Source organism: Gorilla gorilla, chromosome 9, assembly GCF_029281585.2.
Source record: "Gorilla gorilla gorilla isolate KB3781 chromosome 9, NHGRI_mGorGor1-v2.1_pri, whole genome shotgun sequence".
Taxonomy (NCBI): domain Eukaryota; kingdom Metazoa; phylum Chordata; class Mammalia; order Primates; family Hominidae; genus Gorilla; species Gorilla gorilla.
This window is the reverse complement of record NC_073233.2, coordinates 145,967,397-146,039,485: the sequence shown is the minus strand read 5'-3', so window position 1 is coordinate 146,039,485 and position 72,089 is coordinate 145,967,397.

The following is a 72,089-nucleotide window of genomic DNA, read 5'->3' as shown; positions in this document are numbered from 1 at the left end:
ACATGGAAATAACTACACTGCTATCTGTATAAACATGGATATATCTACACCGCCATCTCTATGAACATGGAAATATCTACACCGCCATTTATATGAACATGGAAATATCTACACCGCCATCTCTATGAACATGGAAATATATACACCGCCATTTGTATGAACATGGAAATATCTACACCGCCATCTGTATGAACATGGAAATATCTTCACCGCCATCTGTACTAACATGGATATATGTACAACGGCATCTGGATGAACATGGAAATATCTACACCGCTATCTGTATAAACATGGAAATATTTTCACCGCTATCTGTATAAACATGGAAATATCTACAATGCGGTCTCTATAAACTTGGAAATAACTACACCACTATCTCTGTAAACATGGAAATATCTAGACCACCATCTCTATAAACATGGAAATATCCACAGCACCATCTGTATAAACATGGAAATATCTATTCCTCTATCTGCATAAACATGGAAATATCTACACCGCCTTCTCTATGAACATGGAAATGTCTACAGCGCCATCTGTACGAACATGGAAATATCTACACCGCTGTCTGTATGAACATGGAAATATCTACACCGCTATCTGTAGGAACATGCAAATATCCACACAGCTATCTGTATATCAATGGAAATATCTACACTGCTATCTCTATAAACGTGGAAATAACTACACTGCTATCTGTATAAACATGGAAATATGTACACCGCCACCTGTATGAACATGGAAATATCTACACTGCCATCCGTACGAACATGGAAATATCTACACCGCCATCGGTATGAACATGTAAATATCTACACCGCCATCTGTATGAACATGGAAATATCTACACCGATAACTGTATGAACATGGAGATATCTACACCGCTATTGGTATGAACATGGAAATATCTACACCACTATCTGTACGAACATGGAAATATCAACACCGCTATCTGTATGAAAATGGAAATATCTACACCGCTATCTGTATGAACATGGAAATGTCTACACCGCTATCTGCATGAACATGCAAATATCTACACAGCTATCTGTATAAAATTGAAATTATCTACACCGCTATCTCTATAAACATGGAAATAACTACACTGCTATCTGTATAAACATGGAAATATCTACACCGCCATCTCTATGAACATGGAAATATCTACACCGCCATCTGTACGAACATGGAAATATCTACACCGCCATCTGTATGAACATGTAAATATCTACACCGCCATCTGTATGAACATGGAAATATCTACACCGCTAACTGTATGAACATGGAAATATCTACACCGCTATCTGTATGAATATGGAAATATCTACACCGCTATCTGTACAAACATGGAAATATCTACCCCGCTATCTGTATGAACATGCGAATATCTACACAGCTATCTGCATATACATGGAAATATCTACACAGATTTCTCTATAAATATGCAAATAACTACAGCGCAATCTCTGTAAACTTCGAAATATCTACACCGCCATCTGTATGAACATGGAAATATCTACACCGCCATCTGTACGAACATGGACATATCTACACCGCCATCTGTATTAAGATGGAAATATCTATACCGCTATCTTTATAAACATGGAAATATCTGCACCACTATCTGTATAAACATGGAAATACCCGCACCGCGATCTGTATATACATGGAAATATCTACACCGCTATCTGCATAAACATGGAAATATCCGCACCGCTATCTGTTTAAACATGGAAATATCTACACCGCCATCTCTATAAACGTGGAAATATCTACACTGCTATCTGTATGAACTTGGAAGTATCTACACTGCTATCTGTATAAAATTGAAATTATCTACACCACTATCTCTATAAACATGGAAATATCTACACTGCTATCTGTATAACCATGGAAATATCTATACCGCTATCTGTATAAACATGGAAATATATTCACCGCTATCTGTATAAACATGGAAATATCTACAACGCCGTCTCTATAAACTTGGAAATAACTACACCACTATCTCTATAAACATGGAAATATCTAGACCGCCACCTCTATAAACATGGAAATATCTACACCACCATCTGTATAAACATGGAAATATCCGTTCCGCTATCTGCATAAACATGGAAATATCTACACCGCCATCTCTATGAACATGGAAATATCTACACTGCCATCCGTACGAGCATGGAAATATCTACACCGCCATCTGTATGAACATGTAAATATCTGCACCGCGATCTGTATGAACATGGAAATACCTACACCGCTAACTGTATGAACATGGAAATATCTATACCGCTATCTGTATGAACATGGAAATATCTACACTGCCATCTGTATGAACATGGAAATATCTACACCGCCATCTGTATGAACATGGAAATATCTACATTGCTATCTGTATGAACTTGGAAATATCTACACTGCTCTCGGTATAAAATTGAAATTATCTACACCACTATCTCTATAAACATGGAAATATGTACACTGCTATCTGTATAAACATGGAAATATCTACACCGCTATCTGTATAAATATGGAAACATCTTCACCGCTATCTGTATAAACATGGAAATATCTAGACAGCCATCTCTATCAACACGGAAATATCTACACCACAATCTGTATAAACATGGAAATATCTATACCGCTATCTGCATAAACATGGAAATATCTACATCGCCTTCTATATGAAAATGGAAATATCTACACCGCCATCTGTACGAACATGGAAATATCTACACCGCCTTCTGTATGAACATGTAAATATCTACAATGCCATCTGCATGAACATTGAAATATCTACACCGCTAACTGTACGAACATGGAAATACCTGCACCGCTATCTGTATGAACATGGAAATATCTACACCGTTATCTGTATGTACATGGAAATATCTACACCGCTATCTGTATGAACATGGAGATATCTACACCGCTATCTCTATGAACATGGGAATATCTACACTGCTATCTGTATGAACATGCAAATATCTTCACAGCTATCTGTATATCAATGGAAATATCTACACTGCTATCTCCATAAACATGGAAATGACTACACTGCTATCTGTATAAACATGGAAATATCTACACCGCCATCTCTATGAACATGGAAATATCTACACCGCCATTTGTATGAACATGGAAATATCTACACCGCCATCTCTATGAACATGGAATTATCAACACTGCCATTTGTATGAACATGGAAATATCTACACCGCCATCTGTATGAACATGGAAATATCTTCCCCGACATATGTATGAACATGGATATATCTACACCGGCATCTGGATGAACATGGAAATAACTACACCGCTGTCTGCATGAACATGGAAATATCTACACAGCTGTCTGCATATGCATGGAAATATCTACACAGATTTCTCTATAAATATGGAAATAACTACAGCGCTATCTCTATAAACTTCGAAATATCTACACCGCCATCTGTATGAACATGGAAATATCTACACCGCCATCTGTACGAACATGGACATATCTATACCGCCATCTTTATTAAGATGGAAATATCTACACCGCTATCTTTATAAACATGGAAATATCTGCACCACTATCTGTATAAACATGGAAATACCCGCAACGCTATCTGTATATACATGGAAATATCTACACCGCTATCTGCATAAACATGGAAATATCCGCAGCGCTATCTGTATAAACATGGAAATATCTACACCGCCATCTCTATAAACGTGGGAATATCTACACTGCTATCTCTATGAACTTGGAAATATCTACACTGCTATCTGTATAAAATTATAATTATCTTCACCACTATCTCTATAAACATGGAAATATCTACACTGCTATCTGTATAAACATGGAAATATCTACACCGCTATCTGTATAAACATGGAAATATCTTCACCGCTATCTGTATAAACATGAAAATATCTACAAGGCTGTCTCTATACACTTGGAAATAACTACACCACTATCTCTATAAACATGGAAATATCTAGACTGCCATCTCTATAAACATGGAAATATCTACACCACCATCTGTATAAACATGGAAATATCCATACCGCTATCTGCATAAACATGGAAATATCTACACCGCCATCTCTATGAACATGGAAATATCTACACCGCCATCTGTAGGAACATGGAAATATCTACACCGCCATCTGCATGAACATGTAAATATCTACACCGCCATCTGTATGAACATGGAAATATCTACATCGCTAACTGTATGAACATGGAAATATCTACACCGCTATCGGTATGAACAAGGAAATATCTACACCGATATCTGTATGAATATGGAAATATCTACACCGCTATCTGTATGAACATGGAAATATCTACACCGCTATCTGTACGAACGTGGAAATATCTACACGGCTATCTGTATGAACATGCAAATATCTACAAAGCTATCTGTATATCAATGGAAATATCTACACTGCTATCTCTATAAACATTGAAATCTCTACACTGCTATCTGTATAAACATGGAAATATCTACACCGCCCCCTGTATGAACATGGAAATATCTACACTGCATTCCGTACGAGCATGGAAATATCTACACCGCCATCTGTATGAACATGTAAATATCTGCACCGCGATCTGTATGAACATGGAAATATCCACACTGCTAACTGTATGAACATGCAAATATCTACACCGCTATCTGTATGAACATGGAAATATCTACACCGCCATCTGTATGAACATGGAAATATCTACACCGCCATCTATATGAACATGGAAATATCTACACCGTTATCTGCATGAATATGGAAATATCTACACCGCTATCTGTACGAACATGGAAATATCTACCCCGCTATCTGTATGAACATGCAAATATCTACACAGCTATCTGCATATACATGGAAATATCTACACAGATTTCTCTATAAATATACAAATAACTACAGCGCAATCTCTGTAAACTTCGAAATATCTACACCGCCATCTGTATGAACATGGAAATATCTACACCGCCATCTGTACGAACATGGACATATCTACACCGCCATCTGTATTAATTTGGAAATATCTATACCGCTATCTTTATAAACAGGGAAATATCTGCACCTCTATCTGTATAAACATGGAAATACCCGCACCGCTATCTGTATATACATGGAAATATCTACACCGCTATCTGCATAAACATGGAAATATCCGCACCGCTATCTGTTTAAACATGGAAATATCTACACCGCCATCTCTATAAACGTGGAAATATCTACACTGCTATCTGTATGAACTTGGAAGTATCTACACTGCTATCTGTATAAAATTGAAATTATCTACACCACTATCTCTATAAACATGGAAATATCTACACTGCTATCTGTATAACCATGGAAATATCTATACCGCTATCTGTATAAACATGGAAATATCTTCACCGCTATCTGTATAAACATGGAAATATCTACAACGCCGTCTCTATAAACTTGGAAATAACTACACCACTATCTCTATAAACATGGAAATATCTAGACCGCCACCACTATAAACATGGAAATATCTACACCACCATCTGTATAAACATGGAAATATCCGTACCGCTATCTGCATAAACATGGAAATATCTACACCGCCATCTCTATGAACATGGAAATATCTACACTGCCATCCGTACGAGCATGGAAATATCTACACCACCATCTGTATGAACATGTAAATATCTGCACCGTGATCTGTATGAACATGGAAATATCTACACCGCTAACTGTATGAACATGGAAATATCTATACCGTTATCTGTATGAACATGGAAATATCTACACTGCCATCTGTATGAACATGGAAATATCTACACCGCCATCTGTATGAACATGGAAATATCTACATTGCTATCTGTATGAACTTGGAAATATCTACACTGCTCTCGGTATAAAATTGAAATTATCTACACCACTATCTCTATAAACATGGAAATATGTACACTGCTATCTGTATGAACATGGAAATATCTACACCGCTATCTGTACGAACATGGAAATATCTACCCCGCTATCTGTATGAACATGCAAATATCTACACAGCTATCTGTATAACAATGGAAATATCTACACTGCTATCTCTATAAACATGGAAATAACTACACTGCTATCAGTATAAACATGGAAATATCTACACCGCCACCTGTATGAACATGGAAATATCTACACTGCCATCCGTACGAACATGGAAATATCTACACCGCCATATGTATGAACATGTAAATATCTACACCGCCATCTGTATGAACATGGAAATATCTACACCGCTAACTGTATGAACATGGAAATATCTACACCGCTATCTGTATGAAAATGGAAATATCTACACCGCTATCTGTATGAACATGGAAATATCTAAACCGCTAACTGTATGAACATAGAAATATCTACACCGCTATATGTATGAACATGGAAATATCTACACCCTATCTGTATGAACATGGAAATATCTACACCGCTATCTGTATGAACATGCAAATATCTACACAGCTATCTGTATATCAATGGAAATATCTACACTGCTGTCTCTATAAACTTGGAAATAACTACACTGCTATCTGTATAAACATGGAAATATCTACACCGCCATCTATATGAACATGGAAATATCTACACCACCATTTGTATGTACATGGAAATATCTACACCGCCATCTGTATGAACATGGAAATATCTTCACCGCCGTCTGTATGAACATGGATATATCTACACCGGCATCTGGATGAACATGGAAATATCTACACCGCTTTCTGCATGAACATGGAAATATCTACACAGCAACCTGCATATACATGGAAATAGCTACACAGATTTCTCTATAAATATGGAAATAACTACAGCGCTATCTCTATAAACTTCGAAATATCTACACCGCCATCTGTATGAACATGGAAATATGTACAACGCCATCTGTACGAACATGGACATATTTACACCGCCATCTGAATTAAGATGGAAATGTCTACACCGCTATCTGTATAAACATGGAAATATCTTCCCAACTATCTGTATAAAAAAGGAAATATCCGCACCGCTATCTGTATAAACATTGAAATATCTACACCGCTATCTGCATAAACATGGAAATATCCACACCGCTATCTGTGTAAACACGGAAATGTCTACACCGCTATCTGTGTAAACACGGAAATATCTTCACCGCCATCTGTGAAAACATGAAAATATCTACACCGCCATCTCTATAAACATGGAAATATCTACACCGCCATCTGTATGAACATGGAAATATCTACACCGCCATCTCTATAAACGTGGAAATATCTTCACCGCTATCTGTATAAACATGGAAATATCTACAACGCTGTCTCTATAAACTTGGAAATAACTACACCACTATCTCTATAAACATGGAAATATCTAGACCGCCATGTCTATAAACATGGAAATATCTACACCACCATCTGTATAAAAATGGAAATATCTATACCGCTATCTGCATAAACATGGAAATATCTACACCGCCATCTCTATGAACATGGAAATATCTACACCGCCATCTGTACGAAAATGGAAATATCTACACCGCCATCTGAATGAACATGTAAATATCTACACCGCCATCTGTATGAACATGGAAATATCTACACCGCTAACTGTATGAACATGGAAATATCTACACCGCTATCTGTATGAACATGGAAATATCTACACCGTTATCAGTATGAACATTAAAATATCTACACCGCCATCTGTACGAACATGGAAATATCTACACCGCCATCTGTATGAACATGTAAATATCTACACCGCCATCTGTATGAACATGGATATATCTACACCGCTATCTGGATGAACATGGAAATATCTACACCGCTATCTGCATGAACAAGGAAATATCTACACAGCTATCTGAATATACATGGAATTATCTACACAGATTTCTCTATAAATATGGAAATAACTACAGCGCTATCTGCATAAACTTCGAAATATCTACACCGCCATCTGTATGAACATGGAAATATCTACACTGCCATCTGTACAAACATGGACATATCTACACCGCCGTCTGTATTAAGATGGATATATCTACACTGATATCTGTATAAACATGGAAATATCCGCACAGCTATCTGTATAAACATGGAAATATCTACACTGCTATCTGAATAAACATGGGAATATCCACACCGCTATCTGTGTAAACATGGAAAGGTCTACACCGCTAGCTGTGTAAACATAGAAATATCTACACCGCCATCTGTGTAAACATGAAAATATCTACACCGCCATCCCCATAAACATGGAAATATCTACATCGCCATCTGTATGAACATGGAAATATCTACACCGCTAACTGTATGAACATGGAAATATCTACACCGCTATCTGTATGAACATGGAAATATCTACACCGTTATCTGTATGAACATGGAAATATCTACACTGCCATCTGTATGAACATGGAAATATCTACACCGCCATCTGTATGAACATGGAAATATCTACATTGCTATCTGTATGAACTTGGAAATATCTACACTGCTCTCGGTATAAAATTGAAATTATCTACACCACTATCTCTATAAACATGGAAATATGTACACTGCTATCTGTATGAACATGGAAATATCTACACCGCTATCTGTACGAACATGGAAATATCTACCCCGCTATCTGTATGAACATGCAAATATCTACACAGCTATCTGTATAACAATGGAAATATCTACACTGCTATCTCTATAAACATGGAAATAACTACACTGCTATCAGTATAAACATGGAAATATCTACACCGCCACCTGTATGAACATGGAAATATCTACACTGCCATCCGTACGAACATGGAAATATCTACACCGCCATATGTATGAACATGTAAATATCTACACCGCCATCTGTATGAACATGGAAATATCTACACCGCTAACTGTATGAACATGGAAATATCTACACCGCTATCTGTATGAAAATGGAAATATCTACACCGCTATCTGTATGAACATGGAAATATCTAAACCGCTAACTGTATGAACATAGAAATATCTACACCGCTATATGTATGAACATGGAAATATCTACACCCTATCTGTATGAACATGGAAATATCTACACCGCTATCTGTATGAACATGCAAATATCTACACAGCTATCTGTATATCAATGGAAATATCTACACTGCTGTCTCTATAAACTTGGAAATAACTACACTGCTATCTGTATAAACATGGAAATATCTACACCGCCATCTATATGAACATGGAAATATCTACACCACCATTTGTATGTACATGGAAATATCTACACCGCCATCTGTATGAACATGGAAATATCTTCACCGCCGTCTGTATGAACATGGATATATCTACACCGGCATCTGGATGAACATGGAAATATCTACACCGCTTTCTGCATGAACATGGAAATATCTACACAGCAACCTGCATATACATGGAAATAGCTACACAGATTTCTCTATAAATATGGAAATAACTACAGCGCTATCTCTATAAACTTCGAAATATCTACACCGCCATCTGTATGAACATGGAAATATGTACAACGCCATCTGTACGAACATGGACATATTTACACCGCCATCTGAATTAAGATGGAAATGTCTACACCGCTATCTGTATAAACATGGAAATATCTTCCCAACTATCTGTATAAAAAAGGAAATATCCGCACCGCTATCTGTATAAACATTGAAATATCTACACCGCTATCTGCATAAACATGGAAATATCCACACCGCTATCTGTGTAAACACGGAAATGTCTACACCGCTATCTGTGTAAACACGGAAATATCTTCACCGCCATCTGTGAAAACATGAAAATATCTACACCGCCATCTCTATAAACATGGAAATATCTACACCGCCATCTGTATGAACATGGAAATATCTACACCGCCATCTCTATAAATGTGGAAATATCTTCACCGCTATCTGTATAAACATGGAAATATCTACAACGCTGTCTCTATAAACTTGGAAATAACTACACCACTATCTCTATAAACATGGAAATATCTAGACCGCCATGTCTATAAACATGGAAATATCTACACCACCATCTGTATAAAAATGGAAATATCTATACCGCTATCTGCATAAACATGGAAATATCTACACCGCCATCTCTATGAACATGGAAATATCTACACCGCCATCTGTACGAAAATGGAAATATCTACACCGCCATCTGAATGAACATGTAAATATCTACACCGCCATCTGTATGAACATGGAAATATCTACACCGCTAACTGTATGAACATGGAAATATCTACACCGCTATCTGTATGAACATGGAAATATCTACACCGTTATCAGTATGAACATTAAAATATCTACACCGCCATCTGTACGAACATGGAAATATCTACACCGCCATCTGTATGAACATGTAAATATCTACACCGCCATCTGTATGAACATGGATATATCTACACCGCTATCTGGATGAACATGGAAATATCTACACCGCTATCTGCATGAACAAGGAAATATCTACACAGCTATCTGAATATACATGGAATTATCTACACAGATTTCTCTATAAATATGGAAATAACTACAGCGCTATCTGCATAAACTTCGAAATATCTACACCGCCATCTGTATGAACATGGAAATATCTACACTGCCATCTGTACAAACATGGACATATCTACACCGCCGTCTGTATTAAGATGGATATATCTACACTGATATCTGTATAAACATGGAAATATCCGCACAGCTATCTGTATAAACATGGAAATATCTACACTGCTATCTGAATAAACATGGGAATATCCACACCGCTATCTGTGTAAACATGGAAAGGTCTACACCGCTAGCTGTGTAAACATAGAAATATCTACACCGCCATCTGTGTAAACATGAAAATATCTACACCGCCATCCCCATAAACATGGAAATATCTACATCGCCATCTGTATGAACATGGAAATATCTACACCGCTAACTGTATGAACATGGAAATATCTACACCGCTATCTGTATGAACATGGAAATATCTACACCGTTATCTGTATGAACATGGAAATATCTACACTGCCATCTGTATGAACATGGAAATATCTACACCGCCATCTGTATGAACATGGAAATATCTACATTGCTATCTGTATGAACTTGGAAATATCTACACTGCTCTCGGTATAAAATTGAAATTATCTACACCACTATCTCTATAAACATGGAAATATGTACACTGCTATCTGTATGAACATGGAAATATCTACACCGCTATCTGTACGAACATGGAAATATCTACCCCGCTATCTGTATGAACATGCAAATATCTACACAGCTATCTGTATAACAATGGAAATATCTACACTGCTATCTCTATAAACATGGAAATAACTACACTGCTATCAGTATAAACATGGAAATATCTACACCGCCACCTGTATGAACATGGAAATATCTACACTGCCATCCGTACGAACATGGAAATATCTACACCGCCATATGTATGAACATGTAAATATCTACACCGCCATCTGTATGAACATGGAAATATCTACACCGCTAACTGTATGAACATGGAAATATCTACACCGCTATCTGTATGAAAATGGAAATATCTACACCGCTATCTGTATGAACATGGAAATATCTAAACCGCTAACTGTATGAACATAGAAATATCTACACCGCTATATGTATGAACATGGAAATATCTACACCCTATCTGTATGAACATGGAAATATCTACACCGCTATCTGTATGAACATGCAAATATCTACACAGCTATCTGTATATCAATGGAAATATCTACACTGCTGTCTCTATAAACTTGGAAATAACTACACTGCTATCTGTATAAACATGGAAATATCTACACCGCCATCTATATGAACATGGAAATATCTACACCACCATTTGTATGTACATGGAAATATCTACACCGCCATCTGTATGAACATGGAAATATCTTCACCGCCGTCTGTATGAACATGGATATATCTACACCGGCATCTGGATGAACATGGAAATATCTACACCGCTTTCTGCATGAACATGGAAATATCTACACAGCAACCTGCATATACATGGAAATAGCTACACAGATTTCTCTATAAATATGGAAATAACTACAGCGCTATCTCTATAAACTTCGAAATATCTACACCGCCATCTGTATGAACATGGAAATATGTACAACGCCATCTGTACGAACATGGACATATTTACACCGCCATCTGAATTAAGATGGAAATGTCTACACCGCTATCTGTATAAACATGGAAATATCTTCCCAACTATCTGTATAAAAAAGGAAATATCCGCACCGCTATCTGTATAAACATTGAAATATCTACACCGCTATCTGCATAAACATGGAAATATCCACACCGCTATCTGTGTAAACACGGAAATGTCTACACCGCTATCTGTGTAAACACGGAAATATCTTCACCGCCATCTGTGAAAACATGAAAATATCTACACCGCCATCTCTATAAACATGGAAATATCTACACCGCCATCTGTATGAACATGGAAATATCTACACCGCCATCTCTATAAACGTGGAAATATCTTCACCGCTATCTGTATAAACATGGAAATATCTACAACGCTGTCTCTATAAACTTGGAAATAACTACACCACTATCTCTATAAACATGGAAATATCTAGACCGCCATGTCTATAAACATGGAAATATCTACACCACCATCTGTATAAACATGGAAATATCTATACCGCTATCTGCATAAACATGGAAATATCTACACCGACATCTCTATGAACATGGAAATATCTACACCGCCATCTGTACGAAAATGGAAATATCTACACCGCCATCTGAATGAACATGTAAATATCTACACCGCCATCTGTATGAACATGGAAATATCTACACCGCTAACTGTATGAACATGGAAATATCTACACCGCTATCTGTATGAACATGGAAATATCTACACCGTTATCAGTATGAACATTAAAATATCTACACCGCCATCTGTACGAACATGGAAATATCTACACCGCCATCTGTATGAACATGTAAATATCTACACCGCCATCTGTATGAACATGGATATATCTACACCGCTATCTGGATGAACATGGAAATATCTACACCGCTATCTGCATGAACAAGGAAATATCTACACAGCTATCTGAATATACATGGAATTACCTACACAGATTTCTTTATAAATATGGAAATAACTACAGCGCTATCTGCATAAACTTCGAAATATCTACACCGCCATCTGTATGAACATGGAAATATCTACACTGCCATCTGTACAAACATGGACATATCTACACCGCCGTCTGTATTAAGATGGATATATCTACACTGATATCTGTATAAACATGGAAATATCCGCACAGCTATCTGTATAAACATGGAAATATCTACACTGCTATCTGAATAAACATGGGAATATCCACACCGCTATCTGTGTAAACATGGAAAGGTCTACACCGCTAGCTGTGTAAACATAGAAATATCTACACCGCCATCTGTGTAAACATGAAAATATCTACACCGCCATCCCCATAAACATGGAAATATCTACATCGCCATCTGTATGAACATGGAAATATCTACACCGCTAACTGTATGAACATGGAAATATCTACACCGCTATCTGTATGAACATGGAAATATCTACACCGTTATCTGTATGAACATGGAAATATCTACACCGCTATCTGTATGAACATGGAAATATCTACACCGCTATCGGTACGAACATGGAAATATCTACCCCGCTATCTGTATGAACATGCAAATATCTACACAGCTATCTGTATATCAATGGAAATATCTACACTGCTATCTCTATAAACATGGAAAAAACTTCACTGCTATCTGTATAAACATGGAAATATCTACACCGCCACCTGTATGAACATGGAAATATCTACAATGCCATCCGTACGAACATGGAAATATCTACACCGCCATCTGTATGAACATGTAAATATCTACACCGCCATCTGTATGAACATTGAAATATCTACACCGCTAACTGTATGAACATGGAAATATCTACACCGCTATCTGTATGAAAATGGAAATATCTACACCGCTATCTGTATGAACATGGAAATATCTACACCGCTATCTGTATGAACAAAGAAATATCTACACCGCTATCTGTATGAACATGGAAATATCTACACCGCTATCTGTATGAACATGCAAATATCTACACAGCTATCTGTATATCAATGGAAATATATACACTGCTATCTCTGTAAACATGGAAATAACTACACTGCTATCTGTATAAACATGGATATATCTACACCGCCATCTTTATGAACATGGAAATATCTACACCGCCATTTGTATGAACATGGAAATATCTACACCGCCATCTCTATGAACATGGAAATATATACACCGCCATTTGTATGAACATGGAAATATCTACACCGCCATCTGTATGAACATGGAAATATCTTCACCGCCATCTGTACTAACATGGATATATGTACAACGGCATCTGGATGAACATGGAAATATCTACACCGCTATCTGTATAAACATGGAAATATTTTCACCGCTATCTGTATAAACATGGAAATATCTACAATGCGGTCTCTATAAACTTGGAAATAACTACACCACTATCTCTGTAAACATGGAAATATCTAGACCACCATCTCTATAAACATGGAAATATCCACACCACCATCTGTATAAACATGGAAATATCTATACCTCTATCTGCATAAACATGGAAATATCTACACCGCCTTCTCTATGAACATGGAAATGTTTACAGCGCCATCTGTACGAACATGGAAATATCTACACCGCTGTCTGTATGAACATGGAAATATCTACACCGCTATCTGTAGGAACATGCAAATATCCACACAGCTATCTGTATATCAATGGAAATATCTACACTGCTATCTCTATAAACGTGGAAATAACTACACTGCTATCTGTATAAACATGGAAATATGTACACCGCCACCTGTATGAACATGGAAATATCTACACTGCCATCCGTACGAACATGGAAATATCTACACCGCCATCTGTATGAACATGTAAATATCTACACCGCCATCTGTATGAACATGGAAATATCTACACCGATAACTGTATGAACATGGAGATATCTACACCGCTATTGGTATGAACATGGAAATATCTACACCACTATCTGTACGAACATGGAAATATCAACACCACTATCTGTATGAAAATGGAAATATCTACACCGCTATCTGTATGAACATGGAAATGTCTACACCGCTATCTGCATGAACATGCAAATATCTACACAGCTATCTGTATAAAATTGAAATTATCTACACCGCTATCTCTATAAACATGGAAATAACTACACTGCTATGTGTATAAACATGGAAATATCTACACCGCCATCTCTATGAACATGGAAATATCTACACCGCCATCTGTACGAACATGGAAATATCTACACCGCCATCTGTATGAACATGTAAATATCTACACCGCCATCTGTATGAACATGGAAATATCTACACCGCTAACTGTATGAACATGGAAATATCTACACCGCTATCTGTACAAACATGGAAATATCTACCCCGCTATCTGTATGAACATGCAAATATCTACACAGCTATCTGCATATACATGGAAATATCTACACAGATTTCTCTATAAATATGCAAACAACTACAGCGCAATCTCTGTAAACTTCGAAATATCTACACCGCCATCTGCATGAACATGGAAATATCTACACCGCCATCTGTACGAACATGGACATATCTACACTGCCATCTGTATTAAGATGGAAATATCTATACCGCTATCTTTATAAACATGGAAATATCTGCACCACTATCTGTATAAACATGGAAATACCCGCACCGCTATCTGTATATACATGGAAATATCTACACCGCTATCTGCATAAACATGGAAATATCCGCACCGCTATCTGTTTAAACATGGAAATATCTACACCGCCATCTCTATAAACGTGGAAATATCTACACTGCTATCTGTATGAACTTGGAAGTATCTACACTGCTATCTGTATAAAATTGAAATTATCTACACCACTATCTCTATAAACATGGAAATATCTACACTGCTATCTGTATAACCATGGAAATATCTATACCGCAATCTGTATAAACATGGAAATATCTTCACCGCTATCTGTATAAACATGGAAATATCTACAACGCCGTCTCTATAAACTTGGAAATAACTACACCACTATCTCTATAAACATGGAAATATCTAGACCGCCACCTCTATAAACATGGAAATATCTACACCACCATCTGTATAAACATGGAAATATCCGTACCGCTATCTGCATAAACATGGAAATATCTACACCGCCATCTCTATGAACATGGAAATATCTACACTGCCATCCGTACGAGCATGGAAATATCTACACCGCCATCTGTATGAACATGTAAATATCTGCACCGCGATCTGTATGAACATGGAAATATCTACACCGCTAACTGTATGAACATGGAAATATCTATACCTCTATCTGTATGAACATGGAAATATCTACACTGCCATCTGTATGAACATGGAAATATCTACACCGCCATCTGTATGAACATGGAAATATCTACATTGCTATCTGTATGAACTTGGAAATATCTACACTGCACTCGGTATAAAATTGAAATTATCTACACCACTATCTCTATAAACATGGAAATATGTACACTGCTATCTGTATAAACATGGAAATATCTACACCGCTATCTGTATAAATATGGAAACATCTTCACCGCTATCTGTATAAACATGGAAATATCTAGACAGCCATCTCTATCAACACGGAAATATCTACACCACCATCTGTATAAACATGGAAATATCTATACCGCTATCTGCATAAACATGGAAATATCTACACCGCCTTCTCTATGAAAATGGAAATATCTACACCGCCATCTGTATGAACATGGAAATATCTTCACCGCCATCTGTACTAACATGGATATATGTACAACGGCATCTGGATGAACATGGAAATATCTACACCGCTATCTGTATAAACATGGAAATATTTTCACCGCTATCTGTATAAACATGGAAATATCTACAATGCGGTCTCTATAAACTTGGAAATAACTACACCACTATCTCTGTAAACATGGAAATATCTAGACCACCATCTCTATAAACATGGAAATATCCACACCACCATCTGTATAAACATGGAAATATCTATACCTCTATCTGCATAAACATGGAAATATCTACACCGCCTTCTCTATGAACATGGAAATGTTTACAGCGCCATCTGTACGAACATGGAAATATCTACACCGCTGTCTGTATGAACATGGAAATATCTACACCGCTATCTGTAGGAACATGCAAATATCCACACAGCTATCTGTATATCAATGGAAATATCTACACTGCTATCTCTATAAACGTGGAAATAACTACACTGCTATCTGTATAAACATGGAAATATGTACACCGCCACCTGTATGAACATGGAAATATCTACACTGCCATCCGTACGAACATGGAAATATCTACACCGCCATCTGTATGAACATGTAAATATCTACACCGCCATCTGTATGAACATGGAAATATCTACACCGATAACTGTATGAACATGGAGATATCTACACCGCTATTGGTATGAACATGGAAATATCTACACCACTATCTGTACGAACATGGAAATATCAACACCACTATCTGTATGAAAATGGAAATATCTACACCGCTATCTGTATGAACATGGAAATGTCTACACCGCTATCTGCATGAACATGCAAATATCTACACAGCTATCTGTATAAAATTGAAATTATCTACACCGCTATCTCTATAAACATGGAAATAACTACACTGCTATCTGTATAAACATGGAAATATCTACACCGCCATCTCTATGAACATGGAAATATCTACACCGCCATCTGTACGAACATGGAAATATCTACACCGCCATCTGTATGAACATGTAAATATCTACACCGCCATCTGTATGAACATGGAAATATCTACACCGCTAACTGTATGAACATGGAAATATCTACACCGTTATCTGAATGAATATGGAAATATCTACACCGCTATCTGTACAAACATGGAAATATCTACCCCGCTATCTGTATGAACATGCAAATATCTACACAGCTATCTGCATATACATGGAAATATCTACACAGATTTCTCTATAAATATGCAAACAACTACAGCGCAATCTCTGTAAACTTCGAAATATCTACACCGCCATCTGCATGAACATGGAAATATCTACACCGCCATCTGTACGAACATGGACATATCTACACTGCCATCTGTATTAAGATGGAAATATCTATACCGCTATCTTTATAAACATGGAAATATCTGCACCACTATCTGTATAAACATGGAAATACCCGCACCGCTATCTGTATATACATGGAAATATCTACACCGCTATCTGCATAAACATGGAAATATCCGCACCGCTATCTGTTTAAACATGGAAATATCTACACCGCCATCTCTATAAACGTGGAAATATCTACACTGCTATCTGTATGAACTTGGAAGTATCTACACTGCTATCTGTATAAAATTGAAATTATCTACACCACTATCTCTATAAACATGGAAATATCTACACTGCTATCTGTATAACCATGGAAATATCTATACCGCAATCTGTATAAACATGGAAATATCTTCACCGCTATCTGTATAAACATGGAAATATCTACAACGCCGTCTCTATAAACTTGGAAATAACTACACCACTATCTCTATAAACATGGAAATATCTAGACCGCCACCTCTATAAACATGGAAATATCTACACCACCATCTGTATAAACATGGAAATATCCGTACCGCTATCTGCATAAACATGGAAATATCTACACCGCCATCTCTATGAACATGGAAATATCTACACTGCCATCCGTACGAGCATGGAAATATCTACACCGCCATCTGTATGAACATGTAAATATCTGCACCGCGATCTGTATGAACATGGAAATATCTACACCGCTAACTGTATGAACATGGAAATATCTATACCTCTATCTGTATGAACATGGAAATATCTACACTGCCATCTGTATGAACATGGAAATATCTACACCGCCATCTGTATGAACATGGAAATATCTACATTGCTATCTGTATGAACTTGGAAATATCTACACTGCACTCGGTATAAAATTGAAATTATCTACACCACTATCTCTATAAACATGGAAATATGTACACTGCTATCTGTATAAACATGGAAATATCTACACCGCTATCTGTATAAATATGGAAACATCTTCACCGCTATCTGTATAAACATGGAAATATCTAGACAGCCATCTCTATCAACACGGAAATATCTACACCACCATCTGTATAAACATGGAAATATCTATACCGCTATCTGCATAAACATGGAAATATCTACACCGCCTTCTCTATGAAAATGGAAATATCTACACCGCCATCTGTATGAACATGGAAATATCTTCACCGCCATCTGTACTAACATGGATATATGTACAACGGCATCTGGATGAACATGGAAATATCTACACCGCTATCTGTATAAACATGGAAATATTTTCACCGCTATCTGTATAAACATGGAAATATCTACAATGCGGTCTCTATAAACTTGGAAATAACTACACCACTATCTCTGTAAACATGGAAATATCTAGACCACCATCTCTATAAACATGGAAATATCCACACCACCATCTGTATAAACATGGAAATATCTATACCTCTATCTGCATAAACATGGAAATATCTACACCGCCTTCTCTATGAACATGGAAATGTTTACAGCGCCATCTGTACGAACATGGAAATATCTACACCGCTGTCTGTATGAACATGGAAATATCTACACCGCTATCTGTAGGAACATGCAAATATCCACACAGCTATCTGTATATCAATGGAAATATCTACACTGCTATCTCTATAAACGTGGAAATAACTACACTGCTATCTGTATAAACATGGAAATATGTACACCGCCACCTGTATGAACATGGAAATATCTACACTGCCATCCGTACGAACATGGAAATATCTACACCGCCATCTGTATGAACATGTAAATATCTACACCGCCATCTGTATGAACATGGAAATATCTACACCGATAACTGTATGAACATGGAGATATCTACACCGCTATTGGTATGAACATGGAAATATCTACACCACTATCTGTACGAACATGGAAATATCAACACCACTATCTGTATGAAAATGGAAATATCTACACCGCTATCTGTATGAACATGGAAATGTCTACACCGCTATCTGCATGAACATGCAAATATCTACACAGCTATCTGTATAAAATTGAAATTATCTACACCGCTATCTCTATAAACATGGAAATAACTACACTGCTATCTGTATAAACATGGAAATATCTACACCGCCATCTCTATGAACATGGAAATATCTACACCGCCATCTGTACGAACATGGAAATATCTACACCGCCATCTGTATGAACATGTAAATATCTACACCGCCATCTGTATGAACATGGAAATATCTACACCGCTAACTGTATGAACATGGAAATATCTACACCGTTATCTGAATGAATATGGAAATATCTACACCGCTATCTGTACAAACATGGAAATATCTACCCCGCTATCTGTATGAACATGCAAATATCTACACAGCTATCTGCATATACATGGAAATATCTACACAGATTTCTCTATAAATATGCAAACAACTACAGCGCAATCTCTGTAAACTTCGAAATATCTACACCGCCATCTGTATGAACATGGAAATATCTACACCGCCATCTGTACGAACATGGACATATCTACACTGCCATCTGTATTAAGATGGAAATATCTATACCGCTATCTTTATAAACATGGAAATATCTGCACCACTATCTGTATAAACATGGAAATACCCGCACCGCTATCTGTATATACATGGAAATATCTACACCGCTATCTGCATAAACATGGAAATATCCGCACCGCTATCTGTTTAAACATGGAAATATCTACACCGCCATCTCTATAAACGTGGAAATATCTACACTGCTATCTGTATGAACTTGGAAGTATCTACACTGCTATCTGTATAAAATTGAAATTATCTACACCACTATCTCTATAAACATGGAAATATCTACACTGCTATCTGTATAACCATGGAAATATCTATACCGCAATCTGTATAAACATGGAAATATCTTCACCGCTATCTGTATAAACATGGAAATATCTACAACGCCGTCTCTATAAACTTGGAAATAACTACACCACTATCTCTATAAACATGGAAATATCTAGACCGCCACCTCTATAAACATGGAAATATCTACACCACCATCTGTATAAACATGGAAATATCCGTACCGCTATCTGCATAAACATGGAAATAACTACACCGCCATCTCTATGAACATGGAAATATCTACACTGCCATCCGTACGAGCATGGAAATATCTACACCGCCATCTGTATGAACATGTAAATATCTGCACCGCGATCTGTATGAACATGGAAATATCTACACCGCTAACTGTATGAACATGGAAATATCTACACCGCTATCTGTATGAACATGGAAATATCTACACTGCCATCTGTATGAACATGGAAATATCTACACCGCCATCTGTATGAACATGGAAATATCTACATTACTATCTGTATGAACTTGGAAATATCTACACTGCACTCGGTATAAAATTGAAATTATCTACACCACTATCTCTATAAACATGGAAATATGTACACTGCTATCTGTATAAACATGGAAATATCTACACCGCTATATGTATAAATATGGAAACATCTTCACCGCTATCTGTATAAACATGGAAATATCTAGACAGCCATCTCTATCAACACGGAAATATCTACACCACCATCTGTATAAACATGGAAATATCTATACCGCTATCTGCATAAACATGGAAATATCTACACCGCCTTCTCTATGAAAATGGAAATATCTACACCGCCATCTGTACGAACATGGAAATATCTACACCGCCTTCTGTATGAACATGTAAATATCTACAATGCCATCTGCATGAACATTGAAATATCTACACCGCTAACTGTACGAACACGGAAATATTTGCACCGCTATCTGTATGAACACGGAAATATCTACACCGTTATCTGTATGTACATGGAAATATCTACACCGCTATCTGTATGAACATGGAAATATCTACACCGCTATCTGTATGAACATGGGAATATCTACACTGCTATCTGTATGAACATGCAAATATCTTCACAGCTATCTGTATATCAATGGAAATATCTACACTGCTATCTCCACAAACATGGAAATGACTACACTGCTATCTGTATAAACATGGAAATATCTACACAGCCATCTCTATGAACATGGAAATATCTACACCGCCATTTGTATGAACATGGAAATATCTACACCGCCATCTCTATGAACATGGAATTATCAACACTGCCATTTGTATGAACATGGAAATATCTACACCGCCATCTGTATGAACATGGAAATATCTTCCCCGACATATGTATGAACATGGATATATCTACACCGGCATCTGGATGAACATGGAAATAACTACACCGCTATCTGCATGAACATGGAAATATCTACAGAGCTGTCTGCATATGCATGGAAATATCTACACAGATTTCTCTATAAATATGGAAATAACTACAGCGCTATCTCTATAAACTTCGAAATATCTACACCGCCATCTGTATGAACATGGAAATATCTACACCGCCATCTGTACGAACATGGACATATCTATACCGCCATCTTTATTAAGATGGAAATATCTACACCGCTATCTTTATAAACATGGAAATATCTGCACCACTATCTGTATAAACATGGAAATACCCGCAACGCTATCTGTATATACATGGAAATATCTACACCGCTATCTGCATAAACATGGAAATATCCGCAGCGCTATCTGTATAAACATGGAAATATCTACACCGCCATCTCTATAAACGTGGAAATATCTACACTGCTATCTCTATGAACTTGGAAATATCTACACTGCTATCTGTATAAAATTATAATTATCTTCACCACTATCTCTATAAACATGGAAATATCTACACTGCTATCTGTATAAACATGGAAATATCTACACCGCTATCTGTATAAACATGGAAATACCTTCACCGCTATCTGTATAAACATGAAAATATCTACAAGGCTGTCTCTATACACTTGGAAATAACTACACCACTATTTCTATAAACATGGAAATATCTAGACCGCCATCTCTATAAACATGGAAATATCTACACCACCATCTGTATAAACATGGAAATATCCACACCGCTATCTGCATAAACATGGAAATATCTACACCGCCATCTCTATGAACATGGAAATATCTACACCGCAATCTGTAGGAACATGGAAATATCTACACCGCCATCTGCATGAACATGGAAATATCTACACCGCCATCTGTATGAACATGGAAATATCTACATCGCTAACTGTATGAACATGGAAATATCTACACCGCTATCGGTATGAACAAGGAAATATATACACCGTTATCTGTATGAATATGGAAATATCTACACCGCTATCTGTATGTACATGGAAATATCTACACCGCTATCTGTACGAACGTGGAAATATCTACACGGCTATCTGTATGAACATGCAAATATCTACACAGCTATCTGTATATCAATGGAAATATCTACACTGCTATCTCTATAAACATTGAAATCACTACACTGCTATCTGTATAAACATGGAAATATCTACACCGCCCCCTGTATGAACATGTAAATATCTGCACCGCGATCTGTATGAACATGGAAATATCTACACTGCTAACTGTATGAACATGCAAATATCTTCACAGCTATCTGTATATCAATGGAAATATCTACACTGCTATCTCCATAAACATGGAAATGACTACACTACTATCTTTATAAAAATGGAAATATCTACACCGCCATCTCTATGAACATGGAAATATCTACACCGCCATTTGTATGAACATGGAAATATCTACACCGCCATCTCTATGAACATGGAATTATCAACACTGCCATTTGTATGAACATGGAAATATCTACACCGCCATCTGTATGAACATGGAAATATCTTCCCCGACATATGTATGAACATGGATATATCTACACCGGCATCTGGATGAACATGGAAATAACTACACCGCTATCTGCATGAACATGGAAATATCTACAGAGCTGTCTGCATATGCATGGAAATATCTACACAGATTTCTCTATAAATATGGAAATAACTACAGCGCTATCTCTATAAACTTCGAAATATCTACACCGCCATCTGTATGAACATGGAAATATCTACACCGCCATCTGTACGAACATGGACATATCTATACCGCCATCTTTATTAAGATGGAAATATCTACACCGCTATCTTTATAAACATGGAAATATCTGCACCACTATCTGTATAAACATGGAAATACCCGCAACGCTATCTGTATATACATGGAAATATCTACACCGCTATCTGCATAAACATGGAAATATCCGCAGCGCTATCTGTATAAACATGGAAATATCTACACCGCCTTCTCTATAAATGTGGAAATATCTACAGTGCTATCTCTATGAACTTGGAAATATCTACACTGCTATCTGTTTAAAATTATAATTATCTTCACCACTATCTCTATAAACATGGAAATATCTACACTGCTATCTGTATAAACATGGAAATATCTACACCGCTATCAGTATAAACATGGAAATATCTTCACCGCTATCTGTATAAACATGAAAATATCTACAAGGCTGTCTCTATACACTTAGAAATAACTACACGACTATCTCTATAAACATGGAAATATCTAGACCGCCATCTCTATAAACATGGAAATATCTACACCACCATCTGTATAAACATGGAAATATCCATACCGCTATCTGCATAAACATGGAAATATCTACACCGCCATCTCTATGAACATGGAAATATCTACACCGCCATCTGTAGGAACATGGAAATATCTACACCGCCATCTGCATGAACATGTAAATATCTACACCGCCATCTGTATGAACATGGAAATATCTACATCGCTAACTGTATGAACATGGAAATATCTACACCGCTATCGGTATGAACAAGGAAATATCTACACCGTTATCTGTATGAATATGGAAATATCTACACCGCTATCTGTATGAACATGGAAATATCTACACCGCTATCTGTACGAACGTGGAAATATCTACACGGCTATCTGTATGAACATGCAAATATCTACACAGCTATCTGTATATCAATGGAAATATCTACAATGCTATCTCTATAAACATTGAAATCACTACACTGCTATCTGTATAAACATGGAAATATCTACACCGCCCCCTGTATGAACATGGAAATATCTACACTGCCATCCGTACGAGCATGGAAATATCTACACCGCCATCTGTATGAACATGTAAATATCTGCACCGAGATCTGTATGAACATGGAAATATCTACACTGCTAACTGTATGAACATGCAAATACCTACACCGCTATCTGTATGAACATGGAAATATCTACACCGCCATCTGTATGAACATGGAAATATCTACACCGCCATCTGTATGAACATGGAAATATCTACACCGCCATCTGTACGAACATGGAAATATCTACACCGCCATCTGTATGAACATGGAAATATCTAAACCGCTAAATGTATGAACATGGAAATATCTACACCGCTGTCTGTATGAACATGGAAATATCTACACCGCTATCTGTATGAACATGGAAATATCTACACCACAATCTGTATGAACATGGAAATATCTACACCGCTATCTGTATGAACATGCAAATATCTACACAGCTATCTGTATATCAATGGAAATATCTACACTGCTATCTCTATAAACCTGGAAATAACTACACTGCTATCTGTATAAACATGGAAATATCTACACCGCCATCTGTATGAACATGGAAATATCTACACCGCCATCTGTATGAACATGGAAATATCTACACCGCCATCTGTATGAACATGTAAATATCTGCACCGCGATGTGTATGAACATGGAAATATCTACACCGCTAATTCTATGAACATGGAAATATCTACACCGCTATCTGTATGAACATGGAAATATCTACACCGTTATCTGTATGAACATGGAAATATCTACACCGCTATCTGTATGAACATGCAAATATCTACACAGCTATCTGTATATCAATGGAAATATCTACACTGCAATCTCTATAAACCTGGAAATAACTACACTGCTATCTGTATAAACATGGAAATATATACACCGCCACCTGTATGAACATGGAAATATCTACACTGCCATCCGTATGAACATGGAAATATCTGCACCGCCATCTGTATGAACATGTAAATACACCGCCATCTGTATGAACATGGAAATATCTACACCGCTAACTGTATGAACATGGAAATATCTACACCGCTATCTGTATGAACTTGGAAATATCTACACCGCTATCTGTATGAACTTGGAAATATCTACACCGCTATCTGTATGAACATGGAAATATCTACACCGCTATCTGTATGAACATGCAGATATCTACACCGGCATCTGGATGAACATGGAAATATCTACACCGCTATCTGGATGAACATGGAAATATCTGCACCGCTATCTGCATGAACATGGAAATATCTACACATCTATCTGCATATACATGGAAATATCTTCACAGATTTCTCTATAAATATGGTAATAACTACAGCGCTATCTCTATAAACTTCGAAATATCTACACCGCCATCTGTATGAACATGGAAATATCTACACCGCCATCTCTATGAACATGGAAATATCTACACCGCCATTTGTATGAACATGGAAATATCTACACCGCCATCTCTATGAACATGGAAATATCTACACCGCCGTTTGGATGAACATGGAAATATCTACACCGCCATCAGTATGAACATGGAAATATCCACACCGCCATCTCTATAAACGTGGAAATATCTACACCGCCATCTCTATAAACGTGGAAATATCTACATCGCTATCTGTATGAACGTGAAAATATCTACACTGCTCTCGGGAAAATTGAAATTATCTACACCACTATCTCTATAAACATGGAAATATCTATGCTGCTATCTGTATAAACATGGAAATATCTACAACGATATCTCTATAAACATGGAAATATCTTCACCGCTATCTGTATATACATGGAAATATCTAGACCGACATCTCTATAAACATGGAAATATCTACAACACCATCTGTATAAACATTTAAATATCTATACCGCTATCTGCATAAACATCGAAATACCTACACTGCTATCTGTATAAACATGGAAATATCTACACCGCTATCTGCATAAACATGGAAATATCTTCATCGCTATCTCTATAAACATGGAAATATCTAAAATGCTGTCTCTATAAACTTGGAAATAACTACACCACTATCTCTATGAACATGGAAATATCTAGACCGCCATCTCTATAAACACGGAAATATCTACACCACCATCTGTATAAACATGGAAATATCTGTTCCGCTATCTGCATAAACATGGAAATATCTACACCGCCTTCTCTATGAACATGGAAATATCTACACCGCCATCTGTACGAACATGGAAATTTGTACACCGCCATGTGTATGAACATGTAAATATCTACACTGCCATCTGTATGAACATGCAAATATTTTTACAGCTATCTGTATATCAATGGAAATATCTACACAGCTATCTCTATAAACATGGAAATAACTACACTGCTATCTGTATAAACATGGAAATACCTACACCGCCATCTCTATGAACATGGAAATATCTACACCGCCATTTGTATGAACATGGAAATATCTACACCGCCATCTCTATGAACATGGAATTATCTACACCGCCATTTGTATGAACATGAAAATATCTACACCGCCATCTGTATGAACATGGAAGTATCTTCCCCGTCATCTGTATGAACATGGATATATCTACACCGGCATCTGGATGAACATGGAAATAACTACACCGCTATCTGCATGAACATGGAAATATCTACACAGCTGTCTGCATATGCATGGAAATATCTACACAGATTTCTCTATAAATATGGAAATAACTACAGCGCTATCTCTATAAACTTCGAAATATCTACACCGCCATCGGTATGAACATGGAAATATCTACACCGCCATCTGTACGAACATGGACATATCTACACCGCCATCTGTATTAAGATGGAAATATCTACACCACTATCTTCATAAACCTGGAAATATCTGCACCACTAGCTGTATAAACATGGAAGTACCCGCACCGCTATCTGTATATACATGGAAATATCTACACCACTATCTGCATAAACATGGAAATATGCACATTGCTATCTGTGTAAACATGGAAATGTCTACACCGCTATCTGTGTAAACATGGAAATATCTACACCGCCATCTGTGTAAACATGAAAATACCTACACCGCCATCTCTATAAACATGGAAATATCTACATTGCTATCTGTATGAACATGGAAATACCTACACCGCCATCTCTATAAACGTGGAAATATCTACATTGCTATCTGTATGAACTTGGAAATATCTACACTGCTATCTGTATGAACTTGGAAATATCTACACTGCTATCTGTATAAACATGGAAATATCTACACCGCTATCTGTATAAACATGGAAATACCTTCACCGCTATCTGAATAAACATGGAAATAACTACAACGCTGTCTCTATGAACTTGGAAATAACTACACCACTATCTCTATAAACATGGAAATATCTAGACCGCCATCTCTATAATCATGGAAATATCTACACCACCATCTGTATAAACATGGAAATACCTATACTGCTATCTGCATAAACATGGAAATATCTACACCGCCATCTCTATGAAGATGGAAATATCTTCACTGCCATCTGTATGAACATGGAAATATCTACACCGCCATCTCTATAAACGTGGAAATATCTACACTGCTATCTGTATGTTCTTGGAAATATCTACACTGCTATCTGTATAAAATTGAAATTATCTACACCACTATCTCTATAAACATGGAAATATCTACACCGCTATCTGTATGAACATGGAAATATCTACACCGCTATCTGTATGAACATGCAAATATCTACACCGGCATCTGGATGAACATGGAAATATCTACACCGCTATGTGTATGAACATGGAATAATCTACACAGCTATCTGCATATACATGGAAATATCTACACAGATTTCTCTACAAATATGGAAATACCTACAGCGCTATCTCTATAAACTTCGAAATATCTACACCGCCATCTGTATGAACATGGAAATATCTACACCGCCATCTGTACGAACATGGACATATCTATACCGCCATCTTTATTAAGATGGAAATATCTACACCGCTATCTTTATAATCATGGAAATATCTGCACCACTATCTGTATAAACATGGAAATACCCGCAACGCTATCTGTATATACATGGAAATATCTACACCGCTATCTGCATAAACACGGAAATATCCGCAGCGCTATCTGTATAAACATGGAAATATCTACACCGCCATCTCTATAAACGTGGAAATATCTACACTGCTATCTGTATGAACTTGGAAATATCTACACTGCTATCTGTATAAAATTGAAATTATCTTCACCACTATCTCTATAAACATGGAAATATCTACACTGCTATCTGTATAAACATGGAAATATCTACACCGCTGTCTGTATAAACCTGGAAATATCTTCACCGCTATCTGTATAAACATGGAAATATCTAGACCGCCATCTCTATAAACATGGAAATATCCACACCGCCATCTGTATAAACATGGAAATATCCATACCGCTATCTGCATAAACATGGAAATATCTACACCGCCATCTCTATGAACATGGAAATATCTACACCGCCATCTGTAGGAACATGGAAATATCTACACCGCCATCTGCATGAACATGTAAATATCTACACCGCCATTTGTATGAACATGGAAATATCTACATCGCTAACTGTATGAACATGGAAATATCTACACCACTATCGGTATGAAAATGGAAATATCTACACCGTTATCTGTATGAACATGGAAATATCTACACCGCTATCTGTATGAACATGGAAATATCTACACCGCTATCTGTACGAACGTGGAAATATCTACATGGCTATCTGTATGAACATGCAAATATCTACACAGCTATCTGTATATCAATGGAAATATCTACACTGCTATCTCTATAAACATTGAAATCACTACACTGCTATCTGTATAAACATGGAAATATCTACACCGCCCCCTGTACGAACATGGAAATATCTACACTGCCATCCGTACAAGCATGGAAATATCTACACCGCCATCTGTATGAACATGTAAATATCTGCACCGCGATCTGTATGAACATGGAAATATCTACACTGCTAACTGTATGAACATGCAAATATCTACACCGCTATCTGTATGAACATGGAAATATCTACACCGCCATCTGTATGAACATGGAAATATCTACACATCTATCTGCATATACATGGAAATATCTACACAGATTTCTCTATAAATATGGAAATAACTACAGCGCTATCTCTATAAACTTCGAAATATCTACACCGCCATCTGTATGAACATGGAAATATCTGTTCCGCTATCTGCATAAACATGGAAATATCTACACCGCCTTCTCTATGAACATGGAAATATCTACACCGCCATCTGTACGAACATGGAAATTTGTACACCGCCATGTGTATGAACATGTAAATATCTACACTGCCATCTGTATGAACATGCAAATATTTTTACAGCTATCTGTATATCAATGGAAATATCTACACAGCTATCTCTATAAACATGGAAATAACTACACTGCTATCTGTATAAACATGGAAATACCTACACCGCCATCTCTATGAACATGGAAATATCTACACCGCCATTTCTATGAACATGGAAATATCTACACCGCCATCTCTATGAACATGGAATTATCTACACCGCCATTTGTATGAACATGAAAATATCTACACCGCCATCTGTATGAACATGGAAGTATCTTCCCCGTCATCTGTATGAACATGGATATATCTACACCGGCATCTGGATGAACATGGAAATAACTACACCGCTATCTGCATGAACATGGAAATATCTACACAGCTGTCTGCATATGCATGGAAATATCTACACAGATTTCTCTATAAATATGGAAATAACTACAGCGCTATCTCTATAAACTTCGAAATATCTACACCGCCATCGGTATGAACATGGAAATATCTACACCGCCATCTGTACGAACATGGACATATCTACACCGCCATCTGTATTAAGATGGAAATATCTACACCGCTATCTTCATAAACATGGAAATATCTGCACCACTAGCTGTATAAACATGGAAGTACCCGCACCGCTATCTGTATATACATGGAAATATCTACACCACTATCTGCATAAACATGGAAATATGCACATTGCTATCTGTGTAAACATGGAAATGTCTACACCGCTATCTGTGCAAACATGGAAATATCTACACCGCCATCTGTGTAAACATGAAAATACATACACCGCCATCTCTATAAACATGGAAATATCTACATTGCTATCTGTATGAACATGGAAATACCTACACCGCCATCTCTATAAACGTGGAAATATCTACATTGCTATCTGTATGAACTTGGAAATATCTACACTGCTATCTGTATGAACTTGGAAATATCTACACTGCTATCTGTATAACATTGAAATTATCTACACCACTATCTCTATAAAAATGGAAATATCTACACTGCTATCTGTATAAACATGGAAATATCTACACCGCTATCTGTATAAACATGGAAATACCTTCACCGCTATCTGAATAAACATGGAAATAACTACAACGCTGTCTCTATGAACTTGGAAATAACTACACCACTATCTCTATAAACATGGAAATATCTAGACCGCCATCTCTATAATCATGGAAATATCTACACCACCATCTGTATAAACATGGAAATACCTATACTGCTATCTGCATAAACATGGAAATATCTACACCGCCATCTCTATGAACATGGAAATATCTTCACTGCCATCTGTATGAACATGGAAATATCTACACCGCCATCTCTATAAAGGTGGAAATATCTACACTGCTATCTGTATGTTCTTGGAAATATCTACACTGCTATCTGTATAAAATTGAAATTATCTACACCACTATCTCTATAAACATGGAAATATCTACACCGCTATATGTATGAACATGGAAATATCTACACCGCTATCTGTATGAACATGCAAATATCTACACCGGCATCTGGATGAACATGGAAATATCTACACCGCTATGTGTATGAACATGGAATAATCTACACAGCTATCTGCATATACATGGAAATATCTACACAGATTTCTCTACAAATATGGAAATAACTACAGCGCTATCTCTATAAACTTCGAAATATCTACACCGCCATCTGTATGAACATGGAAATATCTACACCGCCATCTGTACGAACATGGACATATCTATACCGCCATCTTTATTAAGATGGAAATATCTACACCGCTATCTTTATAATCATGGAAATATCTGCACCACTATCTGTATAAACATGGAAATACCCGCAACGCTATCTGTATATACATGGAAATATCTACACCGCTATCTGCATAAACATGGAAATGTCCGCAGCGCTATCTGTATAAACATGGAAATATCTACACCGCCATCTCTATAAACGTGGAAATATCTACACTGCTATCTGTATGAACTTGGAAATATCTACACTGCTATCTGTATAAAATTGAAATTATCTTCACCACTATCTCTATAAACATGGAAATATCTACACTGCTATCTGTATAAACATGGAAATATCTACACCGCTATCTGTATAAACCTGGAAATATCTTCACCGCTATCTGTATAAACATGGAAATATCTAGACCGCCATCTCTATAAACATGGAAATATCTACACCGCCATCTGTATAAACATGGAAATATCCATACCGCTATCTGCATAAACATGGAAATATCTACACCGCCATCTCTATGAACATGGAAATATCTACACCGCCATCTGTAGGAACATGGAAATATCTACACCGCCATCTGCATGAACATGTAAATATCTACACCGCCATCTGTATGAACATGGAAATATCTACATCGCTAACTGTATGAACATGGAAATATCTACACCGCTATCGGTATGAACATGGAAATATCTACACCGTTATCTGTATGAACATGGAAATATCTACACCGCTATCTGTATGAACATGGAAATATCTACACCGCTATCTGTACGAACGTGGAAATATCTACATGGCTATCTGTATGAACATGCAAATATCTACACAGCTATCTGTATATCAATGGAAATATCTACACTGCTATCTCTATAAACATTGAAATCACTACACTGCTATCTGTATAAACATGGAAATATCTACACCGCCCCCTGTACGAACATGGAAATATCTACACTGCCATCCGTACGAGCATGGAAATATCTACACCGCCATCTGTATGAACATGTAAATATCTGCACCGCGATCTGTATGAACATGGAAATATCTACACTGCTAACTGTATGAACATGCAAATACCTACACCGCTATCTGTATGAACATGGAAATATCTACACCGCCATCTGTATGAACATGGAAATATCTACACATCTATCTGCATATACATGGAAATATCTACACAGATTTCTCTATAAATATGGAAATAACTACAGCGCTATCTCTATAAACTTCGAAATATCTACACCGCCATCTGTATGAACATGGAAATATCTGTTCCGCTATCTGCATAAACATGGAAATATCTACACCGCCTTCTCTATGAACATGGAAATATCTACACCGCCATCTGTACGAACATGGAAATTTGTACACCGCCATGTGTATGAACATGTAAATATCTACACTGCCATCTGTATGAACATGCAAATATTTTTACAGCTATCTGTATATCATTGGAAATATCTACACAGCTATCTCTATAAACATGGAAATAACTACACTGCTATCTGTATAAACATGGAAATACCTACACCGCCATCTCTATGAACATGGAAATATCTACACCGCCATTTGTATGAACATGGAAATATCTACACCGCCATCTCTATGAACATGGAATTACCTACACCGCCATTTGTATGAACATGAAAATATCTACACCGCCATCTGTATGAACATGGAAGTATCTTCCCCGTCATCTGTATGAACATGGATATATCTACACCGGCATCTGGATGAACATGGAAATAACTACACCGCTATCTGCATGAACATGGAAATATCTACACAGCTGTCTGCATATGCATGGAAATATCTACACAGATTTCTCTATAAATATGGAAATAACTACAGCGCTCTCTCTATAAACTTCGAAATATCTACACCGCCATCGGTATGAACATGGAAATATCTACACCGCCATCTGTACGAACATGGACATATCTACACCGCCATCTGTATTAAGATGGAAATATCTACACCGCTATCTTCATAAACATGGAAATATCTGCACCACTAGCTGTATAAACATGGAAGTACCCGCACCGCTATCTGTATATACATGGAAATATCTACACCACTATCTGCATAAACATGGAAATATCTACATTGCTATCTGTGTAAACATGGAAATGTCTACACCGCTATCTGTGCAAACATGGAAATATCTACACCGCCATCTGTATGAACATGGAAATATCTACACCACCATCTGTATGAACATGGAAATATCTACACCGCCATCTGTATGAACATGTAAATATCTACACCGTCATCTGTATGAACATGGAAATATCTACACCGCTAACTGTATGAACATGGAAATATCTACACCGCTGTCTGAATGAACATGGAAATATCTACACCGCTGTCTGTATGAACATGGAAATATCTACACCGCTATCTGTATGAACATGGAAATATCTACACCGCTATCTGTATGAACATGCAAATATCTACACAGCTATTTGTATATCAATGGAAATATCTACACTGCTATCTCTATAAACTTGGAAATAACTACACTGCTATCTGTATAAACATGGAAATACCTACACCGCCATCTGTATGAACATGGAAATATCTACACCGCCATCTGTATGAACATGGAAATATCTACACCGCCATCTGTATGAACATGTAAATATCTGCACCGCGATGTGTATGAACATGGAAATATCTACACCGCTAATTCTATGAACATGGAAATATCTACACCGCTATCTGTATGAACATGGAAATATCTACACCGTTATCTGTATGAACATGGAAATATCTACACCGCTATCTGTATGAACATGCAAATATCTACACAGCTATCTGTATATCAATGGAAATATCTACACTGCAATCTCTATAAACATGGAAATAACTACACTGCTATCTGTATAAACATGGAAATATATACACCGCCACCTGTATGAACATGGAAATATCTGCACTGCCATCCGTATGAACATGGAAATATCTGCACCGCCATCTGTATGAACATGTAAATACATCGCCATCTGTATGAACATGGAAATATCTACACCGCTAACTGTATGAACATGGAAATATCTACACTGCCATCTGTATGAACAAAGAAATATCTACACCGCTATCTGTATGAACATGGAAATATCTACACCGCTATCTGTATGAACTTGGAAATATCTACACCGCCATCTGTATGAACATGGAAATATCTACACCGCCATCTGTATGAACATGGAAATATCTACACCGCCATCTGTATGAACATGGAAATATCTACACCGCCATCTGTATGAACATGGAAATATCTACACCGCTAACTGTATGAACATGGAAATATCTACACCGCTGTCTGTATGAACATGGAAATATCTACACCGCTGTCTGTATGAACATGGAAATATCTACACCGCTATCTGTATGAACATGGAAATATCTACACCGCTATCTGTATGAACATGCAAATATCTACACAGCTATCTGTATATCAATGGAAATATCTACACTGCTATCTCTATAAACATGGAAATAACTACACTGCTATCTGTATAAACATGGAAATATCTACACCGCCATCTGTATGAACATGGAAATATCTACACCACTATCTGTATGAACATGGAAATATCTACACCGCCACCTGTATGAACATGGAAATACCTAAACTGCCATCCGTATGAACATGGAAATATCTACACCGCCATCTGTATGAACATGTAAATATCTACACCTCCGTCTGTATGAACATGGAAATATCTACAACGCTAACTGTGGACATGGGAATATCAACACCGCTATTGGTATGAACATGGAAATATCTACACCGCTATCTGCATTAACATGGAAATATCTACACCGCTATCTGTATGAACATGGAAATATCTACACCGCTATCTGCATGAAAAAGGAAATATCTACACCGCTATCTGTATGAACATGCAAATATCTACACAGCTATCTATATATCAATGGAAATATGTACACTGCTATCTCTATAAACATGGAAATAACTACACTGCTATCTGTATAAACATGGAAATATCAACACTGCCATCTCTATGAACATGGAAATATCTACACCGCCATTTGTATGAACATGGAAATATCTACACCGCCATCTATATGAACATGGAAATATCTACACCGCCATTTGTATGAACATGGAAATATCTACACCGCCATCTGTATAAACATGGAAATATATTCACCGCCATCTGTATGAATATGGATATATCTACACCGGCATCCGGATGAACATGGAAATATCTACACCGCTTTCTGCATGAACATGGAAATATCTACACAGCTATCTGCATATACATGGAAATATCTACACAGCTTTCTCTATAAATATGGAAATAACTACAGCGCTATCTCTATAAACTTTGAAATATCTACACCGCCATCTGTACGAACATGGAAATATGTACAACGCCATCTGTACGAACATGGACATATCTACACCGCCATCTGTATTAAGATGGAAATATCTACACCGCTATCTGTATAAACATGGAAATATCTTCGCAACTATCTGTATAAACAAGGAAATATCCGCACAGCTATCTGTATAAACATGGAAATATCTACACCGCGATCTGCATAAACATGGAAATATCCACACCGCTATCTGTTTAAACACGGAAATGTCTACACCACTATCTGTGTAAACACGGAAATATCTACACCGCCATCTGTGTAAACATGAAAATATCTACACCGCCATCTCTATAAACATGGAAATATCTACACCGCCATCTGTATGAACATGGAAATATCTACACCGCCATCTCTGTAAACGTGGAAATAGCTTCACCGCTATCTGTATAAACATGGAAATATCTACAACGCTGTCTCTATAAACTTGGAAATAACTACACCACTATCTCTATAAACATGGAAATATCTTGACAGCCATGTCTATAAACATGGAAATATCTACACCACCATCTGTATAAACATGGAAATATCTATACCGCTATCTGCATAAACATGGAAATATCTTCACCGCAATCTCTATGAACATGGAAATATCTACACCGCCATCTGTACGAACATGGAAATATCTACACCGCTATCTGTACGAACATGCAAATATCTACACCGCTATCTGTATGAACATGCAAATATCTACACAGCTATCTGTATATCAATGAAAATATCTACACTGCTATCTCTATAAACATGGAAATAACTACACTGTTATCCGTATAAACATGGAAATATCTACACCGCCACATGTATGAACATGGAAATATCTACACTGCCATCCGTACGAACATGGAAATATCTACACCGCCATCTGTATGAACATGTAAATATCTACACCGCCATCTGTATGAACATGGAAATATCTACACCGCTAACTGTATGAACATGGAAATATCTACACGGCTATTGTTATGAACGTGGAAATATCTACACCGCTATCTGTATGAACTTGGAAATATCTACACCGCTATCTGTATGAACATGGAAATATCTACACCGCTATCTGTATGAACATGCAAATATCTACACAGCTATCTGTATATCAATGGAAATATCTACACTGCTATCTCTATAAACATGGAAATAACTACACCGCTATCTGTAAAAACATGGAAATATCTACACCGCCAACTCTATGAACATGGAAATATCTACACCACCATTTGTATGTACATGGAAATATCTACACCGCCATCTGTATGAACATGGAAATATCTTCACCGCCATCTGTATGAACATGGATATATCTACACCGGCATCTGGATGAACATGGAAATATCTACACCGCTTTCTGCATGAACATGGAAATATCTACACAGCTATCTGCATATACATGGAAATAGCTACACAGATTTCTCTATAAATATGGATATAACTACAGCGCTATCTCTATAAACTTCGAAATATCTACACCGCCATCTCTATGAACATGGAAATATCTACAAAGCCATCTGTACGAACATGGAAATATCTACACCGCCATCTGTATGAACATGGAAATATCTACACCGCCATCAGTATTAAGATGGAAATATCTACACCGCTATCTGTATAAAAATGGAAATATCTGCACCACTATTTGTATAAACATGGAAATAACCGCACCGCTATCTGTATAAAGATGGAAATATCTACACCGCTATCTGCATAAACATGGAAATATCCACACCACTATGTGTGTAAACATGGAAATGTCTACACCGCTATCTGTGTAAACATGGAAATATCTACACCGCCATCTGTGTAAACATGAAAATATCTACACCGCCATCTCTATAAACATGGAAATATCTACACCGCCATCTGTATGAACATGGAAATATCTACACCGCCATCTCTATAAACGTGGAAATATCTACACTGCTTTCTGTATGAACTTGGAAATATCTACACTGCTATCTGTATAAAATTGAAATTATCTACACCACTATCTCTATAAACATGGAAATATCTACACCGCTATCTGTATAAACATGGAAATATCTACACCGCTATCTGTATAAACATGGAAATATCTTCACCGCTATCTGTATATAAATGGAAATATCTACAATGCTGTCTCTATAAACTTTGAAATAACTACACCACTATCTCTATAAACATGGAAATATCTAGACTGCTACCTCTATAAACATGGAAATATCTACACCACCATCTGTATAAACATGGAAAAATCTATACCGCTATCTGCATAAACATGGAAATAACTACACCGACATCTCTATGAAGATGGAAATATCTACACCGCCGTCTGTAAGAACATGGAAATATTTACACCGCCATCTGTATGAACATGGAAATATCTAAACCGCTAACTGTATGAACATGGAAATGCCTACACCGCTATCTGTATGAACATGGAAATATCTAAACCGCTATCTGTATGAACATGGAAATATCTACACCGCTCTCTGTATGAACATGGAAATATCTACACCGCTATCTGTAGGAACATGGAAATATCTACACCGCTATCTGTAGGAACATGCAAATATCTACACCGCTATCTGTATATCAATGGAAATATCTACACTGCTATCTCTATAAACATGGAAATAACTACACTGCTATCGGTATAAACATGGAAATATCTACACCACCATCTCTATGAACATGGAAATATCTACACCGCCATTTGTGTGAACATGGAAATATCTTCACCGCCATCTGTATGAACATGGATGTATCTTCACCGGCATCTGGATGAACATGGAAATAACTACACCGCTATCTGCATGAACATGGAAACATCTACACAGCTATCTGCATATACATGGAAATATCTACACAGATTTCTATGTAAATATAGAAATAACTACAGCGCTATCTCTATAAACTTCGAAATATCTACACCGCCATCTGTATGAACATGGAAATATCTACACCGCCATCTGTATGAACATGGAAATATCTACACCATCATCTGTACGAACATGGACATATCTACACCGCTATCTGTAATAAGATGGAAATATCTACACCGCTATCTCTATAAACATGGAAATATCCGCACCACTATCTGTATAAACATGGAAATATCCGCACCGCTATCTGTATAAACATGGAAATATCTACACCGCTATCTGCATAAACATGGAAATATCCACACCGCTATCTGTGTAAACACGGAAATGTCTACACCGCTATCTGTGTAAACACGGAAATATCTACACCGCCATCTGCGTAAACATGAAAATATCTACACCGCCATCTCTATAAACATGGAAATATCTACACCGCCATCTGTATGAACATGGAAATATCTACACCGCCATCCCTATAAACATGGAAATATCTTCACCGCTATCTGTATAAACATGGAAATATCTACAACGCTGTCTCTATAAACTTGGAAATAACTACACCCCTATCTCTATAAACATGGAAATATCTAGACCGCCATGTCAATAAACATGGAAATATGTACACCGCCATCTGCATAAACATGGAAATATCTATAAACGCTATCTGCATAAACATGGAAATATCTACACCGCCATCTCTATGAACATTCAAATATCTACACCGCCATCTGTACGAACATCGAAATATCTACACCGCCATCTGTATGAACATGGAAATACCTACACCGCTAACTGTATGAACATGGAAATATCTACACCGCTATTGTTATGAACATGGAAATATCTACACCGCTATCTGTATGAACATGGAAATATCCACACCGCTATCTGTTTGAACATGGAAATATCTACACCGCTATCTGTATGAACATGCAAATATCTACACAGCTATCTGTATATCAATGGAAATATCTACACTGCTATCTCTATAAACATGGAAATAACTACATTGCTATCTGTATAAACATGGAAATATATACACCGCCATCTCTATGAACATGGAAATATCTACACCACCATTTGTATGAACATGGAAATATCTACACCGCCATCTGTATGAACATGGAAATATCTTCACCGCCATCTGTATGAACATGGATATATCTACACCGGCATCTGGATGAACATGGAAATATCTACACCGCTTTCTGCATGAACATGGAAATATCTACACAGCTATCTGCATATACTTGGAAATAGCTACACAGATTTCTCTATAAATATGGAAATAACTACAGCGCTATCTCTATAAACTTCGAAATATCTACACCGCCATCTGTATGAACATGGAAATATCTACACCGCCATCTGTACGAGCATGGAGATATCTTCACCGCCATCTTTATTAAGATGGAAATATCTACACCGCTATCTGTATAAAAATGGAAATATCTGCACCACTATCTGTATAAACATGGAAATAACTGCACCGCTATCTGTATAAAGATGGGAATATCTACACCGCTATCTGCATAAACATGGAAATATCCACACCACTATCTGTGTAAACATGGAAATGTCTACACCGCTATCTGTGTAAACATGGAAATATCTACACCGCCATCTGTGTAAACATGAAAATATCTACACCGCCATCTCTATAAACATGGAAATATCTACACCGCCGTCTGTATGAACATGGAAATATCTACACCGCCATCTCTATAAACGTGGAAATATCTACACTGCAATCTGTATAAACTTGGAAATAAGTACACTGCTATCTGTATAAAATTGAATTTATCTACACCACTATCTCTATAAACATGGAAATATCTACACCGCTATCTGTATAAACATGGAAATATCTACACCGCTATCTGTATAAACATGGAAATATCTTCACCGCTATCTGTATATACATGGAAATATCTACAATGCTGTCTATATAAGCTTTGAAATAACTACACCACTATCTCTATAAACATGGAAATATCTAGACTGCTATCTCTATAAACATGGAAATATCTACACCACCATCAGTATAAACATGGTAAAATCTATACCGCTATCTGCATAAACATGGAAATATCTACACCGACATCTCTATGAACATGGAAATACCTACACCGCCATCTGTAAGAACATGGAAATATTTACACCGCCATCTGTATGAACAGGTAAATATCTACACCGCTATCTGTAGGAACATGGAAATATCTACACCGCTATCTGTATGAACATGGAATATCTACACCGCTATCTGTATGAACATGGAAATATGTACACCGCTGTCTGTTTGAACATGGAAATATCTAAACCGCTATCTGTAGGAACATGCAAATATCCACACAGCTATCTGTATATCAATGGAAATATCTACACTGCTATCTCTATAAACGTGGAAATAACTACACTGCTATCAGTATAAACATGGAAATATCTACACCGCCACCTGTATGAACATGGAAATATCTACACTGCCATCCGTACGAACATGGAAATATCTACACCGCCATCTGTATGAACATGTAAATATCTACACCGCCATCTGTATGAACATGGAAATATCTACACCGATAACTGTATGAACATGGAAATATCTACACCGCTATTGGTATGAACATGGAAATATCTACACCACGATGTGTATGAAAATGGAAATATCTTCACCGCTATCTGTATGAACATGGAAATATCTACACCGGCATCTCTATGAACATGGAAATATCTACACCGCCATTTGTATGAACATTGAAATATCTACACCGCCATCTGTATGAACATGGAAATATCTTCACCGCCATCTGTATTAACATGGATATATGTACACCGGCATCTGGATGAACATGGAAATATCTACAAAGCTATCAGCATGAACATGGAAATATCTACATAGCTATCTGAATATACATGGAATTATCTACACAGATTTCTCAATAAATATGGAAATAACTACAGCGCTATCTGTATAAACTTCGAAATATCTACACCGCCATCTGTATGAACATGGAAATATCTACATTGCCATCTGTACAAACATGGACATATCAACACCGTCGTCTGTATTAAGATGGAAATATCTAAACCGATATCTGTATAAACATGGAAATATCCGCACCGCTATCTGTATAAACATGGAAATATCTACACTACTATCTGCATAAACATGGAAATATCCACACCGCTATCTGTGTAAACATGGAAATGTCTACACCGCTGGCTGTGTAAACATGGAAATATCTACACCGCTATCTGTGTAAACATGAAAATATCTACACCGCCATCCCCATAAACATGGAAATATCTACACCGCCATCTGTATGAACATGGAAATATCTACACCGCTAACTATATGAACATGGAAATATCTACACCGCTATCTGTATGAAGATGGAAATATCTACACCGTTATCTGTATGAACATGGAAATATCTACACCGCTATCTGTATGAACATGGAAATATCTAAACCGCTATCTGTACGAACATGGAAATATCTACCCCGCTATCCGTATGAACATGCAAATATCTACACAGCTATCTGTATATCAATGGAAATATCTACACTGCTATCACTATAAACATGGAAATAACTACACTGCGCTCTGTATAAACATGGAAATATCTACACCGCCACCTGTATGAACATGGAAATATCTACACTGCCATCCGTACGAACATGGAAATATCTACACCACCATCTGTATGAACATGTAAATATCTACACCGCCATCTGTATGAACATGGAAATATCTACACCGCTATCTGTATGAAAATGGAAATATCTACACCGCTATCTGTATGAACATGGAAATATCTACACGGCTATCTGTATGAACAAAGAAATATCTACACCGCTATCTGTATGAACATGGAAATATATACACCGCTATCTGTATGAACATGCAAATATCTACACAGCTATCTGTATATCAATGGAAATATCTACACTGCTATCTCTGTAAACATGGAAATAACTACACTGCTATCTGTATAAACATGGATATATCTACACCGCCATCTCTATGAACATGGAAATATCTACACCGCCATTTGTATGAACATGGAAATATCTACACCGCCATCTCTATGAACATGGAAATATCTACACAGCCATCTGTATGAACATGGAAATATCTTCACCGCCATCTGTACTAACATGGATATATGTACAACGGCATCTGGATGAACATGGAAATATCTACACCGCTATCTGCGTGAACATGGAAATATTTACACCGCTATCTGTATAAACATGGAGATATTTTCACCGCTATCTGCATAAACACGGAAATATCTACAATGCGGTCTCTATAAACTTGGAAATAACTACACCACTATCTCTGTAAACATGGAAATATCTAGACCGCCATCTCTATAAACATGGAAATATCTACACCACCATCTGTATAAACATGGAAATATCTATACCGCTATCTGCATAAACATGGAAATATCTACACCGCCTTCTCTATGAACATGGAAATGTCTACAGAGCCATCTGTACGAACATGGAAATATCTAAACCGCTATCTGTAGGAACATGGAAATATCTACACCGCTATCTGTATGAACATGGAATATCTACACCGCTATCTGTATGAACATGGAAATATCTACACCGCTGTCGGTATGAACATGGAAATATCTACACCGCTATCTGTAGGAACATCCAAATATCTACACAGCTATCTGTATATCAGTGGAAATATCTACACTGCTATCTCTATAAACGTGGAAATAACTACACTGCTATCTGTATAAACATGGAAATATCTACACCGCCACCTGTATGAACATGGAAATATCTACATTGCCATCCGTACGAACACGGAAATATCTACACCGCCATCTGTATGAACATGTAAATATCTACACCGCCATCTGTATGAACATGGAAATATCCACACCGCAAACTGTATGAACATGGAAATATCCACACCGCTAACTGTATGAACATGGAAATATCTACACCGCTATTGGTATGAACATGGAAATATCTACACCACTATGTGTATGAACATGGAAATATCTACACCGCTATCTGTATGAACATGGAAATATCTACACCGCTATCTGTATGAACATGGAAATATCTACACCGCTATCTGCATGAACATGCACATATCTACACAGCTATCTGTATAAAATTGAAATTATCTACACCGCTATATCCATAAACATGGAAATAACTACACTGCTATCTGTATAAACATGGAAATATCTACACCGCCATCTCTATGAACATGGAAATATCTACACCGCCATCTGTACGATCATGGAAATATCTACACCGCCACCTGTATGAACATGTAATTATCTACACCGCCATCTGTATGAACATGGAAATATCTACACCGCTAACTGTATGAACATGGAAATATCTACACCGCTATCTGTATGAACATGGATATATCTACACCGTTATCTGTATGAACATGGAAATATCTACCCCGCTATCTGTATGAACATGCAAATATCTACACAGCTATCTGTATATCAATGGAAATATCTACACTGCTATCTCTATAAACATGGAAATAACTACACTGCTATCTGTATAAACATGGAAATATCTACACCGCCACCTGTATGAACATGGAAATATCTACACTGCCTTCCGTACGAACATGGAAATATCTACACCGCCATCTGTATTAACATGTAAATATCTACACCACCATCTGTATGAACATGGAAATATCTACACTCCTAACTGTATGAACATGGAAATATCTACACCGCTATCTGTATGAACATGGAAATATCTACACCGATATCTGTACGAATATGGAAATATCTACACCGCTATCTGTATGAACATGCAAATATCTACACAGCAATCTGTATATCAATGGAAATATCTACACTGCTATCTCTATAAACATGGAAATAAATACACTGCTATCTGTATAAACATGGAAATATCTACACCGCCACCTGAATTAGCATGGAAATATCTACACTGCCGTCCGTACGAACATGGAAATATCTACACTGCCATCTGTATGAACATGTAAATATCTACACCGCCATCTGTATGAACATGGAAATATCTACACCGCTAACTGTATGAACATGGAAATAACTACAACGCGATCTGTATGAAAATGGAAATATCTACACCGCTATCTGTATGAACATGGAAATATCTACACCGGCATCTGTATGAACATGGAAATATCTACACCGCCATTTGTATGAACATGGAAATATCTACACCGCCATCTGTATGAACATGGAAATATCTTCACCGCCATCTGTATTAACATGGATATATGTACACCGCCATCTGTATGAACATTGAAATACCTTCACCGCCATCTTTAGGAACATGGATATATCTACACCAGCATATGGATGAACATGGAAATATCTACACCGCAATCTGCATAAACATGGAAATATCCACACCGCTATCTGTATAAACATGGAAATATCTACACTGCTATCTGCATAAACATGGAAATATCCACACCGCTATCTGTGTAAACATGAAAATATCTACACCGCCATCCCCAAAAACATGGAAATATCTACACCGCCATCTGTATGAACATGGATATATCTACACTGCCATCCGTACGAACATGGAAATATTTACACCGCCATCTGTATGAACATGGAAATATCCACACCGCTAACTGTATGAACATAGAAATATCTACACCGCTATCTGTATGAAAATGGAAATATCTACACCGCTATATGTATGAACATGGAAATATCTAAACCGCTATCTGTATGAACATAGAAATATCTACACCGCTATCTGTATGAACATGGAAATATCTACACCGTATCTGTATGAACATAGAAATATCTACACCGCTATCTGTATGAATATGGAAATATCTACACCGCTATCTGTATGAACATGCAAATATCTACACAGCTATCTGTATATCAGTGGAAATATCTACACTGCTATCTCTATAAACATGGAAATAACTACACTGGTATCTGTATAAACATGGAAATATCTACACCGCCATCTCTATGAACATGGAAATATCTACACCGCCATTTGTATGAACATGGAAATATCTACACCGCCATCTCTATGAACATGGAAATATCTACACCGCCATTTGTATGAACATGGAAATATCTACACCGCCATCTGTATTAACATGGATATATGTACAACGACATCTGGATGAACATGGAAATATCTACACGGCTATCTGTATGAACATGGAAATATCTACACCGCTATCTGTATAAATATGGAAATATCTTCACCGCTATCTGTATAAACATGGAAATATCTACAATGCTGTCTCTGTAAACTTGGAAATAACTACACCACTATCTCAGTAAACATGGAAATATCTAGACCGCCATCTCTATAAACATGGAAATATCTACACCAACATCTGTATAAAAATGGAAATATCTAGACCGCTATCTGCATAAACATGGAAATATCTACACCGCCTTCTCTATGAACATGGAAATGTCTACAGCGCCATCTGTACGAACATGGAAATATCTACACCGCTATCTGTAGGAACATGGAAATATCTACACCGCTATCTGTATGAACATGGAAATCTCTACACCGCTATCTGTATGAACATGGAAATATCTACACCGCTATCTGTACGAACATGGAAATATCTACACCGCTATCTGTAGGAACATGCAAATATCTACACATCTATCTGTATATCAATTTAAATATCTACACTGCTATCTCTATAAACATGGAAATAACTACACTGCTATCTGTATAAACATGGAAATATCTACACCGCCATCTCTATGAACATGGAAATATCTACACTGCTATCTCTATGAACTTGGAAATATCTACACTGCTATCTGTATAAAATTATAATTATCTTCACCACTATCTCTATAAACATGGAAATATCTACACTGCTATCTGTATAAACATGGAAATATCTACACCACTATCTGTATAAACATGGAAATATCTTCACCGCTATCTGTATAAACATGAAAATATCTACAAGGCTGTCTCTATACACTTGGAAATAACTACACCACTATCTCTATAAACATGGAAATATCTAGACTGCCATCTCTATAAACATGGAAATATCTACACCACCATCTGTATAAACATGGAAATATCCATACCGCTATCTGCATAAACATGGAAATATCTACACCGCCATCTCTATGAACATGGAAATATCTACACCGCCATCTGTAGGAACATGGAAATATCTACACCGCCATCTGCATGAACATGTAAATATCTACACCGCCATCTGTATGAACATGGAAATATCTACATCGCTAACTGTATGAACATGGAAATATCTACAAAGCTATCGGTATGAACAAGGAAATATCTACACCGATATCTGTATGAATATGGAAATATCTACACCGCTATCTGTATGAACATGGAAATATCTACACCGCTATCTGTACGAACGTGGAAATATCTACACGGCTATCTGTATGAACATGCAAATATCTACAAAGCTATCTGTATATCAATGGAAATATCTACACTGCTATCTCTATAAACATTGAAATCACTACACTGCTATCTGTATAAACATGGAAATATCTACACCGCCCCCTGTATGAACATGGAAATATCTACACTGCCATCCGTACGAGCATGGAAATATCTACACCGCCATCTGTATGAACATGTAAATATCTGCACCGCGATCTGTATGAACATGGAAATATCCACACTGCTAACTGTATGAACATGCAAATATCTACACCGCTATCTGTATGAACATGGAAATATCTACACCGCCATCTGTATGAACATGGAAATATCTACACCGCCATCTATATGAACATTGAAATATCTACACCGTTATCTGCATGAATATGGAAATATCTACACCGCTATCTGTACGAACATGGAAATATCTACCCCGCTATCTGTATGAACATGCAAATATCTACACAGCTATCTGCATATACATGGAAATATCTACACAGATTTCTCTATAAATATACAAATAACTACAGCGCAATCTCTGTAAACTTCGAAATATCTACACCGCCATCTGTATGAACATGGAAATATCTACACCGCCATCTGTACGAACATGGACATATCTACACCGCCATCTGTATTAATTTGGAAATATCTATACCGCTATCTTTATAAACAGGGAAATATCTGCACCTCTATCTGTATAAACATGGAAATACCCGCACCGCTATCTGTATATACATGGAAATATCTACACCGCTATCTGCATAAACATGGAAATATCCGCACCGCTATCTGTTTAAACATGGAAATATCTACACCGCCATCTCTATAAACGTGGAAATATCTACACTGCTATCTGTATGAACTTGGAAGTATCTACACTGCTATCTGTATAAAATTGAAATTATCTACACCACTATCTCTATAAACATGGAAATATCTACACTGCTATCTGTATAACCATGGAAATATCTATACCGCTATCTGTATAAACATGGAAATATCTTCACCGCTATCTGTATAAACATGGAAATATCTACAACGCCGTCTCTATAAACTTGGAAATAACTACACCACTATCTCTATAAACATGGAAATATCTAGACCGCCACCACTATAAACATGGAAATATCTACACCACCATCTGTATAAACATGGAAATATCCGTACCGCTATCTGCATAAACATGGAAATATCTACACCGCCATCTCTATGAACATGGAAATATCTACACTGCCATCCGTACGAGCATGGAAATATCTACACCACCATCTGTATGAACATGTAAATATCTGCACCGCGATCTGTATGAACATGGAAATATCTACACCGCTAACTGTATGAACATGGAAATATCTATACCGCTATCTGTATGAACATGGAAATATCTACACTGCCATCTGTATGAACATGGAAATATCTACACCGCCATCTGTATGAACATGGAAATATCTACATTGCTATCTGTATGAACTTGGAAATATCTACACTGCTCTCTGTATAAAATTGAAATCATCTACACCACTATCTCTATAAACATGGAAATATGTACACTGCTATCTGTATGAACATGGAAATATCTACACCGCTATCTGTACGAACTTGGAAATATCTACCCCCCTATCTGTATGAACATGCAAATATCTACACAGCTATCTGTATAACAATGGAAATATCTACACTGCTATCTCTATAAACATGGAAATAACTACACTGCTATCAGTATAAACATGGAAATATCTACACCGCCACCTGTATGAACATGGAAATATCTACACTGCCATCCGTACGAACATGGAAATATCTACACCGCCATATGTATGAACATGTAAATATCAACACCGCCATCTGTATGAACATGGAAATATCTACACCGCTAACTGTATGAACATGGAAATATCTACACCGCTATCTGTATGAAAATGGAAATATCTACACCGCTATCTGTATGAACATGGAAATATCTAAACCGCTAACTGTATGAACATAGAAATATCTACACCGCTATCTGTATGAACATGGAAATATCTACACCCTATCTGTATGAACATGGAAATATCTACACCGCTATCTGTATGAACATGCAAATATCTACACAGCTATCTGTATATCAATGGAAATATCTACACTGCTGTCTCTATAAACTTGGAAATAACTACACTGCTATCTGTATAAACATGGAAATATCTACACCGCCATCTATATGAACATGGAAATATCTACACCACCATTTGTATGTACATGGAAATATCTACACCGCCATCTGTATGAACATGGAAATATCTTCACCGCCGTCTGTATGAACATGGATATATCTACACCGGCATCTGGATGAACATGGAAATATCTACACCGCTTTCTGCATGAACATGGAAATATCTACACAGCAACCTGCATATACATGGAAATAGCTACACAGATTTCTCTATAAATATGGAAATAACTACAGCGCTATCTCTATAAACTTCGAAATATCTACACCGCCATCTGTATGAACATGGAAATATGTACAACGCCATCTGTACGAACATGGACATATTTACACCGCCATCTGTATTAAGATGGAAATGTCTACACCGCTATATGTATAAACATGGAAATATCTTCCCAACTATCTGTATAAAAAAGGAAATATCCGCACCGCTATCTGTATAAACATTGAAATATCTACACCGCTATCTGCATAAACATGGAAATATCCACACCGCTATCTGTGTAAACACGGAAATGTCTACACCGCTATCTGTGTAAACACGGAAATATCTTCACCGCCATCTGTGAAAACATGAAAATATCTACACCGCCATCTCTATAAACATGGAAATATCTACACCGCCATCTGTATGAACATGGAAATATCTACACCGCCATCTCTATAAACGTGGAAATATCTTCACCGCTATCTGTATAAACATGGAAATATCTACAACGCTGTCTCTATAAACTTGGAAATAACTACACCACTATCTCTATAAACATGGAAATATCTAGACCGCCATGTCTATAAACATGGAAATATCTACACCACCATCTGTATAAACATGGAAATATCTATACCGCTATCTGCATAAACATGGAAATATCTACACCGCCATCTCTATGAACATGGAAATATCTACACCGCCGTCTGTACGAAAATGGAAATATCTACACCGCCATCTGAATGAACATGTAAATATCTACACCGCCATCTGTATGAACATGGAAACATCTACACCGCTAACTGTATGAACATGGAAATATCTACACCGCTATCTGTATGAACATGGAAATATCTACACCGTTATCAGTATGAACATTAAAATATCTACACCGCCATCTGTACGAACATGGAAATATCTACACCGCCATCTGTATGAACATGTAAATATCTACACCACCATCTGTATGAACATGGATATATCTACACCGCTATCTGGATGAACATTGAAATATCTACACCGCTATCTGCATGAACAAGGAAATATCTACACAGCTATCTGAATATACATGGAATTATCTACACAGATTTCTCTATAAATATGGAAATAACTACAGCGCTATCTGCATAAACTTCGAAATATCTACACCGCCATCTGTATGAACATGGAAATATCTACACTGCCATCTGTACAAACATGGACATATCTACACCGCCGTCTGTATTAAGATGGATATATCTACACTGATATCTGTATAAACATGGAAATATCCGCACAGCTATCTGTATAAACATGGAAATATCTACACTGCTATCTGAATAAACATGGGAATATCCACACCGCTATCTGTGTAAACATGGAAATGTCTACACCGCTAGCTGTGTAAACATAGAAATATCTACACCGCCATCTGTGTAAACATGAAAATATCTACACCGCCATCCCCATAAACATGGAAATATCTACATCGCCATCTGTATGAACATGGAAATAACTACACCGCTAACTGTATGAACATGGAAATATCTACACCGCTATCTGTATGAACATGGAAATATCTACACCGTTATCTGTATGAACATGGAAATATCTACACCGCTATCTGTATGAACATGGAAATATCTACACCGCTATCGGTACGAACATGGAAATATCTACCCCGCTATCTGTATGAACATGCAAATATCTACACAGCTATCTGTATATCAATGGAAATATCTACACTGCTAACTCTATAAACATGGAAAAAACTTCACTGCTATCTGTATAAACATGGAAATATCTACACCGCCACCTGTATGAACATGGAAATATCTACACTGCCATCCGTACGAACATGGAAATATCTACACCGCCATCTGTATGAACATGTAAATATCTACACCGCCATCTGTATGAACATTGAAATATCTACACCGCTAAATGTATGAACATGGAAATATCTACACCGCTATCTGTATGAAAATGGAAATATCTACACCGCTATCTGTATGAACATGGAAATATCTACACCGCTATCTGTATGAACAAAGAAATATCTACACCGCTATCTGTATGAACATGGAAATATCTACACCGCTATCCGTATGAACATGCAAATATCTACACAGCTATCTGTATATCAATGGAAATATATACACTGCTATCTCTGTAAACATGGAAATAACTACACTGCTATCTGTATAAACATGGATATATCTACACCGCCATCTCTATGAACATGGAAATATCTACACCGCCATTTATATGAACATGGAAATATCTACACCGCCATCTCTATGAACATGGAAATATATACACCGCCATTTGTATGAACATGGAAATATCTACACCGCCATCTGTATGAACATGGAAATATCTTCACCGCCATCTGTACTAACATGGATATATGTACAACGGCATCTGGATGAACATGGAAATATCTACACCGCTATCTGTATAAACATGGAAATATTTTCACCGCTATCTGTATAAACATGGAAATATCTACAATGCGGTCTCTATAAACTTGGAAATAACTACACCACTATCTCTGTAAACATGGAAATATCTAGACCACCATCTCTATAAACATGGAAATATCCACAGCACCATCTGTATAAACATGGAAATATCTATTCCTCTATCTGCATAAACATGGAAATATCTACACCGCCTTCTCTATGAACATGGAAATGTCTACAGCGCCATCTGTACGAACATGGAAATATCTACACCGCTGTCTGTATGAACATGGAAATATCTACACCGCTATCTGTAGGAACATGCAAATATCCACACAGCTATCTGTATATCAATGGAAATATCTACACTGCTATCTCTATAAACGTGGAAATAACTACACTGCTATCTGTATAAACATGGAAATATGTACACCGCCACCTGTATGAACATGGAAATATCTACACTGCCATCCGTACGAACATGGAAATATCTACACCGCCATCTGTATGAACATGTAAATATCTACACCGCCATCTGTATGAACATGGAAATATCTACACCGATAACTGTATGAACATGGAGATATCTACACCGCTATTGGTATGAACATGGAAATATCTACACCACTATCTGTACGAACATGGAAATATCAACACCGCTATCTGTATGAAAATGGAAATATCTACACCGCTATCTGTATGAACATGGAAATGTCTACACCGCTATCTGCATGAACATGCAAATATCTACACAGCTATCTGTATAAAATTGAAATTATCTACACCGCTATCTCTATAAACATGGAAATAACTACACTGCTATCTGTATAAACATGGAAATATCTACACCGCCATCTCTATGAACATGGAAATATCTACACCGCCATCTGTACGAACATGGAAATATCTACACCGCCATCTGTATGAACATGTAAATATCTACACCGCCATCTGTATGAACATGGAAATATCTACACGGCTAACTGTATGAACATGGAAATATCTACACCGCTATCTGTATGAATATGGAAATATCTACACCGCTATCTGTACAAACATGGAAATATCTACCCCGCTATCTGTATGAACATGCGAATATCTACACAGCTATCTGCATATACATGGAAATATCTACACAGATTTCTCTATAAATATGCAAATAACTACAGCGCAATCTCTGTAAACTTCGAAATATCTACACCGCCATCTGTATGAACATGGAAATATCTACACCGCCATCTGTACGAACATGGACATATCTACACCGCCATCTGTATTAAGATGGAAATATCTATACCGCTATCTTTATAAACATGGAAATATCTGCACCACTATCTGTATAAACATGGAAATACCCGCACCGCGATCTGTATATACATGGAAATATCTACACCGCTATCTGCATAAACATGGAAATATCCGCACCGCTATCTGTTTAAACATGGAAATATCTACACCGCCATCTCTATAAACGTGGAAATATCTACACTGCTATCTGTATGAACTTGGAAGTATCTACACTGCTATCTGTATAAAATTGAAATTATCTACACCACTATCTCTATAAACATGGAAATATCTACACTGCTATCTGTATAACCATGGAAATATCTATACCGCTATCTGTATAAACATGGAAATATATTCACCGCTATCTGTATAAACATGGAAATATCTACAACGCCGTCTCTATAAACTTGGAAATAACTACACCACTATCTCTATAAACATGGAAATATCTAGACCGCCACCTCTATAAACATGGAAATATCTACACCACCATCTGTATAAACATGGAAATATCCGTTCCGCTATCTGCATAAACATGGAAATATCTACACCGCCATCTCTATGAACATGGAAATATCTACACTGCCATCCGTACGAGCATGGAAATATCTACACCGCCATCTGTATGAACATGTAAATATCTGCACCGCGATCTGTATGAACATGGAAATATCTACACCGATATCTGTACGAATATGGAAATATCTACACCGCTATCTGTATGAACATGCAAATATCTACACAGCAATCTGTATATCAATGGAAATATCTACACTGCTATCTCTATAAACATGGAAATAAATACACTGCTATCTGTATAAACATGGAAATATCTACACCGCCACCTGAATTAGCATGGAAATATCTACACTGCCATCCGTACGAACATGGAAATATCTACACTGCCATCTGTATGAACATGTAAATATCTACACCGCCATCTGTATGAACATGGAAATATCTACACCGCTAACTGTATGAACATGGAAATAACTACAACGCGATCTGTATGAAAATGGAAATATCTACACCGCTATCTGTATGAACATGGAAATATCTACACCGGCATCTGTATGAACATGGAAATATCTACACCGCCATTTGTATGAACATGGAAATATCTACACCGCCATCTGTATGAACATGGAAATATCTTCACCGCCATCTGTATTAACATGGATATATGTACACCGCCATCTGTATGAACATTGAAATACCTTCACCGCCATCTTTAGGAACATGGATATATCTACACCAGCATATGGATGAACATGGAAATATCTACACCGCAATCTGCATAAACATGGAAATATCCACACCGCTATCTGTATAAACATGGAAATATCTACACTGCTATCTGCATAAACATGGAAATATCCACACCGCTATCTGTGTAAACATGAAAATATCTACACCGCCATCCCCAAAAACATGGAAATATCTACACCGCCATCTGTATGAACATGGATATATCTACACTGCCATCCGTACGAACATGGAAATATTTACACCGCCATCTGTATGAACATGGAAATATCCACACCGCTAACTGTATGAACATAGAAATATCTACACCGCTATCTGTATGAAAATGGAAATATCTACACCGCTATATGTATGAACATGGAAATATCTAAACCGCTATCTGTATGAACATAGAAATATCTACACCGCTATCTGTATGAACATGGAAATATCTACACCGTATCTGTATGAACATAGAAATATCTACACCGCTATCTGTATGAATATGGAAATATCTACACCGCTATCTGTATGAACATGCAAATATCTACACAGCTATCTGTATATCAGTGGAAATATCTACACTGCTATCTCTATAAACATGGAAATAACTACACTGGTATCTGTATAAACATGGAAATATCTACACCGCCATCTCTATGAACATGGAAATATCTACACCGCCATTTGTATGAACATGGAAATATCTACACCGCCATCTCTATGAACATGGAAATATCTACACCGCCATTTGTATGAACATGGAAATATCTACACCGCCATCTGTATTAACATGGATATATGTACAACGACATCTGGATGAACATGGAAATATCTACACGGCTATCTGTATGAACATGGAAATATCTACACCGCTATCTGTATAAACATGGAAATATCTTCACCGCTATCTGTATAAACATGGAAATATCTACAATGCTGTCTCTGTAAACTTGGAAATAACTACACCACTATCTCAGTAAACATGGAAATATCTAGACCGCCATCTCTATAAACATGGAAATATCTACACCAACATCTGTATAAAAATGGAAATATCTAGACCGCTATCTGCATAAACATGGAAATATCTACACCGCCTTCTCTATGAACATGGAAATGTCTACAGCGCCATCTGTACGAACATGGAAATATCTACACCGCTATCTGTAGGAACATGGAAATATCTACACCGCTATCTGTATGAACATGGAAATCTCTACACCGCTATCTGTATGAACATGGAAATATCTACACCGCTATCTGTACGAACATGGAAATATCTACACCGCTATCTGTAGGAACATGCAAATATCTACACATCTATCTGTATATCAATTTAAATATCTACACTGCTATCTCTATAAACATGGAAATAACTACACTGCTATCTGTATAAACATGGAAATATCTACACCGCCATCTCTATGAACATGGAAATATCTACACTGCTATCTCTATGAACTTGGAAATATCTACACTGCTATCTGTATAAAATTATAATTATCTTCACCACTATCTCTATAAACATGGAAATATCTACACTGCTATCTGTATAAACATGGAAATATCTACACCACTATCTGTATAAACATGGAAATATCTTCACCGCTATCTGTATAAACATGAAAATATCTACAAGGCTGTCTCTATACACTTGGAAATAACTACACCACTATCTCTATAAACACGGAAATATCTAGACTGCCATCTCTATAAACATGGAAATATCTACACCACCATCTGTATAAACATGGAAATATCCATACCGCTATCTGCATAAACATGGAAATATCTACACCGCCATCTCTATGAACATGGAAATATCTACACCGCCATCTGTAGGAACATGGAAATATCTACACCGCCATCTGCATGAACATGTAAATATCTACACCGCCATCTGTATGAACATGGAAATATCTACATCGCTAACTGTATGAACATGGAAATATCTACAAAGCTATCGGTATGAACAAGGAAATATCTACACCGATATCTGTATGAATATGGAAATATCTACACCGCTATCTGTATGAACATGGAAATATCTACACCGCTATCTGTACGAACGTGGAAATATCTACACGGCTATCTGTATGAACATGCAAATATCTACAAAGCTATCTGTATATCAATGGAAATATCTACACTGCTATCTCTATAAACATTGAAATCACTACACTGCTATCTGTATAAACATGGAAATATCTACACCGCCCCCTGTATGAACATGGAAATATCTACACTGCCATCCGTACGAGCATGGAAATATCTACACCGCCATCTGTATGAACATGTAAATATCTGCACCGCGATCTGTATGAACATGGAAATATCCACACTGCTAACTGTATGAACATGCAAATATCTACACCGCTATCTGTATGAACATGGAAATATCTACACCGCCATCTGTATGAACATGGAAATATCTACACCGCCATCTATATGAACATTGAAATATCTACACCGTTATCTGCATGAATATGGAAATATCTACACCGCTATCTGTACGAACATGGAAATATCTACCCCGCTATCTGTATGAACATGCAAATATCTACACAGCTATCTGCATATACATGGAAATATCTACACAGATTTCTCTATAAATATACAAATAACTACAGCGCAATCTCTGTAAACTTCGAAATATCTACACCGCCATCTGTATGAACATGGAAATATCTACACCGCCATCTGTACGAACATGGACATATCTACACCGCCATCTGTATTAATTTGGAAATATCTATACCGCTATCTTTATAAACAGGGAAATATCTGCACCTCTATCTGTATAAACATGGAAATACCCGCACCGCTATCTGTATATACATGGAAATATCTACACCGCTATCTGCATAAACATGGAAATATCCGCACCGCTATCTGTTTAAACATGGAAATATCTACACCGCCATCTCTATAAACGTGGAAATATCTACACTGCTATCTGTATGAACTTGGAAGTATCTACACTGCTATCTGTATAAAATTGAAATTATCTACACCACTATCTCTATAAACATGGAAATATCTACACTGCTATCTGTATAACCATGGAAATATCTATACCGCTATCTGTATAAACATGGAAATATCTTCACCGCTATCTGTATAAACATGGAAATATCTACAACGCCGTCTCTATAAACTTGGAAATAACTACACCACTATCTCTATAAACATGGAAATATCTAGACCGCCACCACTATAAACATGGAAATATCTACACCACCATCTGTATAAACATGGAAATATCCGTACCGCTATCTGCATAAACATGGAAATATCTACACCGCCATCTCTATGAACATGGAAATATCTACACTGCCATCCGTACGAGCATGGAAATATCTACACCACCATCTGTATGAACATGTAAATATCTGCACCGCGATCTGTATGAACATGGAAATATCTACACCGCTAACTGTATGAACATGGAAATATCTATACCGCTATCTGTATGAACATGGAAATATCTACACTGCCATCTGTATGAACATGGAAATATCTACACCGCCATCTGTATGAACATGGAAATATCTACATTGCTATCTGTATGAACTTGGAAATATCTACACTGCTCTCTGTATAAAATTGAAATCATCTACACCACTATCTCTATAAACATGGAAATATGTACACTGCTATCTGTATGAACATGGAAATATCTACACCGCTATCTGTACGAACTTGGAAATATCTACCCCCCTATCTGTATGAACATGCAAATATCTACACAGCTATCTGTATAACAATGGAAATATCTACACTGCTATCTCTATAAACATGGAAATAACTACACTGCTATCAGTATAAACATGGAAATATCTACACCGCCACCTGTATGAACATGGAAATATCTACACTGCCATCCGTACGAACATGGAAATATCTACACCGCCATATGTATGAACATGTAAATATCAACACCGCCATCTGTATGAACATGGAAATATCTACACCGCTAACTGTATGAACATGGAAATATCTACACCGCTATCTGTATGAAAATGGAAATATCTACACCGCTATCTGTATGAACATGGAAATATCTAAACCGCTAACTGTATGAACATAGAAATATCTACACCGCTATCTGTATGAACATGGAAATATCTACACCCTATCTGTATGAACATGGAAATATCTACACCGCTATCTGTATGAACATGCAAATATCTACACAGCTATCTGTATATCAATGGAAATATCTACACTGCTGTCTCTATAAACTTGGAAATAACTACACTGCTATCTGTATAAACATGGAAATATCTACACCGCCATCTATATGAACATGGAAATATCTACACCACCATTTGTATGTACATGGAAATATCTACACCGCCATCTGTATGAACATGGAAATATCTTCACCGCCGTCTGTATGAACATGGATATATCTACACCGGCATCTGGATGAACATGGAAATATCTACACCGCTTTCTGCATGAACATGGAAATATCTACACAGCAACCTGCATATACATGGAAATAGCTACACAGATTTCTCTATAAATATGGAAATAACTACAGCGCTATCTCTATAAACTTCGAAATATCTACACCGCCATCTGTATGAACATGGAAATATGTACAACGCCATCTGTACGAACATGGACATATTTACACCGCCATCTGTATTAAGATGGAAATATCTACACCGCTATATGTATAAACATGGAAATATCTTCCCAACTATCTGTATAAAAAAGGAAATATCCGCACCGCTATCTGTATAAACATTGAAATATCTACACCGCTATCTGCATAAACATGGAAATATCCACACCGCTATCTGTGTAAACACGGAAATGTCTACACCGCTATCTGTGTAAACACGGAAATATCTTCACCGCCATCTGTGAAAACATGAAAATATCTACACCGCCATCTCTATAAACATGGAAATATCTACACCGCCATCTGTATGAACATGGAAATATCTACACCGCCATCTCTATAAACGTGGAAATATCTTCACCGCTATCTGTATAAACATGGAAATATCTACAACGCTGTCTCTATAAACTTGGAAATAACTACACCACTATCTCTATAAACATGGAAATATCTAGACCGCCATGTCTATAAACATGGAAATATCTACACCACCATCTGTATAAACATGGAAATATCTATACCGCTATCTGCATAAACATGGAAATATCTACACCGCCATCTCTATGAACATGGAAATATCTACACCGCCGTCTGTACGAAAATGGAAATATCTACACCGCCATCTGAATGAACATGTAAATATCTACACCGCCATCTGTATGAACATGGAAACATCTACACCGCTAACTGTATGAACATGGAAATATCTACACCGCTATCTGTATGAACATGGAAATATCTACACCGTTATCAGTATGAACATTAAAATATCTACACCGCCATCTGTACGAACATGGAAATATCTACACCGCCATCTGTATGAACATGTAAATATCTACACCACCATCTGTATGAACATGGATATATCTACACCGCTATCTGGATGAACATTGAAATATCTACACCGCTATCTGCATGAACAAGGAAATATCTACACAGCTATCTGAATATACATGGAATTATCTACACAGATTTCTCTATAAATATGGAAATAACTACAGCGCTATCTGCATAAACTTCGAAATATCTACACCGCCATCTGTATGAACATGGAAATATCTACACTGCCATCTGTACAAACATGGACATATCTACACCGCCGTCTGTATTAAGATGGATATATCTACACTGATATCTGTATAAACATGGAAATATCCGCACAGCTATCTGTATAAACATGGAAATATCTACACTGCTATCTGAATAAACATGGGAATATCCACACCGCTATCTGTGTAAACATGGAAATGTCTACACCGCTAGCTGTGTAAACATAGAAATATCTACACCGCCATCTGTGTAAACATGAAAATATCTACACCGCCATCCCCATAAACATGGAAATATCTACATCGCCATCTGTATGAACATGGAAATAACTACACCGCTAACTGTATGAACATGGAAATATCTACACCGCTATCTGTATGAACATGGAAATATCTACACCGTTATCTGTATGAACATGGAAATATCTACACCGCTATCTGTATGAACATGGAAATATCTACACCGCTATCGGTACGAACATGGAAATATCTACCCCGCTATCTGTATGAACATGCAAATATCTACACAGCTATCTGTATATCAATGGAAATATCTACACTGCTAACTCTATAAACATGGAAAAAACTTCACTGCTATCTGTATAAACATGGAAATATCTACACCGCCACCTGTATGAACATGGAAATATCTACACTGCCATCCGTACGAACATGGAAATATCTACACCGCCATCTGTATGAACATGTAAATATCTACACCGCCATCTGTATGAACATTGAAATATCTACACCGCTAAATGTATGAACATGGAAATATCTACACCGCTATCTGTATGAAAATGGAAATATCTACACCGCTATCTGTATGAACATGGAAATATCTACACCGCTATCTGTATGAACAAAGAAATATCTACACCGCTATCTGTATGAACATGGAAATATCTACACCGCTATCCGTATGAACATGCAAATATCTACACAGCTATCTGTATATCAATGGAAATATATACACTGCTATCTCTGTAAACATGGAAATAACTACACTGCTATCTGTATAAACATGGATATATCTACACCGCCATCTCTATGAACATGGAAATATCTACACCGCCATTTATATGAACATGGAAATATCTACACCGCCATCTCTATGAACATGGAAATATATACACCGCCATTTGTATGAACATGGAAATATCTACACCGCCATCTGTATGAACATGGAAATATCTTCACCGCCATCTGTACTAACATGGATATATGTACAACGGCATCTGGATGAACATGGAAATATCTACACCGCTATCTGTATAAACATGGAAATATTTTCACCGCTATCTGTATAAACATGGAAATATCTACAATGCGGTCTCTATAAACTTGGAAATAACTACACCACTATCTCTGTAAACATGGAAATATCTAGACCACCATCTCTATAAACATGGAAATATCCACAGCACCATCTGTATAAACATGGAAATATCTATTCCTCTATCTGCATAAACATGGAAATATCTACACCGCCTTCTCTATGAACATGGAAATGTCTACAGCGCCATCTGTACGAACATGGAAATATCTACACCGCTGTCTGTATGAACATGGAAATATCTACACCGCTATCTGTAGGAACATGCAAATATCCACACAGCTATCTGTATATCAATGGAAATATCTACACTGCTATCTCTATAAACGTGGAAATAACTACACTGCTATCTGTATAAACATGGAAATATGTACACCGCCACCTGTATGAACATGGAAATATCTACACTGCCATCCGTACGAACATGGAAATATCTACACCGCCATCGGTATGAACATGTAAATATCTACACCGCCATCTGTATGAACATGGAAATATCTACACCGATAACTGTATGAACATGGAGATATCTACACCGCTATTGGTATGAACATGGAAATATCTACACCACTATCTGTACGAACATGGAAATATCAACACCGCTATCTGTATGAAAATGGAAATATCTACACCGCTATCTGTATGAACATGGAAATGTCTACACCGCTATCTGCATGAACATGCAAATATCTACACAGCTATCTGTATAAAATTGAAATTATCTACACCGCTATCTCTATAAACATGGAAATAACTACACTGCTATCTGTATAAACATGGAAATATCTACACCGCCATCTCTATGAACATGGAAATATCTACACCGCCATCTGTACGAACATGGAAATATCTACACCGCCATCTGTATGAACATGTAAATATCTACACCGCCATCTGTATGAACATGGAAATATCTACACCGCTAACTGTATGAACATGGAAATATCTACACCGCTATCTGTATGAATATGGAAATATCTACACCGCTATCTGTACAAACATGGAAATATCTACCCCGCTATCTGTATGAACATGCGAATATCTACACAGCTATCTGCATATACATGGAAATATCTACACAGATTTCTCTATAAATATGCAAATAACTACAGCGCAATCTCTGTAAACTTCGAAATATCTACACCGCCATCTGTATGAACATGGAAATATCTACACCGCCATCTGTACGAACATGGACATATCTACACCGCCATCTGTATTAAGATGGAAATATCTATACCGCTATCTTTATAAACATGGAAATATCTGCACCACTATCTGTATAAACATGGAAATACCCGCACCGCGATCTGTATATACATGGAAATATCTACACCGCTATCTGCATAAACATGGAAATATCCGCACCGCTATCTGTTTAAACATGGAAATATCTACACCGCCATCTCTATAAACGTGGAAATATCTACACTGCTATCTGTATGAACTTGGAAGTATCTACACTGCTATCTGTATAAAATTGAAATTATCTACACCACTATCTCTATAAACATGGAAATATCTACACTGCTATCTGTATAACCATGGAAATATCTATACCGCTATCTGTATAAACATGGAAATATATTCACCGCTATCTGTATAAACATGGAAATATCTACAACGCCGTCTCTATAAACTTGGAAATAACTACACCACTATCTCTATAAACATGGAAATATCTAGACCGCCACCTCTATAAACATGGAAATATCTACACCACCATCTGTATAAACATGGAAATATCCGTTCCGCTATCTGCATAAACAAGGAAATATCTACACCGCCATCTCTATGAACATGGAAATATCTACACTGCCATCCGTACGAGCATGGAAATATCTACACCGCCATCTGTATGAACATGTAAATATCTGCACCGCGATCTGTATGAACATGGAAATACCTACACCGCTAACTGTATGAACATGGAAATATCTATACCGCTATCTGTATGAACATGGAAATATCTACACTGCCATCTGTATGAACATGGAAATATCTACACCGCCATCTGTATGAACATGGAAATATCTACATTGCTATCTGTATGAACTTGGAAATATCTACACTGCTCTCGGTATAAAATTGAAATTATCTACACCACTATCTCTATAAACATGGAAATATGTACACTGCTATCTGTATAAACATGGAAATATCTACACCGCTATCTGTATAAATATGGAAACATCTTCACCGCTATCTGTATAAACATGGAAATATCTAGACAGCCATCTCTATCAACACGGAAATATCTACACCACAATCTGTATAAACATGGAAATATCTATACCGCTATCTGCATAAACATGGAAATATCTACATCGCCTTCTATATGAAAATGGAAATATCTACACCGCCATCTGTACGAACATGGAAATATCTACACCGCCTTCTGTATGAACATGTAAATATCTACAATGCCATCTGCATGAACATTGAAATATCTACACCGCTAACTGTACGAACATGGAAATACCTGCACCGCTATCTGTATGAACATGGAAATATCTACACCGTTATCTGTATGTACATGGAAATATCTACACCGCTATCTGTATGAACATGGAGATATCTACACCGCTATCTCTATGAACATGGGAATATCTACACTGCTATCTGTATGAACATGCAAATATCTTCACAGCTATCTGTATATCAATGGAAATATCTACACTGCTATCTCCATAAACATGGAAATGACTACACTGCTATCTGTATAAACATGGAAATATCTACACCGCCATCTCTATGAACATGGAAATATCTACACCGCCATTTGTATGAACATGGAAATATCTACACCGCCATCTCTATGAACATGGAATTATCAACACTGCCATTTGTATGAACATGGAAATATCTACACCGCCATCTGTATGAACATGGAAATATCTTCCCCGACATATGTATGAACATGGATATATCTACACCGGCATCTGGATGAACATGGAAATAACTACACCGCTGTCTGCATGAACATGGAAATATCTACACAGCTGTCTGCATATGCATGGAAATATCTACACAGATTTCTCTATAAATATGGAAATAACTACAGCGCTATCTCTATAAACTTCGAAATATCTACACCGCCATCTGTATGAACATGGAAATATCTACACCGCCATCTGTACGAACATGGACATATCTATACCGCCATCTTTATTAAGATGGAAATATCTACACCGCTATCTTTATAAACATGGAAATATCTGCACCACTATCTGTATAAACATGGAAATACCCGCAACGCTATCTGTATATACATGGAAATATCTACACCGCTATCTGCATAAACATGGAAATATCCGCAGCGCTATCTGTATAAACATGGAAATATCTACACCGCCATCTCTATAAACGTGGGAATATCTACACTGCTATCTCTATGAACTTGGAAATATCTACACTGCTATCTGTATAAAATTATAATTATCTTCACCACTATCTCTATAAACATGGAAATATCTACACTGCTATCTGTATAAACATGGAAATATCTACACCGCTATCTGTATAAACATGGAAATATCTTCACCGCTATCTGTATAAACATGAAAATATCTACAAGGCTGTCTCTATACACTTGGAAATAACTACACCACTATCTCTATAAACATGGAAATATCTAGACTGCCATCTCTATAAACATGGAAATATCTACACCACCATCTGTATAAACATGGAAATATCCATACCGCTATCTGCATAAACATGGAAATATCTACACCGCCATCTCTATGAACATGGAAATATCTACACCGCCATCTGTAGGAACATGGAAATATCTACACCGCCATCTGCATGAACATGTAAATATCTACACCGCCATCTGTATGAACATGGAAATATCTACATCGCTAACTGTATGAACATGGAAATATCTACACCGCTATCGGTATGAACAAGGAAATATCTACACCGATATCTGTATGAATATGGAAATATCTACACCGCTATCTGTATGAACATGGAAATATCTACACCGCTATCTGTACGAACGTGGAAATATCTACACGGCTATCTGTATGAACATGCAAATATCTACAAAGCTATCTGTATATCAATGGAAATATCTACACTGCTATCTCTATAAACATTGAAATCTCTACACTGCTATCTGTATAAACATGGAAATATCTACACCGCCCCCTGTATGAACATGGAAATATCTACACTGCATTCCGTACGAGCATGGAAATATCTACACCGCCATCTGTATGAACATGTAAATATCTGCACCGCGATCTGTATGAACATGGAAATATCCACACTGCTAACTGTATGAACATGCAAATATCTACACCGCTATCTGTATGAACATGGAAATATCTACACCGCCATCTGTATGAACATGGAAATATCTACACCGCCATCTATATGAACATGGAAATATCTACACCGTTATCTGCATGAATATGGAAATATCTACACCGCTATCTGTACGAACATGGAAATATCTACCCCGCTATCTGTATGAACATGCAAATATCTACACAGCTATCTGCATATACATGGAAATATCTACACAGATTTCTCTATAAATATACAAATAACTACAGCGCAATCTCTGTAAACTTCGAAATATCTACACCGCCATCTGTATGAACATGGAAATATCTACACCGCCATCTGTACGAACATGGACATATCTACACCGCCATCTGTATTAATTTGGAAATATCTATACCGCTATCTTTATAAACAGGGAAATATCTGCACCTCTATCTGTATAAACATGGAAATACCCGCACCGCTATCTGTATATACATGGAAATATCTACACCGCTATCTGCATAAACATGGAAATATCCGCACCGCTATCTGTTTAAACATGGAAATATCTACACCGCCATCTCTATAAACGTGGAAATATCTACACTGCTATCTGTATGAACTTGGAAGTATCTACACTGCTATCTGTATAAAATTGAAATTATCTACACCACTATCTCTATAAACATGGAAATATCTACACTGCTATCTGTATAACCATGGAAATATCTATACCGCTATCTGTATAAACATGGAAATATCTTCACCGCTATCTGTATAAACATGGAAATATCTACAACGCCGTCTCTATAAACTTGGAAATAACTACACCACTATCTCTATAAACATGGAAATATCTAGACCGCCACCACTATAAACATGGAAATATCTACACCACCATCTGTATAAACATGGAAATATCCGTACCGCTATCTGCATAAACATGGAAATATCTACACCGCCATCTCTATGAACATGGAAATATCTACACTGCCATCCGTACGAGCATGGAAATATCTACACCACCATCTGTATGAACATGTAAATATCTGCACCGCGATCTGTATGAACATGGAAATATCTACACCGCTAACTGTATGAACATGGAAATATCTATACCGTTATCTGTATGAACATGGAAATATCTACACTGCCATCTGTATGAACATGGAAATATCTACACCGCCATCTGTATGAACATGGAAATATCTACATTGCTATCTGTATGAACTTGGAAATATCTACACTGCTCTCGGTATAAAATTGAAATTATCTACACCACTATCTCTATAAACATGGAAATATGTACACTGCTATCTGTATGAACATGGAAATATCTACACCGCTATCTGTACGAACATGGAAATATCTACCCCGCTATCTGTATGAACATGCAAATATCTACACAGCTATCTGTATAACAATGGAAATATCTACACTGCTATCTCTATAAACATGGAAATAACTACACTGCTATCAGTATAAACATGGAAATATCTACACCGCCACCTGTATGAACATGGAAATATCTACACTGCCATCCGTACGAACATGGAAATATCTACACCGCCATATGTATGAACATGTAAATATCTACACCGCCATCTGTATGAACATGGAAATATCTACACCGCTAACTGTATGAACATGGAAATATCTACACCGCTATCTGTATGAAAATGGAAATATCTACACCGCTATCTGTATGAACATGGAAATATCTAAACCGCTAACTGTATGAACATAGAAATATCTACACCGCTATATGTATGAACATGGAAATATCTACACCCTATCTGTATGAACATGGAAATATCTACACCGCTATCTGTATGAACATGCAAATATCTACACAGCTATCTGTATATCAATGGAAATATCTACACTGCTGTCTCTATAAACTTGGAAATAACTACACTGCTATCTGTATAAACATGGAAATATCTACACCGCCATCTATATGAACATGGAAATATCTACACCACCATTTGTATGTACATGGAAATATCTACACCGCCATCTGTATGAACATGGAAATATCTTCACCGCCGTCTGTATGAACATGGATATATCTACACCGGCATCTGGATGAACATGGAAATATCTACACCGCTTTCTGCATGAACATGGAAATATCTACACAGCAACCTGCATATACATGGAAATAGCTACACAGATTTCTCTATAAATATGGAAATAACTACAGCGCTATCTCTATAAACTTCGAAATATCTACACCGCCATCTGTATGAACATGGAAATATGTACAACGCCATCTGTACGAACATGGACATATTTACACCGCCATCTGAATTAAGATGGAAATGTCTACACCGCTATCTGTATAAACATGGAAATATCTTCCCAACTATCTGTATAAAAAAGGAAATATCCGCACCGCTATCTGTATAAACATTGAAATATCTACACCGCTATCTGCATAAACATGGAAATATCCACACTGCTATCTGTGTAAACACGGAAATGTCTACACCGCTATCTGTGTAAACACGGAAATATCTTCACCGCCATCTGTGAAAACATGAAAATATCTACACCGCCATCTCTATAAACATGGAAATATCTACACCGCCATCTGTATGAACATGGAAATATCTACACCGCCATCTCTATAAACGTGGAAATATCTTCACCGCTATCTGTATAAACATGGAAATATCTACAACGCTGTCTCTATAAACTTGGAAATAACTACACCACTATCTCTATAAACATGGAAATATCTAGACCGCCATGTCTATAAACATGGAAATATCTACACCACCATCTGTATAAAAATGGAAATATCTATACCGCTATCTGCATAAACATGGAAATATCTACACCGCCATCTCTATGAACATGGAAATATCTACACCGCCATCTGTACGAAAATGGAAATATCTACACCGCCATCTGAATGAACATGTAAATATCTACACCGCCATCTGTATGAACATGGAAATATCTACACCGCTAACTGTATGAACATGGAAATATCTACACCGCTATCTGTATGAACATGGAAATATCTACACCGTTATCAGTATGAACATTAAAATATCTACACCGCCATCTGTACGAACATGGAAATATCTACACCGCCATCTGTATGAACATGTAAATATCTACACCGCCATCTGTATGAACATGGATATATCTACACCGCTATCTGGATGAACATGGAAATATCTACACCGCTATCTGCATGAACAAGGAAATATCTACACAGCTATCTGAATATACATGGAATTATCTACACAGATTTCTCTATAAATATGGAAATAACTACAGCGCTATCTGCATAAACTTCGAAATATCTACACCGCCATCTGTATGAACATGGAAATATCTACACTGCCATCTGTACAAACATGGACATATCTACACCGCCGTCTGTATTAAGATGGATATATCTACACTGATATCTGTATAAACATGGAAATATCCGCACAGCTATCTGTATAAACATGGAAATATCTACACTGCTATCTGAATAAACATGGGAATATCCACACCGCTATCTGTGTAAACATGGAAAGGTCTACACCGCTAGCTGTGTAAACATAGAAATATCTACACCGCCATCTGTGTAAACATGAAAATATCTACACCGCCATCCCCATAAACATGGAAATATCTACATCGCCATCTGTATGAACATGGAAATATCTACACCGCTAACTGTATGAACATGGAAATATCTACACCGCTATCTGTATGAACATGGAAATATCTACACCGTTATCTGTATGAACATGGAAATATCTACACTGCCATCTGTATGAACATGGAAATATCTACACCGCCATCTGTATGAACATGGAAATATCTACATTGCTATCTGTATGAACTTGGAAATATCTACACTGCTCTCGGTATAAAATTGAAATTATCTACACCACTATCTCTATAAACATGGAAATATGTACACTGCTATCTGTATGAACATGGAAATATCTACACCGCTATCTGTACGAACATGGAAATATCTACCCCGCTATCTGTATGAACATGCAAATATCTACACAGCTATCTGTATAACAATGGAAATATCTACACTGCTATCTCTATAAACATGGAAATAACTACACTGCTATCAGTATAAACATGGAAATATCTACACCGCCACCTGTATGAACATGGAAATATCTACACTGCCATCCGTACGAACATGGAAATATCTACACCGCCATATGTATGAACATGTAAATATCTACACCGCCATCTGTATGAACATGGAAATATCTACACCGCTAACTGTATGAACATGGAAATATCTACACCGCTATCTGTATGAAAATGGAAATATCTACACCGCTATCTGTATGAACATGGAAATATCTAAACCGCTAACTGTATGAACATAGAAATATCTACACCGCTATATGTATGAACATGGAAATATCTACACCCTATCTGTATGAACATGGAAATATCTACACCGCTATCTGTATGAACATGCAAATATCTACACAGCTATCTGTATATCAATGGAAATATCTACACTGCTGTCTCTATAAACTTGGAAATAACTACACTGCTATCTGTATAAACATGGAAATATCTACACCGCCATCTATATGAACATGGAAATATCTACACCACCATTTGTATGTACATGGAAATATCTACACCGCCATCTGTATGAACATGGAAATATCTTCACCGCCGTCTGTATGAACATGGATATATCTACACCGGCATCTGGATGAACATGGAAATATCTACACCGCTTTCTGCATGAACATGGAAATATCTACACAGCAACCTGCATATACATGGAAATAGCTACACAGATTTCTCTATAAATATGGAAATAACTACAGCGCTATCTCTATAAACTTCGAAATATCTACACCGCCATCTGTATGAACATGGAAATATGTACAACGCCATCTGTACGAACATGGACATATTTACACCGCCATCTGAATTAAGATGGAAATGTCTACACCGCTATCTGTATAAACATGGAAATATCTTCCCAACTATCTGTATAAAAAAGGAAATATCCGCACCGCTATCTGTATAAACATTGAAATATCTACACCGCTATCTGCATAAACATGGAAATATCCACACCGCTATCTGTGTAAACACGGAAATGTCTACACCGCTATCTGTGTAAACACGGAAATATCTTCACCGCCATCTGTGAAAACATGAAAATATCTA